This window comes from Quercus lobata, chromosome 5, assembly GCF_001633185.2.
Source record: "Quercus lobata isolate SW786 chromosome 5, ValleyOak3.0 Primary Assembly, whole genome shotgun sequence".
NCBI lineage: Eukaryota > Viridiplantae > Streptophyta > Magnoliopsida > Fagales > Fagaceae > Quercus > Quercus lobata.
Window position 1 is genome coordinate 71494328 of NC_044908.1, and position 72089 is coordinate 71566416.

General features: G+C 37.9%; 3 protein-coding genes and 1 long non-coding RNA gene across 4 annotated transcripts; all 4 read left to right on the forward strand.

Annotated features, from left to right (window-relative positions):
* The first annotated feature begins 3630 nt into the window (after positions 1-3630).
* Positions 3631-23482, forward strand: LOC115991066. Its single transcript, XM_031114812.1, has 4 exons — positions 3631-4189; positions 4319-4504; positions 4629-4823; positions 23085-23482. Exons 1-4 carry the CDS (start codon positions 4087-4089, stop codon positions 23480-23482), a joined length of 882 nt encoding a protein of 293 aa, XP_030970672.1. The 5' UTR covers positions 3631-4086.
* A 3961-nt stretch (positions 23483-27443) lies between these two features.
* Positions 27444-29291, forward strand: LOC115991067. The gene is made up of 2 exons (XM_031114816.1): positions 27444-27585; positions 28918-29291. Exons 1-2 carry the CDS (start codon positions 27444-27446, stop codon positions 29289-29291), a joined length of 516 nt encoding a protein of 171 aa, XP_030970676.1.
* A 34663-nt stretch (positions 29292-63954) lies between these two features.
* LOC115991068 lies at positions 63955-67311 on the forward strand. Its single transcript, XM_031114817.1, has 4 exons — positions 63955-63964; positions 64094-64150; positions 65784-66193; positions 66569-67311. The coding sequence occupies exons 1-4, from the start codon at positions 63955-63957 to the stop codon at positions 67208-67210; spliced, it is 1119 nt and encodes a 372-aa protein (XP_030970677.1). The 3' UTR covers positions 67211-67311.
* Positions 67312-68437: 1126 nt separating this feature from the next.
* Positions 68438-70268, forward strand: LOC115992420. The gene is made up of 2 exons (XR_004092506.1): positions 68438-68957; positions 70004-70268. It is a non-coding gene; the product is annotated as an uncharacterized LOC115992420 (long non-coding RNA).
* Positions 70269-72089: the final 1821 nt, after the last annotated feature.

Here is a 72089-nt window from a genome sequence, read left to right on the forward strand (position 1 = left end):
GCAGCCGCCTCAGCGCTCATCTAAAGATCTTTCCGAGGCTGTCAAGGACGAGATGATGAAGCTTAAGCAGGCTGGGGCTATTAAGGAGGTATTTTACCCTGGGTGGCTAGCCAATACCGTGGTGGTAAAGAAGAAAAATGGAAAGTGGTGAGTGTGTGTAGACTTTATAGACTTAATCAAAGCCTGTCTAAAAGACCCCTTCCCCCTGCCTCGTATAGACCAATTGGTAGATGTAACAGTAGGCCATCCTCGGATGAGTTTCTTAGATACCTTCTAGGGATATCATCAGATACCACTTGCCTTGAATGATCAAGAGAAGTCAGCTTTTGTCATCCCTATTGGAAACTACCACTACAAGGTGATGCCTTTTGGTCAAAAAAATACAGGATCTACTTATCAGCGGATGATGACTAGGATGTTCAAGCCACAATTGGGCAAGAATATCGAGGTCTACATAGATGACATGGTGGTGAAAAGTAAGGTTATGTCCGAGCATATAGCAGACTTTAGGAGCATTTTTGAAATTCTGAGAAACACAAATTGCGCCTTAACGCTTCTAAGTGCTCTTTTGGTGTGGGATCAGGCAAGTTTTTGGGTTATATAGTCACCCATTATGGAATAGAAGTCAATCCAGATCAGATTAAAGCAATTAACAGCTTACAACCACCTTAGAATCGCAAGGAAGTCTAGAAACTAACAGGAATGACAGCTGCCTTAAACCAATTTATCTCTTGGTCAGCGAAAAGGTGTAGACCCTTCATTCTGTTGATGAATAAATGGAAGGGATTTAAGGAGACCGAAGAGTGTGCTTTGGCCTTCCAACAGCTTAAGAAATATATATCTCGGCCACCTATTATGTCCATTCCTAAGGTAGATGAGGTCTTATTTGCTTATATTGCTGTAGCCCCTCATGCTATAAGCTTAGTGTTGGTACGAGTTGATGGTGGCATACAAAGGCCAGTTTATTATGTGAGTAAGTCACTACATGAGGCCAAGATTCGTTATCTACCATTGGAAAAGGCCATTTTAGTGGTGGTACATGTTACACGTAAACTCCCCTATTACTTCCAAGTGCACTGCTGAAAGATGTTCACTTGTGGCTGTTCTCATTGCTACTGTTGCCTTTGCCGCAGCCTATACAATACCTAGAGGCTCAAATGGTCAGACTGGTGCCCTAGTCCTCCTCAATCAACCATTCTTTGTGGTTTTTACAGTGGCAGACGTACTATCAATTTCATTTGCTTTGACATCAGTTGTTGTATATCTTGGAATCACCGCATCACTATTTCGATTTGCAGACTTTAGACATTCTCTTCCTATTAAGTTGACATACGGCTTAACTTTGTTGTTCTTCTCTATCCTTATCATGATGATAGCATTTGCAGCAACGGTTCTCCTTATGATACACAATGGGCAAGGGTGGAGAAAAGTGATCCTATATGCTGTCTCTTTCATTCCAGTTGGGCTCTTTGCACTTTCATATTACCCTCTCTATCGATCATTATCAAAAACCTCCAGGTACTTGCTCAAGAAGTCATGGCAAGTAATTTCTCAAAGTCACTGTTTATCTAGGGAAACCAAAGGGGTCACTTTAACCTCTAATTCCCCAAACCCTCAATACACCATGTCCGTTTGAGAGAGCTAAGATGTTAGGCTTTTGGAATCACTTGTTGCTCATAGGATTTTCCTATTGATGAAAGTGACAAAACATGAGCTACAAGAATTTTATTTTATTTTTAAATGTGTTGAATACTACCAAGAAAACTATGTAATAAATGTTTGTGTCTTATACATAATGTATTTCAAAACTGTGTTGAATAAATGTCTGTACCTCTTTTCTTCTCCCCCACAAAGGAAAAAGTTGGGATATTTTTAATTACAAGTTGAGAAGCTTTTAATACAAAAAAGCTTAAAAAACAAAAAGTAACAATAATATATATTTGTTTTGGGTCATGAATTCTTTTACTTAAGAATTTTGTTATGTTTTTCGTTTTCCCCTTCAAAAAATTTTCCCTCTCCGCCTGCAAGAATCACCATAACATCAATCACCTCATCTCTCGTGGGCTCTTAAACTCACCAATCCATCCCCATAATAAGATATAACAACAATATTTCATTACAAACCGTAGAATAATAGTTGGAATTGAATTTATGTGGAAAAGAGCATCGAATTTTAGTCGTTATATTATTCCATAATACTGTCTAGAAACTTTAGCGTTTGAGTCAGCGAAGTAGATACCCTTCACTAATTATTAGGTCTATTTTCTTGCTTCGACTGTGACGCTCCACACATTGAAATGCAAAGAGTGGGATAGTCTAATAGTAACATTAAAATAGCCTAGCTTAGATTTATTTTTTATTATTACTTTTTTTAATAATTTGAAAGTTGGGGATGAAGAGCATCCAGATGCCAATTTAGCTAGAAGTCTCTTGACAATAGTTAGTTAAGAATTCAGTTGCTTTTTAGTGTACAGAACATATTCTTTGCCCAAATTTATAGGGTGTGGCTCATTTCTTCGGTGTTTTTTTTTTTTTTTTTTTTTTTTTTCAAAAAGAAAGGATAAAAATCACTGAAAAAAAAAAAGGTCATTTTTTCAGTGATAGAAATAAGAGAAAGAAAAAGTCATTATTAAACTTACAAAAAAAAATATTTATAATTAACATTTTAAAGTTTTTATCCTGTAGTAAGTTTTTATTTTTTTTCATGAGACCGTCCTTGTCCTTCGTTAGTTAGACTCAAGTATCAAGATTGGGATTTGCGGGAGCCATGGAGAGCAAAGAACTTACCCGTACATTCAATCCCTTTAAAAAAAAAAAAAAAAAATGGATATTGCTAATGTGTGCTCTTAGTCACAACATATATTTAGTTTAAAAATGTACACTATCATAATTATTATTATTTTTAAAGTATTTATTTTCTGTCGAGCTGTATGGATCTTAATCATTTTTTTTTTTTAATACAAGATAGAAATTCGATTCTAACCTAATAAGTGTATATGTGTTACTTATAAAATCTTTATTTTCTACCAAGCTATACGGATCTTAATCATTTTTTTTTTTAATACAAGATAGAACTTTTATTTTAATTTAATCTAAGTATATATATATGTAATGTTCCTTCCTAAACACTTGAATTTCAGTCCTTGCCCCTCATACCTTACAAGCATTTATACTTGTGAAGTAACTATCGCATCAAGGGTGATGATTGCTCTTAATTATTCTACCTTCTAAAGGCCTTCTTGGCAATGCTCCAAAATAGACTCCATTCTTCATCATGCAATTAGCCTTCAAGCGGAAGCGTACATAATTAATTTAGTGTAAACGTGAGTCACGAGAGAATTAGACATGACTTCATCCACATTAGAGAAATGTTTTGTACCTTTCAAACAAAGATTCATAACAGTCTTCTGTTGCAAAAATGGGAAAAGAAATGCATATATAAAAGAGAGTCGAATTTAGTATTTATACCATACTAATAGTGTTCTCGAACTTTATCGTCAAACCGAGCAGGAATAGCCAAAAAATAGATTCCCCTTCCACTTTCTTAGAAGCACATGATATGATAGCCATGATCTATAAAACAGAAGGGCAGTCACAATGATAGTATGAGACACAACTGATCCACGAGGAATGGAGAGAGATTTGGAGGAAGGAAAAGAGAAAAAATGGGAAACTATTTCAAGGCTAAGGAAGCCTTATCTGGCAGCCTTGGAAGAACAGTGGGACGTCATGAAAAGCTTCTTCGAGGAAAATCGCGCGCAACTCTGTTCTCACATGACAGTAGAAGAGGACACTGCGTTTCATATTGCAGCATATAGTGAAGGAAAGGAACCGCTTCAACATTTGGTTAAGTTACTACCAGCCTCCTCTAGTTTGTTCGAAGCCTTAAACAAGAAGAACAAACATGGTAATAATACTTTTCACGAGGTGGCCGAGACTGACGGAGTTGAAACAGCAGAATTCTTGGTTAAGAAACTCCAAGAGATTTATTAACCAGACGAAGGCAAACTAGAAGATCTTCTCAAGGATGTAAACAATCTGGGTGAAACCCCGATATAAAGGGCCGTTGCCCACGGTCAGACAAAAATGGTCGAATATTTGGCTACTAAAGTTGGGGATTTAAGTTCTCACTTTCGAAGAAAAGGCGATATGCCGATTCTCCATATTGCGGTCATAGGCCAACACTTTGGTCTCTCCGATCTCTCTTAATGTCTTACTTTCAAATTGTTGAACATTTAAATAACAAACTTTAGTACACATTTTTTTTTTCTACATATGTAAATAGCATGCTTTAACATGCTCTATCTTTCAAATGCAGACACCGCTATATGGCTACTGAGAAAGGACAAGGAACTTGCAAAAGAAGGGAAAGTAAACGAACTTGGAAAAAAGAAGGAACAAAATGGCCTGACATGTCTTCACCTGCTAGCGAAAATGCCACATGTTTTCAGAAGTTATTCCGAATTTTCCCACATGGGCAAACTGAAGAAATTCCTCTATTATTGTATGTCTCTATGGTTCTATGTGTTGTTCCATTTACGTTGAGCGCCCGAAGCATTCTTAATATTATGATTTAGAACTAACATAGTAACATAATTAATTTAATCATATATACGTTCTTAATACAGGCCTTCCTAGTCACTTCGAGGATGATGACGTTTCTGATGATGGTAATGAAGCTCAAATACCGTCAAGTGATCAAATAAACACTTTCTTTGTATTCCTTCATTTGTATGCTATTATGCTTCTAACCAAGTATTTTATTCAAAGTGCAGCAATTTTAATTAAAAGATACAGAGCTATGTGGAGGGCCATAGCTAAAGGTGCGACCTTAATTATTTTACTTTGTGGGTATATATACAGTTCACCGGGCACATGTTCTGCATACACTATAATTTACATAAGTCCTTTTTAATTTTTTAAGCTTTATAATAAAAATCTTTTGTGTCAATCCTGCGTCAAATGAAATACAAAAAATAAGATAGAAAATATTTATTCACACATCCTTACAAATACAAATTCCCTTTACTATTTTTTGTATACCATTCTATATTCTACCAATAACATATTTGTTATGTATTGATTTTACTTTCCTTATAAAATAACTGGAGTTGAAAATGAAAAAAAAAAAAAAATTTATACACATAACAAGGTGTGATTAATAGAATATAGAGTGATATACAAAAAATAGTACAAATGATTTGTATTCCATACTTACACGGCTATACCTATAACCAATAGAGACTATTCTCGTTAAAACATGAAAGGAAGAGAAATCTAGTGTTTTGCTATAAGGTCCATTGATTGGATTTAGGCCCCTTCCTCTATTTGGAATATTTTCGCTACAACGGGATAAAACCTTTTTTTTAAGTATAAAAGTAGAATTTGAGAGGAATAATAATATTTAACACAATCCACAAATACAATTTATATTTTTTGTAGGTTAATATTTTGTGGAAATGGGTTTGGGGCGGAGAGCAAGCAAGCCACTTTAACATAATTAATATATCAGTCAATTTTTTGTTGATCTATGTTAGGTACTATATATGTGTATAGATTTATTGGCAAACACATGAACATAAACCTGCTCAAATATAGATCGTAGTGTCTATAGGAATGATTGTACAATACTCAAGATACTGCCAAGACAGCGTACAAGAACATGTAGCTGCATATTCAAGGAATCAGAATTTAACAATTTCGACCTATCAAAAGTCAATTTCTAGAATTTATATTTCAGCTCATTAAGCCTAGTAAGTGATTTGGGTTTCAGTCAACTACACTTAGTATTTAAGTGAAACCCTAATGTACACTTTCTAAGACTTGGGAGACACTCTTTTGAGAACTAAGAGGTTTTGTACCTTCTACTCTTTCAAGCCTTACTAAAGAAAACACACATACTCATTGAACCGATGGAATCAAGTTGTTAACTTTCAGCTATCAAGTGTACAGGAGATTTAAAGCTTCAATAGGATTTTGAAGTCCGGGGATTGGGGGTTCACGTTGAAGCAATTCACTATAAAGGAAGTTTGTGGGATATAGAGCACAATTTGGTAATTAAAGTTAGATTTACTATGAATTGTTATTCTTGATTGTAAATCTCTAGCTTCTAGTGAAACTATTACCTCAGGATTGATCAGGCCAAGTCCTCTTATGTTGTTTCCTTTGAAATAAGTTGTTTCATAAGATTTCCTACATCATCATATCATGTCTTAGTTAATTTTTAAAAATTGCATGATAGTATATTTGTTTGTTTAACCTAAGGCTTTCATAATTGATCTAATTAACAACTTGACCTTAAAACTGGATAAACACTGTTTATTCAAGGGTCTAAATCTAAAAATCAACTTTATTAGCAATAAACCCAAATTGATCTAATTTGTTATTCATGTCAATATGGGTTAAACTGTTTTGACATGAAGTCATTTAACTCAATAAATATTATTTTTGTCCAACATAAATTTGAATTGTAAATACTGAAGCAAATGCTTAAGAATATTAATGAATAATTTGTTAAAAATATAAAGTCTCTAACATTTTACTCGATCAAAACAAAGAAAATCCCCTATTTAATTTTATCTTTCTTTAATTGTTTATAACTAAATTTGAGTGAAATTTCATTGATTTGAAATAAAAAATTTTAGGTCGTATTATACAAGTACTTTAATTGATGTTATTATGAAATAGAATTTGTATAAAATATATTTATTTATATTTATTATAATTTATATGCTTATAATATATAAAAACATATTAACTGTTTTGTGTCATATACTTAGGTAAATTACACTTTATCACCTTAAATTATATCCCAAATTACACTTTATACTATAAATTTTCAAAATGCATGGTTTACACCCTAATTATGCTGTTATCTTGGATGACATCATGTAAAAAGACCACATTGCCACTATTCTCAATCCCTTAAAAACAAATATAGAATTTACATTTTGTTACTCTAAACTATACTTTCAATTACACTTTGCACCCTAAATTTTGGTTTTCCATCCAAAATAATGGTAGAATTGATGGCAGGGTGCAAAGTGTAACATGATTTATAGTTTAGAGTGCTAATCGTGTATTTCAAAAGTTTATTGTGCAAAGTGTAATTTGGGATATAGTTTAGAGTGACAAAATATAATTAACCACATATTCTTTAGATGGGTTGAAACGAGTCATTCACTAATACAATATATTTGTTAAACAAGTTGGGACATTATATCAGTTTCCAACACATAGGGTCTGTTTGGATAGAATTTATTTTACTGAAACTGAAAACTGAAAACTGAAAACACTGTAACAAAATAATTTTTAAATGTGTAAATAGTACCGTGGGACCCATTTTTAATGAAAAAATTGATAAAAAATGAAATTTGTGGGTTCGTGAATAGTGCACGGATGCACTGTTCACGAAAAACTGGTCAAATATTGCGGCTACTGTTCATGTACAGTACATGAACAGTAGCCACTTGTGAGGGGGAAAAAGCGTGAAAAAAAAAAAAAAAGAAAAAGAAAACACAGAAACGGAAATACAACGCAGCAGACATTGGAACCAAACACACACATAGTCCGGTTGTCAATTCAACTGTCACATTTATGAAGGCTTGAACTCTTTTCTCTCTAGGTTCTCCCAGGAGTCCCAGAGGTGAAACTTTTTCGTCTCTGTACGAACAGTTCTCTCATCAACACAGTAGAAACGTTTTGGTTTCTACAGTTTCATGGTAAGATAGTCATGGAGGATATCTTGAATAGATGTGCGAGCTTACAGCTATCAGAGAGGGAGGGAACAGAGGTTATTATAGATGCTCCAGTGACAGAAAGTAACCGAGTGTTGGCCGGGAAGTTCTTCACGAAACGGCGTGTGAACCTGGAGTCGGTGGCGCGGGTTCTAAGATCGATCTGGAAAACGAACCAGAGCTTCGAGGTTAGCGACTTAGGAAATAATAAGGCTCTCTTTCTTTTCCAAAATGAGGATGATGCAGATAAAGTTCGACTTCAAGGCCCTTGGTCTTTTGACAAATACTTCCTTGCTCTGCACAAGCTGAAAACAGGGGAAGCAGTGAATAAGATCAAATTTGATAGGATGGCGATATGGATCCAAATACACGGCATCCCAACCACGTTCCAAACCAAGGAGGTGGGGTACAGCATAGGGTCCACCATTGGAGCGGTGGAAAGTGTGGACGCAAACGAAAAAGGCTTCTGCCTTGGAAGCTTCCTGCGCATAAGGGTAATGTTAGATATTTCAAACCCGTTGTGCAGAGGCCGGAAGGTTCGACTGGGAGAATCAAGTCAGTTCTGGGTTGATTTCAAGTACGAGCGAATGCCAATATTTTGCTACCTGTGTGGTTTGGTGACTCACGATGAAAATGATTGTTTGGTGGGGCTTCGCCGTACTGAACGGATGAAGGTAGAGGACAAGCCGTATGGGCCATGGCTGAGAGCAACTCAGGAAAGACTTCAGAAACCTCAACTGGTCGTGGCACCATCTCGAGACAGCGTTACAGAGGTACAAAAGAACCCAGACCACCATAGTCAGGCTGTCATGGGATCGGACCGGCATTCGCAAAGCTCTGTGAAGGGAACTGTTCCCCAAACGATGGCTGTAAAGGTCAATGGAAAAGGTGAAACTGACGTGGGGACAGTGGTTGCTACTACCGAGACAAAAATCCCGCAAATCCCTCACGAGCAGCGAGGTAGTCAGTTCGAAGAGCAACTAAAGGAGATAGACGCAGCGCTTTTTGGGGATACGACTGACACAACAAATCTCCATAAAGCTGTGCTGAACACGGGAGTGACTGAGATGATTCAAACAAATATTCAGAAATCCCATACGCAGATGAAGGTGGAAGAAGATGCCAGGAATGATGGGCCCCAGGAAATGCCAAAAAGCAACATGCCAACTATTGGGCCACAGCCACATCTTGGGCCAGCCGAAAAAGCCCAGGTAAACCTTACAACCCTTCCTCCTTTTAATATGGGCCCAACCTCATTGACTAGCCCCACAAAGCCTAAACCGAAAAAGTCCAGCCCAAAAAATCTAAAGAAAGACCGGGTGGGACCAGCCATGCAAGGAAAAGAAAATGGTTTACGTAGAGGGACAGTGAGGGTGAAAATTGATGACTTGGGGACGGGCACCATGATGGAAGTAGAACAAAATGAAAAGAGTGGCAAGCGTAGAGCTCGATCCCCCTTGAAAGATGTTTCGGGTTTGGTGGAGAATGTGAAGAGGAAAAAGATAGAAGGGGACGTCTTGGCCCTTAGCAAAATCATGGCTCATGAGCTTGGATCGGTGGTGGCTGCGGGTCAGCCCCGCCGGGAACAATGAGTGCATTAAGTTGGAACTGTAGGGGGCTTGGGAACCCCCTCACAGTTAATGCACTTCACAAAGTAGTGAAGGAGGAAGATCCCACGTTAGTCTTCTTAATGGAGACTAAGTATGATGTTTCTGAGATGAAATGGGTACAAAGGAAGCTAGACAGAAAACAGGGGCTTGTTGTGCCTTGCATTCGTCGGGGGGGTGGGCTTGCTCTCCTATGGCGGTGCTCTACAACTGTGGAGGTGCAAACTTACTCTCCCAACCATATAGATGCTATCATTTCGGAGAATCAGGGTGCAAGGAAATGGAGGTTTACCGGTTTTTATGGGCACCCCGAAACTAGTAGACGCAATGAATCTTGGACGTTGCTCTCAAGTCTCAGTAGTCGCAGTGACTTACCTTGGGTGTGCATAGGGGATTATAATGAACTCATGTTTGCAAGTGAAAAGGAGGGTGGCAATACTAGACCTGAGGGTCAAATGAAACAATTCCGGGATGCCATAAATAAATGTAAACTCAGGGACTTGGGGTACAAAGGCTCGGCTTTCACTTGGCGGCGTAGATTGGGCAACCGTGGGTGGATACAAGAAAGATTAGACCGTGCTCTTGTCTCCACCAATTGGGCTGGGATGTTTCCACGTTCCAAACTCCTACATATTGCTTCCTCTACTTCTGACCATAGCATTCTTCTCCTAAAGGCTGCCTACTCCCCTCGACAGAATTTCAGACTTTCAAAACTATTTCGCTTCGAAGCCATGTAGCTCAGAAATGAGGCGTGTAATGAGGTGGTTCAGGAAGCGTGGGCAAGAGGTGTAAACAGGGGCTCTCAATGGCCAATTGCTAGCTGCCTGAAAGAGTGCCAATCCGCTCTAATGTCTTGGAACAAAAATAGTTTTGGTCATGTGGGTAAAAGAGTCACTGCTCTGCAAAAGAAGCTCCAAATTCTGGAGAATTTGAACATGGGGGGTACGGTGTTGAATGATATTCATGAGGTTAGACTAGAGTTAAACAAAGCTCTTGCCATGGAGGAAGACATGTGGCGTCAGAGGTCAAGGAATAGTTGGTTGAAAGCAGGGGACAAGAATACGTCCTTTTTCCACACCAAAGCATCCAACCGCATGCAACGTAACACTATAGCCAGGGTGGACTCCAATAACACGTGGATAGAAGATGAGGAGCAGATTGGTCTTGAATTTGTACAGTATTTTGCTGGCCTCTTTACCTCCTCTGACCCTCGGATTGAGGGGGAGCTCATCAATGCAATTCAACCGAAGGTATCGGATAGGATGAATGCCTCTTTGATCAGAGATTTCCAGGCAACAGAAGTTGAGAAAGCCTTAAAACAGATGCACCCCACGACGGCCCCGGGCCCGGACGGTATGCCCCCCTTACTTTACCAACATTTTTGGCCTACGGTTAGAGAGACTGTTATATGTAATACCTTAAACTTTCTCAACCACGGCATGGCCCCGCCAAAGTTCCATGAGACACATATTGTGCTCATCCCAAAAACGAAAGATCCGGTAAGGGTCACAGACTACCGCCCAATAAGCTTGTGCAACGTAGCTTATAAATTGGCTTCAAAAGTGGTGGCTAACAGAATGAAGGTGGTGCTGCAGGAAGTTGTAGGTGAAAACCAAAGTGCATTTGTGGCAAAGAGGTTAATCACTGATAATATTTTAGTGGCACATGAAGTGATGAATCATATCGGCAAACGTAGAAAAGCCAAATGTGGGGAAATGGCGTTGAAATTAGACATGAGTAAAGCATACGACCGGGTTGAATGGGAGTGCTTGAAGCAGATAATGCTAAAACTTGGCTTCCATGGACATTGGGTGCAAATTGTAATGAGGTGCGTGTCGTCGGTCTACTATGCAGTGAAAATTAATGGGAAGCCTTGCGGGGAAATACGTCCGTCTCGTGGGCTTCGTCAGGGCGACCCACTCTCTCCATACCTTTTCATCATCTGTGCAAAGGGTCTATCTGCTCTAATCCATAGTTCAGTTCATCGGAAGAGGCTAAAAGGTGTGGCTGCTTCGCGTGGGGGACCGAGCGTGTCTCACCTTTTTTTCGCTGACGATAGCCTCATTTTTGGAAGGGCCTCATTAGAGGAATGTGCTGAAATACAGAGGGTCCTTCATGTCTACGAGAAGTCATCAGGACAAATGTTAAATCGGTCGAAAACCTCTTTATTCTTCAGTCCTAACACAGCTGAGGGTTTAAAGGAGTCAATTAAGGCTATGTTCGGGGCAGTTGAGATTCGGCCTCATGAATCCTATCTCGGGCTGCCATCCTTGGTGGGCCGATCAAAAAGCAATACTTTCACCAATTTAAAACAGAGGGTCGCAAACAAGGTGTCGGGTTGGAAGGAAAAACTTTTGACTACTGCTGGTAAGGAAATTTTGATCAAGGCGGTTGCCCAAGCAGTACCGTCTTACTCCATGTCCTGTTTTCTCTTGCCAAAAAAATTATGTGATGAACTCACTTCCCTGGTTCGGCAGTTCTGGTGGGGCCAGGTTAAAGATGAGAAAAAGTTAGCTTGGTTAAGCTGGGATAAGCTGTGCATGCCAAAGGAATTGGGCGGTATGGGGTTCAGGGACTTGCGGATGTTCAATTTGGCACTCTTGGCTAAGCAAGGTTGGAGGTTACAAACAAACTCTTCTTCCTTGTTTGCCCGAGTGTTTAAGGCGAAGTATTTCCCCCACTGCTCTTTCTTAGAGGCAGATTTAGGCCGCCGCCCCTCCTATGCCTTGCGGAGCATTATGGCGGCACAAGGGGTGGTGATAAGGGGAACGAGGTGGCAAATAGGCTCAGGGGAGAGTGTACGGGTGTGGTGTGACAAATGGATTCCTAAGCCATCTTCCTACAGTGTGGTCACTTGTGAAGAAGCTTGTCCTAATGTTGCTCTGGTTTGCGACCTCATAAACAGAGCATCCATGGAGTGGAAAGCTGAGCAGATCCGTGGCTGCTTCACAGAGGAGGATGCGGATGCTATTTTAAGCATCCCTCTAAGCTTGAATCGGCCCAAGGACAGATTGATTTGGGCGGAGTCACCAAGTGGAAAATTTACGGCTAAAAGTGCATATAGGCTAGCCTATGAGGTGAATTTTGGTGGCAGCAAAGCAGATTGTTCGAACCCATCGGTGGGGAAGAACTTATGGAAGGGGCTGTGGAAAATGAATCTTCCCCAAAAAGTAAAGCATTTTGCTTGGAAAGCAGCGAGAAACATCCTGGCTTCTAAAGAGGCCCTACGGCAGCAGCACATTGCAGTGGAAGGTGGCTGCGCTCTATGTGGGAACTTGACGGAAAATGTTATCCATATTCTCTGGTTTTGTACTCATGCCAAGGATGTGTGGAACTCGAGTAAGCTCTCGCTTCCTTTTGATATCGAACCTAATTGGTGTTTCTTGGATATTATGGAAAAGCTTCTTCAAGATGAGGAAGTGCACCCCGGCCTGGTCGAACGGTTTGTCTCAGTGTGCTGGGGTATCTGGAAAGAGAGAAATGTAATCCGAACTGGTGGTAAGAGTAAACCTGGTAGGGTCACTTTGAAAACCTCCCTTGGTCTAATGGACGAGTTCCAGTTGGCCAATGAGGGTCCACAGAAGCCAGCTGCAGTAAGCCCCGATCCAGTTCGCTGGGTGCCTCCACCACCTGGACAGTACAAGGTAAACTCTGATGGGGCTGTGTTCACGAAACAGAAGAAGGGGGGGCTGGGCGTGATGATCCGTGATAGCAATGGGAATGTGATCGCTGCTCTAAGCAGCCCCACAGTGGGTCCCCTTGGCGCCCTTGAGACGGAAGCCAAAGCAATGGAGGTTGGCATGCGTTTCGCTCTTGACTTAAACATCCGTGATGTGGTGGTTGAGTGTGATGCGCTGGCTGTCTTCAATGCAGTCCATGGTTTAGCGTCTCCATGCTCTTCGATCCTCTTCATCGTGGACAGCATCCTCCAACAATCTCGTTGGTTCAGGTCATGTTGTTTCACCCATACAAAAAGGCAGGGAAATGTCCCTGCCCACATGTTAGCACAGTATTCCAAGTCTTTAGTTAGTTACGTTGCTTGGGTAGAATGCTGCCCGAGCCATATTGAGCAGGCCTGTGCCCAGGATATTGATGTAACTTCGTTTCTTATCTCTTGAATACAAGTTCAGTATTTCTTATCAAAAAAAAAAAAAACACACACATAGTGTTTATTAAACATGGACATTGTGTCGTGTCAACCCACATACTGTAAAAGGGTCATGTGAGTAGTGAAGAGTTTTGATACAATTATCTAATGAGTCGAATTAGGGTAAATTCATCATTCAAGTAGTAAAATATCCGTACTTTGACACAACTTTCCGATACAATATGAACATGATCAACCAATACGAATTGTCTTCTCTCCTTTAGAGTATAGATTAGGAGTTATCCTTCAATTATGTTGGAGAAAAAAATTATTATTTCTACAAAATAATGGGCCCAGTGTTACGTGACTCCCGATCATTATTGAATGAATATACTAAATTCTAAATATGGATGGGGCGTTCATTATACAAAATTTTGATATTCTGTAGTCACTTATGTCAGTTGATGTGACAAGTTATCGAGTTATCAAGTTATCAAGTTAATATTATATCGAGTTATCGAGTTAAAGAGAGAAAGATGATTAAAATTTACAAGTTATCGAGTTAATATTATATCAGTTGATGTGAATAGGTATAAATTGAGATAATTGTTGACAATTAAATTTTAAATTGGGATAAACCATATTATTCGTTTCTTAAATATAATCAATTTGATTTTTATCCTCAATTTTTATCCTGTGTTAATTCAGGCCTTCTAATTTAAGAAAAGAAAGAATTTAGTTTTTTTTTTTTTTTTTTTTGCTGATTTAGTTCTTCCATCTATTTTTTTGTCCATTTATTGCTTAGTTGGTTTAACTTATCTAATGCGCTAATGAATTCATTTACATCTGGTTTTACGTTCTTTGACTAAATCACGGTTCATGAAGTCAATATTTTCTGCCTTTTCTTTTTTGAGAAATCATATTTTCTGAAATACAATTTCCACCTTGGTAATACAATATTAATTTTTTAATTTTTTGAAACATTTAATTATATGTATTCACCACACTCCCGCAATTTTTTTTATCCCTTTATCTCTCTCATAGGCCACAAACTGAATGATCCCTTGTAATAGTAATTAATTAATTAATTAATTAGTCAAGTTATTAATTAATCAATTTATCATGCAAACACATGGTAACACAAACAAATCACCAATAAACTAATTATGCAGCGGAAAATAAATAACACTGTGATTTGTTTACGAATGGGGAAAACCTAACGGCAAAAACCCCACCAGGTGATTTTCAGGTCACCACTCCTGAAACACCACTATTATCACAATAAGCGGTTACAAGTAAAGGAATCTCAAATACCTTACCAACCTACAGTTGAATCCCTACCCCAATACCCAATTGGACTTATTCTGTAGTGACAGTTCCCCTTTCAAATGCACGACTCCTAGTATGTGACTAACTAATTGCGCGGATCCCAGTACGTGACTTCAATCACCAACTAAGAAGATTGTTGGTTGCAAAGTTCTTCAATTCATCCATACGATGAAGATCAAGAAGATGCTTGGTCACAAAACCCTACGGTGTACATACATAGCAACTTCTTCAAGAGAAAAAGATGAACTAGGGCAGGAACTTCGTCTCCGGTCACAATTTGCTTAAACATAGTTTGGTCAAAACTTGTGCAACTTGTGAACACTTTGACGGCCCTTAAACTGATCCTTTTATATATCTAGGGTTAAGAGAAAAGAAAACCCAAAGACACATTCACCGATCCCAAGAAAATCATATTGGAATTCTGAAAATCTTAAATCTTAACAGATAGCAGGTGTTAAGCAGGTGTTGAGCAGGTGTCGAGCAGGTGTCGAGCACACTGAATGTAGAACAGCTTCCTTAAACTCGATAGATGCAACTGTCGAGCCAGTTGTCGAGCTTTAATGATTTTGCACTCTAAACTTGTTTTCTTAAACAAACTTGAAGACTTCAATACTTGATCTTGAAACAAGGTTTCTTGAAGTATTTAAGACATCCTAAATCTATCCAAATACAAGTAAAGTGTGTTTTATCAAAGGATAAGTCAATTATATAAAATCATGACATATGTTCTTAACACATAAAACACATATGTCCTAACAATCTCCTTCTTTGGCAATCCGTGACAAAACCACAACAAATAAATGAACATATGAGAGAAGTCATAAATCACTCAACTCATATTCACTTGTTAAATACAATAAAATCTATCCTAATACAAACTCTTGAAAAAATTTGGAAAGAGAGAGTTTATGGCAAGTAGACTTTGACAATCTGTATTTCTAAAACACTTTAAACAAAACTCATCAAGGCATCTTTGTGTGAAACAAAAATAATAGATTGCATACAAGTATAAGAAATATGTGTATAAAGGGAGAAAAGAAACAACACATGAAGGGGCAGGTGAAAAAAAAACATACATCAATATAAAGAGACAGATAAGTACAATGTATGTCTATAAATGGTCACAAGACCTCATGTACAAGAGTAATGTATCTAAAAAGAAAGAATAGAAAAGAAAAGATACATACTATCCTCACTACATCCCTAAAAAATGTATCAACACTCCCTCTAACAAAATGGTCCTATACTAACTCTCCCCTTAAGATAGACTACTCTTATACCAAAACTACTCCCTCTTTTTGTCATGAATGACAAAGGGTAAAAGTGTCAAGTAGACAACTCATCAGTAGAGCTAACATTTCCATCAACATCATCATCATCACCATCATCATCATCCTCATCCTCAGAAGTAGAAGCCATTGGAGAAGGTGGTGAAGGAGTAGCCTCAGGAGCAAAACCACCCATGGATGCCTATCATTGTGCAACACGGCCGACACGAATGTTCACCTAATACAATTCCATAGAGAGTGTATCTAGGCGAGCATCCATGCGCTGTAACTGCGCCATGATGTCTCCTAAAGACACATCGCTTGAAGAAGAAGGAGGAGCCGATGTGGATGAAGCTGAACGGGAGGAAGAGCTGCTGAATCTGATTGCCATGACCGAAGCTGGGCCTTGCTACGTTTAACGGTAGCGTAATCTATGGCACACATGACAATAAAATGGTTGAAAGAGGGAAAATGAACAAAAAAATGGCATAAGATCCTCGTGATAGCAGAAGGAAAGATAAGCTTATCACGGGACGCTAATGAACATCTATAATAGACAAAATGAAATGTGAAGGAAAGTCTATGATAAGATGCTCAAGAAGAGACAACAAAAATTGAGCACAAGGCTCTGTGATGGAGTTATAGTGAGAGAAGGGATGCAAAACAAAAGTCATCACTATGTTCATGAATCTAGGACCTTTAGCAAAAGGTCAACATCGTGTAAAACGATGCTAACCCCAAGCAGTAGGGCGCTCACAAAAAGCAGACATGAGCTCATCTCTAGACATAGTCCTCAGACGCTCATAACTAAGATAGTCAGGAAACTTTATCCTAGGTACTCAAAGCACATCTGCACCAAGCTGCGGTGTGATAGGAATGCACATACCTCGAACGTGAGTGAAGAAAAGAGGTACTGACTGACCAATCCCGGGCATGTTGAAGTAGAACTCCTGGATAAGCATGAGAGGACAGGTGACCGGGACGTCACACAGTGACTCCCATCCCCTTTTGTGAATGACAGATTGAAGGTCGGTGTCTGCAAAATCCGTCAAAATGACTTGGTGTTCCGAATGATTGCCTTGTCTAGAAAAGTTCTCCAAAAATGCTTTAAAGGCTTCATCATCATGGATTCGGATATGTGATAGAGTAGGATCAGATGAAGAAGAAGCATCGGAACGAAAAGGGTTTCGGGCTAGAGTGGATTTACGCTTAGGTGCCATAGACACGACTAACGTAAACTAACAAAAAGGGTGAGAAAGAATGACAATCAAAAAAGTCCCAAGCAGTTTCAAATATATCAAGTATATTGAAAAGAAGTACGTATGCATGGGAAATGAATGAACATGTGACATGCAAAAGAAATTACATCATGGGCTCAGTCTAATCCAAACCTATCAACACACAAACATATAGCACACATCTAAATGCATGGCAATACCATTATAATGCTAATGTAATGCAATGTATGAGGTTTTAAACACATTTAAGTGAAAACCCAACCTAAAATTTCAATAAAAGCTCATCAATTTTGAAAAACCCCAAAATTTTTCAAAAACCCCAAAACCTAGGTTTCAAAACATGAAATGCATGAATGAGAAAGGATTAGAAGCTTACCAAGTAAAGAAAAACTTGAAAAAACTTAAGGAATCCATGAGGAACCAAGTTGGAGTGAGATGAGAGTGTTTTTGGGAGAGAAACAGAGAAGTGTCGAGAGAGAGATCGATGGAAGTAAGAACCAGATCGCGTAGAGGCCTTATATAGAGAAGCTAGTAAATCTCGACAGATGAAGGTATCTAAAGGTATCGAGCGATCTGTCAAGGAGGTGTTGAGGAAATGCTCGTCGACAGCTGAGGTGTTGAGGAGGTGTCGAGGAATAACACATCAGAATCAAGAACAGAAGCTCGATCGATCCACCAGGTGTCGAGAAGCTATCGAGGATACAGACCCAATCTCGATCGATCCACTAGGTATCGAGGTACAAGCGAGATTGCGATAAGAAAAAGCTTTAGGAAGCTTGACAGATAGCTAACTATCGAGGAGGTATCGACGAGGTGTCGAGCTAGCTTTTAAAAACAGTTTTTCAAGGTGTGAAAAACACAGACATGAATGCAATCCAACATGCAACTCAACCAACGATCCAATCAACATATTAAGCTTTCAAAATCATCTCTCAAGTAAAATTTAAGCACATGGATCTCCAAAAAAAAACACACACACATACACACACACAAAACAAGTCTAACCAATTTTATATTTCAAAAATAAGTCAAGACAGTTAAGTGAGCATACATTAATACATATAAAACCTTGTGATGGCCAAATCACATTGTACCTACACATGTATCAAGAATAGCAAAGAATATTGCTTGTGTATGAAAAACATCACAAGATTGCATAAGTGTATATATGTTATGACGATTTGAGATATGAGAAAATCACTTTAACTCACACACAATCATAACTGCTTGATGGGGACTATCACTTTTGAGGTATATTTTATAACTCCCACATCTCTTAGAATACACGCTTGCAATCATTTTTAAAGCATTTTGATCTTTTTGCTTTTGATTTTTCTTTGCATATTATTCTTTTAAACATATCATGCATGGGCTTATTAGAGAGAGAAAAGAAATACCTAATGATATTTGACATTCTAATTTTGCTATGCCTAAGCACACAAATGTCATTGACACTGCACTTTTACTATGCTAAAGCATATAAGTGTCTTATTATGATTGGCGGGCAACAGTGATGAGATAGTTATTTATGCCTTTCTCTTTTGGATTTTCTAGTCATTCCCATCAAAAAGAGTGATATGAGTGTTAAGTATAAGAAACAACTTAATCATACTCATCACAAACATGAGCCACAAAGCTCACTTGCTTAGTTGTGCATAGAAATGCTCATCTAAGCTACAAATGATACAAAGTTTAGAAGACTTTGTTTTAATGGTCATCCAAGGTACAAAAGTACCAATGTACACAAAACACACACTATTTTTGTATTTTTCTGATTTTTCAATTTTTTAAATTTTTATATAAAAAACAAAACAAGGCAAAAAATAAAAAATAACCAAACAAAAACATGTTAAACAAAAAAAGTATAAAAACTATACTGACTCAAAACACGAAATAAAAGCACCTAAGTAATGCACACACAAAAACAAGAAGAGAGAGAGAGAAAAGTAACAGAATCACTTGAAGCACTTTTCCTTCCACAACTTGGAAGTACCTTTCCCTCTAGCAAACCCTTGAACCGGCGGTGAAGGGGAAGAATTAAAATTGTTCAAATTCAAAAGGAACATGAGGGCTTTGAGAAGATCTCCAAGGGGAGCAAGAGAGGATTGAAGCTGATTCTGGTTCCCAGATGCTATCATACTGTTGCTCTATTGAGTACAAGCCACTTGTAGCAATTTGGTCGAGTATGACTGGTAACTCCACAATGATGACAGAGATGCTACTTCTTTTGTTTAGGCTTTTGAGAGTTAGGCTTTTAAGAGTTAGCCTTCTTAGCCCTAAGTTTTTAACATCTTTCTTCTCAAGCTTAGGGGATGCTCCTAAGATAGATTTACCCTTGTCTAAGTTCTCACTAGCTAATTTAGTTTTAATCTCATTGTTCTTAATTTTAACATTATTAGCAAGAGGAACAAAAACAGTAGTACTAGAAGAAGCAGTATTAGAGGAAGAAAGACCATACTCTAAGCCTGTTCGATTTGAAGCAGATTTCTGAATGCTTAGAATCTCATCCAACTTTATGCTTGAAGTCCTTTCCAGTTGAGCTCTGACTTGACATATCTCTACTTCAAGCTTCTTGGTCTTCTCAGCCAAGAAATTGTTCTCAAACCTCAACGCCCCAATAGTCTGATTAGCCTCATCAAACATTGTGGAAGGCTCCTCACGGTCAAGTTCCACATCACTGAGCTTCTTAGTGGTTAACCTATACAGTTTCTCATACTTCTCAGAAAGTTTATACAGTTTCTCATAGACTGTATGGATGTCATCTTGATCATCCATTTTCTCAAATTTGGATTCCACTAGTTCCTCTTCTTCAACCACATCTTTAACAATCCCATCAATAGGATTGATCGTGGCCGTGAAGGCATTTAAGATTCCATCATCCTCATTTTCAGAATTATCCTCAGGTTTAGTGTCACTCAAGGTAACAGCAAGTGCCTTACTCTTCCCAATGCTCTTGAGGTATGTAGGACACTCATGCTTCATGTGACCAAAGCCTTAACACCCAAAGCACTTAGGTCCTGAGGGAACAGTGTACTGATCACCTTTCTTAGCATCCTTCTTCCTTTTGTCTTTGCCTTTAAACTGAGAAGAACCGGATTGCCTGCAGTCCTTATTAAAACCCTTTCCATTGGCATTCTTCATAAACCTCTTAAACTGCTGGTAATGTAGGACTTCATCTTGGAATCTTCATCATCAGAAGATTCATCTGTTTCACTGCTCTTGGCCTTCAGTGCCATACTCTTGCTTTTACCCGACTTGCCTATTCTTGTCAACCCTAGCTCGTAGGTCTACAAGTTTCCAACCGGCTCAGTTAGAAGAATCTTGTTAATATCCTTTGATTCCTCTATTGTCGTAATCTTGGCATGAAATCTCTCGGATAGAGATCTGAGCACTTTCTTCACAATCCTGGGTTTAGGAATGGTTTCCCCAAGATTGAAGGCTGAGTTCGCTGTGTCCTTTAGCTTGGCATAGAACTCATTAAAAGACTCATCCTCCTCCATCTTTATCTCTTCAAAGCTTGTAGTGAGCCTCTGATGCTTTGAGTCCTTGACAGCCTTAGTACCCTTATAGGTTGTCTAGAGAATGGTCTAAGCCTCCTTGGTAGTTTCAGTTGAGGATATATTCTTGAACTCCTCATTGGTGACTGCACTGAACAATGCACTCAATGCTCTGCTGTTGAAGTTTTTCGCCTTAATCTTGGCATCATCCCAATCAGTTGGCGCTTCTGTAGGCTTAGTCCAGCCTATTTCTACAGTTTGTCACACTTTCTCATCTAAAGACTGCAAGAAAGTTCTCATGCATACTTTCCAGTATGCATAGTTAGTACCATAAAATAAAGGAGGTATGATTAATGATTGTCCTCTATTCATGACAAACAGGGGTCAATGGATCAACAAAGCAAAGATTAAACCTTAATCAGAGTATGCCTACTCTGATACCACTTGATAGGCCATAAACTAAATGACCCCTTGTGGTAGTAATTAATTAATTAATTAGCCAAGTTATTAATTAATCAATTTATCATGCAAACACGTGGTAACACAAACAAATCACCAATAAACTAATTATGCAGTGGAAAATAAATAACACAGTGATTTGTTTATGAATAGGGAAAACCTAACAGCAAAAACCCCACTGGGTAATTTTCAGGTCACCACTCCCGAAACTCCACTATTATCACAAAAAGCAGTTACAAGTAAAGGAATTCTAAGTACCTTACCAACCTGCAGTTGAACCCTTACCCCAATACCCAATTGGACTTGTTCTGCAGTGACAGTTCCCCTTTCAGATGCACGACTCCCAGTACGTGACTAACCAATTACGCGGATTTCCAATCACCAACTAAGAAGATTGTTGGTTGCAGAGCTCTTCAGTTCATCCACGCAATGAAGATCAAGAAGATGCTTGGTCATAAAACCCTACGGTGCACATACACAACGACTTCTTCAAGAGAAAGAGATGAATGGACAAGAACTTTGTCTCTGGTCACAATTTACTTGAATAGAGTTTTCTCAAAACTTGTGCAACTTGTGAAGACTTTGACGGCCCTTAAACTGATCCTTTTATATGTCTAGGGTTAGGGGAAAAGAAAACCCAAAGACACATTCATGGATCCCAAGAAAATTAGATTGGAATTCTAAAAATCTTAAATCTCGACAGATAGCAGGTGTCGAGCAGCTATCAAGCAGGTGTCGAGCACACCAAATGTAGAACAGCTTCCTTAAGCTTGATAGATGCAGCTGTCGAGCCAGCTATCGAACTTTAATAATTTTGCACTCTGAACTTGTTTCCTTGAACAAATTGAAGGCTTCAATACTTGATCTTGAAACAAGGTTTCTTGAAGTATCTAAGACATCCTAAATCTACCCAAATACAAGGAAAGTACGTTTTGTCAAAGGATAAGTCAATTACATAAAATTATGACGTATGTTCTTAACACATAAAACACATATGTCCTAACACTGTCCTACCCAGTAATGCCAATTAGCCACCCCAAGACCTGCTCATTTCTCAAAGCTTCTTCTCCCTTCGTTTCCAAGATATTCACTACTGCTCCTTTATCAATTACTAATCTCTCAATTTCTCCTTTGCAATTCGATCCCTTCAATATGCTCATTCCCTTCCAGTTGTAGGAGCCATAGTGCTGATTGGGCTCTTCTTGAGCATTAGCATTAAGGGGGTGTAAAACCCCCTAAGTTGCCCTTTTAGTAACCCACCCGCTCAAATTGAGCATCATCTGGGGGTGAGTTGCTAAAAATTTTTAGCAACCATGAATAGTAAGGTTGTATATACAACCTTACTATTCATGGTTGCTAAACATAAAAATAAATATAAAAGTACAAAAAAGAAGAAAGAGAGATTGAAGAGAAAGAGAGAGAATAAGTTGATAGGGTAGTTCATATTATTTTATTAGGTTGTATGTAAAAATAAAAACTAGGATGTTGGGTGTATTGTTGAATGGGTTTGTAAAATAGTTAAAGTAGTGTTTAAAAATGTAAAATATGTATGAAAGGAAAAGAAAATATGTATGAAAGTATATCAAATCAATCATGTAACAACTCAATAAGTTTATGGTATATAATTCAATTTTGTACTCCTATATCAAAACAAAATTAAACTCATCAATATTCACATGGTGATATCTACATGGACTACATGTTGAATTATTATATGGATAATTTGGTCTACTTGTTACAAGAGATACTATCTAAAATTATAAAAAAAAAAAAAAAAATTAATTTGATGTTATTTTGGTCTAGATACATTGTGGCCTCTCTCTCTCTCTCATGCATATATGATACATCATGTATATTGTATAGGATGGCCGGCTATCGATAAACTCTGGAAGGTGAAGAGAATGCATTCATCAGCTTCAGAACTCACCGAGTTGCTAGTAGAGGCAGATTATACGTGGAAGGATTTTCCTTGTGAATTAAATGAAGACAAGACGATTTCCTTAGTGAAAGATAGAGGCGAACAAGGTCAAACATTTGGCACAAAGGAAGTGGGAGGAGAAGGCACATCCAAGCAACAACCTAGTGAAAGAAATCATCAGAAATCTTACCACCACCCATTGCTTGAAGCAGCCAGCAATGGCATAGTAGAAATATTTGACAAGATGATTGAATCGTATCCACAGGTAATTGAGTACATCAGTAACGATGAGGAAAACATATTGCATGTGGCCATTGGCCACCATCAGTGGGATATATATTGATGGGGTAAAAAATAGCGTGACATTGGGCCTGACGGATTCGAGCCCATGGGCCGACGATAAAGGAGAGCCCAGGGCTTGGCATGACTTGAAATACTTGGGGTACACGTTTGAAGTCCGAGAGAATCCTAAAGAAAATCAGAATATTAGCACAAGGATAATTCTAGAAGATATGCCTTAATAAAAAATCCGCTCTATAATGAAATGTTTGTCCATCACGCTTGGGATTGCTTAAAGTAGAGTCCCATAAGGAAAAGATTTCTACCCTAAGAAGGAAAAGCCAACTTTCTACTACTATAAAAGCCTCAATACCCTCACGAATCAAGGTATGCATGATGTACCTTCTCTAGCACTCTAGAGTTGAGAATAGTTCTAATTTGACCGTCGGAGGGTATTTGGCCGACACCACACCAGTGCCCTTGGCCAGATCACTTCTTTCTTCTTGTAGGTTGATCAATTGAGCGAGTGTGGATCGTGTCGCTCACTAGTGATTTTCCAGCATCATCAGTTGGCACCATCTGTGGGAAGACGAGAAGAGTTTAAGCCAGACTATCGACTCCCAGACATAAGAGTCGCATGGTACTCACTCACTCGATGGCCACCACTAACAACGTTCAAGAAGACGAGCTGCTGAGATCTACTACATTGGAAAGACAGGTCCAGACTTTCATGGCAGCAATAGAACGGCTCACAAAGCAGAACCATGATCTGGAGGAGCAGCAACGTCAAAGGGATGCAAGACCTAACCTTCAGGAGGAAAACCAAGAGGATAACAGTGCCGAACGAAGGGAACAGGAGAGGCCAGAGGGCAACAACACCCCAAGCCGACCAGAATGGCAAAACACAAGCCTTCAGTCTCTCATGGATTTTTCCCCTCCACCTATTATCGCAGAGATGCAGGCGATGAAGGAACAGATGGAAGTCATGATGAATGCCCTCAAGGGACGAGTATCCTCTGATCTCGACGACCTAGTAAACAGAACCGACGCACCATTCACCACGTCCGTCAACTCATTCCCCCTACCACCGAAGTTTCGGATGCCCCAGATCGAAAGCTACGACGGGATCAAGGACCTCCTCGATCATCTAGAGACATTCAAGACCCTGATGCACCTTTAGGGGGTACCAGACAAGATCATGTGTAGGGCATTCCCAACCACGCTGAAGGGCTCTGCGAGGGTTTAGTTTAGTAGATTGACACCAAACTCCATCAATACTTTCAAGGAGTTAAGCACCCAGTTCACCTCGTACTTCATAGGCGAACATTGGTACAAGAGGTCCACCGCGTGCTTAATAAGCATCAAGTAGCGAGAAGACGAGACACTGCGAGCCTACATAACTCGTTTCAACAAAGAAGCCCTCTCGATTGACGAAGCTGACAATAAAATACTCGTAGCTACATTTACTAGCAAGCTACAGAAGGGTAAGTTCCTGTTTTCTTTGTAGAAGAATGAACCGAAGACCATGACGGACGTTCTTTATAGAGCTACCAAGTACATGAACGCAAAAGATGCATTGCAAGCACGTGAGGAAAGGCCTAAGAAGAGGGAAAGACAGGAGGATATGTGATAAGATAGGGGGCGAAAGGTCGCTAAAACCGGGGATCAACGAGATGAAAAGCGCCCTAGACCCCCCACTGGAAGGTTCACCAATTTCACCCCATTAACCGCCTTGATCGATCAGGTATTGATGCAAATCAAAGATGAAGGAGCATTGAATTTCCCTGGTAAGTTAAAGGGAGATCCCAACAAAAGACCAAGAGACAAGTATTGTCGCTTTCATCGAGACTAAGGGTACGACACAACCAACTGCTACGACCTGAAGCAGCAAATTGGGGCCTTAATAAGGTAGGGGAAGCTACAGAGGTCCGTCAGTAGGGAAAGAACTGATACGCCAGAAGAACAGGCCCCACAATGGGAGAACGATGCCCTAGACCACCCATAGGGGACATAAGAATGATCGTAGGGGGCACAGCCGTAGCTGGATCTTCCAAGAAAGCCTGCAAAAGCTACCTCAGAATGGTCCATAACGTCCAACTCATAGGATCCATACCAAAGATGCTGCGAATAGATAACCCCGTCATAAAATTTTTAGAGGATGACGCTCGAAGACTTCACCATCCTCATGACGATGCACTTGTGGTCAGCTTGCAAATTGGGGATTATAACATGCATCAGGTCCTCATCGACAACGACAGCTCAGCAGATATCCTGTACTATCCAGCATTTCAGCAAATAAGGATCGACTGGGAATGGTTAACCCCAACGAATGCCCCACTCCTAGGATTTGGGGGTACGAAGGTGTTCCCCTTAGGCGCAATAACACTAGCTATGACAGTGGGTGACTATCCTCAGCAGATCATTAATGAGGTAACGTTTCTCGTAGTCGACTATTCGTCTGCCTACAATGCCATCCTCGGGCGACCCATTCTCAATTCCTAGAAGGCGATAACTTCAACATACCACCTGATGATCAAATTCCCAACGGAGTATTGGGTAGGAGAATTGCGGGGAAATCATGTAGCAGCAAGAGAATGCTATATTGCCATGTTAGAAATGGAGGATCAGCAGCAAACGATGTGTATCGGGAAGCGACAAGCATTAGCAGAGTCAGTTGAAGAGCTAGAAGAAGCAAGACTTGACGACACACGGCCTGAACGGACGACTAAAATTGGCACGCTAGCCAGTTGGCCAGTATGCCAGACGATCACGACTTTCCTAAGAAATAACCAAGATGTCTTCGCCTGAAGTCATGAAGACATGCCAGGAATCGACCCCTCAGTCATGGTCCACAAGTTAAATGTGTCGCCCTCCTTCAGTCCAATCCGGCAAAAGAAACGAGTCTTCACCCAGGAGCGGGACAAGGCCATAGCCAAGGAGGTTCGAAAGTTACTGGAGGCAGGTTTCATCCAGAAAGTATACTATCCCGACTGGTTAGCAAACGTCGTTATGGTTAAAAAGGCCAACGAAAATTGGAGGATGTGCATAGATTTCACAGACCTCAACAAGGCTTGTCCCAAAGATAGCTACCCGTTCCACAGATAGATACCCTTGTGGATTCAACTGCAAGACACCAGCTCCTAAGCTTCATGGATGCCTTCTCCGGCTATAATCAGATCAGGATGGAAGAATCTGATCAAGAGAAGACCTCTTTCGTCACAAGCCAGGGATTATTCTGCTACAAGGTGATGCCTTTCGGACTCAAAAATGCTGGAGCAACATACCAAAGGCTGATGAACAAAATGTTTGCACATCAGATCGGCAAAAATGTTCAAGTTTATGTTGACGACATGTTGGTGAAAAGCCGACACGAAATGGATCACCTAGACGACCTCAGAGAAACATTCGATACGCTCCAATCGTTCAACATGAAGTTGAATCCAAACAAGTGCACATTCGGAGTAACGGCCGAAACATTTTTGGGTTTCATGGTATCCCAAAGAGGAATAAAGGTCAATCCAGAGAAGGTGCAAGCCATAATGGAGTTGGAACCACCAAGGACGGTTAAGGAGGTCCAAAGTTTAAATGGAAAGATCGTAGCTCTAAACAGATTCGTCTCAAGGGCGATGAACAGGTGTTTACCATTTTTCCGCACTCTAAGAAAATCATTCGAATGGATAGATGAATGCCAAACGGCCTTCAAAGACTTAAAGGCGTATCGTTCATCTCCACCGCTGCTTAGTCCGTCCATACAAGGCGAAGAACTCTACCTATATTTGGCCGTCTCACAAGCAGCGGTAAGCGCAGCTTTGGTGAGAGAGGAGGACAGATCACAAAAACCCGTCTACTTTACTAGCCGAGCACTACGAGGAGTAGAATAGAGGTGCACTCAGATGGAGAAGTTGGCTTTCACATTGGTAATCACCGCGCGAAGACTTAAGCCATACTTCTAGGCGCGTACAATCGTTGTCTTAATGGACAAACCGCTAAGAAAATCCATGAGTAGCGCAGAAGCCGTAGGAAGAATGGCTTTGTGGGTAATAGAGTTGAGCGAATTTGACATCCAGTACTGCCCGTGGATGGCCATAGAAGGGCAGGCAGTAGCTGACTTCATCACCGGGTTCACTCTTGGGGAAGGCCATATGGAGGAAGAGAAAGAACAATGGAGTATCTATACAGACGGATCCTCAAATAGACGAGTCGGAGGAGCCGGGTTAGTGATCTAAACTCCGTAAGGGGATAAGATACAATGTATGATCCGGCTGGATTTCCCCACAACCAACAACGAGACTGAGTATGAAGCCTTGGTGGCAGGGCTAGAACTTACAAAAGCCACAGAAGCAGAAAACATAGTTGCCCATTGCGATTCACAAGTGGTGACGAGTCAGATCAACGGTGACTATAAGTGCAAGAACGATAGAATGAAGAGGTATTTAGAAGAGGTGAAATACTGAATCAGCGACCTCGAAGTTGAATTCATTCAGATCCCAAGGGAAGAAAATGAATAGGTCGACCATCTAGCAAAAGCTATGCTAGCCGAATTCATGCTGGTTCCCGAACAGGTATTATCATTCGTTCAAATCTCCTCGCTTATCGATGACGGAACAAATATGCTGGTTATAAATTCTGAGTACAACTGGACCATGCCACTGGTCTCCTACCTAAAGACTGGGGTGTTACCAGACTAGAAGGGCGCTGCAAGGAAGCTGAAGGTCCAGGCATCACGGTTTGGGCTGATAAAGGACATCTTATATAAAAGAGGTTTCTGTCGATCGTACCTGAGGTGTTTGTGCCAAGAGGAAGCAGATTACGTGATGAGAGAAGTACATGAGGGTAGCTGCGAAAATCACTCGAGCGCGCGATCACTTGTACACAAGTTGATCCGAGCTGGATACTACTGGCCTACAATGATGAAGGATATGCAAGCCTATGTCCAGTCCTGCGACAAATGCCAGAGGATCAGCAATTTCATCAGGCAATCATCCAAAGAACTGACACCTATGACGGCACCTTGGCCGTTCGCACAATGGGGACTTGATATCATGGGCCCATTCTCGATGGCAATTCGATAGTTGAAATTCTTAGTTGTAGGCATAGACTACTTCACTAAATTGGTCGAGGCAGAAGCCTTAGCCACCATCACGGAGAAAAACATCTGAAGTTTTGTTTGGAGAAATATCATGTATAGGTACACGATACCCAGAGTCTTGGTCTCTGACAACGGTAAACAATTCGACAACAGCGCATTCAGAAACTTCTGCTCGAAGCTAGGGATCAAGAATCACTACTCGTCACCCGCACACCCACAGGCGAACGGGCAAGTCGAAGTCACGAACTGGTTCTTGCTCAAGATAATCAAGACCCGTCTCGGGGGGGCAAAGGGCATCTGGCTAGACGAACTGCCAAGCGTCTTATAGGCATACCGGACCATAGCTAGAACACCCACTAGAGAAACACCATTTTGACTTGCATATGGAGCTGAAGTTGTCATTCTTGCAGAAGTGGGACTCACGAGCTACCGGGTGGAGTGCTACGACAAGGATAAGAACAAAGAGGCTATACGCCTACAACTCGACCTAGTGGACGAAGTCAGGGCGGCAACAGAGCAAAGTTTGGCGCATTATCAGAATCTCATGGCAAAACACTACAACAACAAGGTGAGGCATAGAGACTTCCGAGTCGGGGATCTTGTATTGCGGAGAGTAATGGGTGCCGCTAAAGATCCTTCACAAGGAAAACTCGGCCCCAACTGGGAAGGACCTTATAGGATCGCGTCATGGCAAAGAAAGGGAACCTACCACCTCGAGACAATGGACGGGCAAAAGCTACAACACCCTTGGAACACGGAGCATCTACGGAAATACTACCAATAGTGATAGAGTATGAGAAACCGGCAATCTCCCAATTTATTTTATTTTTAGCTACAATTTTCCAGTTTTTCTTTAACTTTGCTACAATCTTTTGTGCCTTTTTAAGCCCAAGGGGGTAGGTACTTTTTTTACAAACGCATTTTCTTTAAAGAAGAATATTCTGACATGACTTTAATTTTCCACATGGATTTTTATTATGAATGGATAGGCTACACAAAGTGGACGGATCACCCAAAGGGTGAAAAATTTTATAAGTCCACAAAATGGACGGATCACCCAAAGGGTGAAAAAGTTTACAAGTCCACAAAGTGGACTGATCACCCAAAGGGTGAAAAAAGTTTACAAGTCCACAAAATGGACAGATCACCCAAAGGGTGAAATAGTTTACAAGTCCACAAAGTGGACGGATCACCCAAAGGGTGAAAAAAGTTTACAAGTCCACAAAGTAGATGGATCACCCAAAGTGTGAAATGTTTTAAAGTCCACAAAGTGGATGGATCACCAAAGGGTGAAATATTTTAAAAAGTCTACAATATGGACGGATCACCAAAGGGTGAAATATTTTAGTCCACAAAAGTGAACAGATCACCAAAAACTGCAGTCCACAAAAGTGGATGGATCACAAAAAGTCTGAAATATTCCGAAAAATAGACGAACGTTTATGTGTCGCTCAAAAAAGGACGGCTAAAAGAAAGTCTGTATATACAGATAAGACCATCAATGCCTTTATACGTGGATGGATATATACTCAAGGACGGATGGTTATGCATCATTCAAAAAATAATAAAGATTGATTTAAAACATGCATAAATTTTTAGATAACGAAATAATGGCGGATTAAACCGACAGATTGTAATTGTTTAATACACAAAAGAAAATGATAGAACGTCCTCAAATACAGAAATTAACAATAACAAAATCAATCTACATTTTTCGGGTCGGCATCAGGGACATCTTTAGGTGGAACAGATTCTCCGTCACTTTGAATTGCTTCCTCACCAAAGAGGTCCTCAGTGTTCTCTGAGGCGACGGGCAATGTAGACATCTGGCCTTGGTCATCAACTTTGATCATTGACACGTCCAGATCAGGATAGGCTTTCTTAATTTGACGGAGCAAATCATCAAAGCCTTGAAGAAATGAGTCTGCTAGCTCGCCCAATAAAGCATCGGAGTCACAATAGTCCTGGATAGGTACCTTCTTAACATGACGGACCCTTTCCTTCAACTCTTGGATTTCTCTTTCTTTCATCTCCAAGGCCGTCAACGCCTCATCCGTCTTCTGCTCAAGCTTTCGCCTTGCTTGCTCAAAGAGTTCAAACTTCCTCTCCATAGTGGACTTTCACTTGTGAAGTTGAGCAAGCTCATCCTCTGTCTGCTCAGCCTTCGCATGCACATATCCTAGAGCAGTCTCACGGTTGAGACAAGGCAAACTTGGAGTTGTCACAGAGGAGAGGAGGAGGCTTCTCTTGGTTTGTAGTCGGAGCCTTCATCAAGCCTTTGCCGGACCTGTGCTTAACTGGGGTGACGGTCTTCGCACCCTCAGCCATCAAACCTACGATGGGTTCAAGAGAGACTTTTTGTTGCTTAAGAGGACGGTCAAACTTGGTTGACAATTTCCTTTTTGATGACGGAGCTATCCCTTTAGGAACCACTTTGCCGGATTCCTTCTTCTTGACGACCTGTGATTTAATCAGTGCCCTCCTCTTAGTGTCGTCCATCTTTGTAAAACAAGACGGATGAAGTTATTTACATATAGTTGAAATTATTTGGCTAAGTAAAAGTTGATGGACTTACATTTATGAATTCTCTCGTTGTATCTAATTGCTTCGGGAGTGGGCTCAGGACTGTCGCAATATCAATGAATGGTTTTCGGGTTTACCAACTTTGCCCAAGTCCTCTCCTCCGGCTTGGTCTTTTGGAAAATTCTCTCAAGAAAACTAAATTCCTCGACACTAACTTGTGGGCGTCGTCTACCTATAGAGAAAAAGGACGGTTAGAAAACAAATTATAATTGACGGTTGTCAAAAAAGCTACAAAATAAGGATGGGTGCATACGGGATGAATGTAGCACTCCCCATGTTGTATCAACGGGCATATATTTTGTCTCCCCTGGACGGTTCATCCATTTGTCACCCTCAAGGAAGAAGTAACGACTCTTCCAGTCTCTATTCGAGTCAGGAGTTTCAAAGATGACCTTCAGTAAGGGGCTCCTACTGGCAAAACTATACATCCCTCTTGATCTATCTATTTCATCTGGACGGTAGTAGTGAAGGAATTCACGCACCGTCAGCCTCTTAGCACCGTTTGTCATTGCACCATAGAGAATCTCTATTGCTATGAAGACCCTCCAGGCGTTGGGAGATATCTCGGTGACGGACAAGCCCAAATAATGTAGAAGTTCTCTATGAAGGGTACTCAGCAGAAACCGAAGTCCTGCCTTTAGCATCTGCTCGTACACTCCGACACCTTCTACCCTGTCATAGTAACATTTTTCCAATACATATAGTAGATGGATTGGGATGTAGTCTGGAATTTGAAAATTAGCCCTAAAGGTGCTGAAGTGTTTCTCCTTGATAATGGATCTGAATTTATGCACCGTCCACTCTGGTAGCATAATGAACTTCCTAAGTCCATCAGCAACAGTGATGGATCCCAATGCTTAATCCTCGCCGTCATCAGTAGAATCTTCTACTTCAACCATCTCCATATCCTCATTTGTTGAGGACGACGAAGAGGCAGACGGACTCCTATCTTCGCCGGGACTCTCTGGGTCTTTATGACCGGACGAGTATACCTCCTCGTATTCCATCCCGTCAAGAACCACTGACTGATTACTTGACGCACTAGACATTGCCTACAATTGACAATAAAACCTAAGACTGACAGATCTAAGAGTATTGACGGGTGTTTAGGTGTAGTTAAATATAAGCACAATTGCAAGACTTGAAACAATCAAAAAATAATACTCACCTCTGAGTAACTGAGAGTCAACGGTTGTATAGTTGACGGGTACAAATGTTCGATGGAGAGCTCTAACAAGGTTGATGACTGTGCTCTGACAATACATTTTGGCTGAAAATTGTGGAAATGAGAGGAGAGAGGTGTGGTATATATATGAGAGGTGCATGGAAGAAGAAGCGACGCTTCGATTCGATACAAAATCCAATTAAAGATTAACATGTGGCATGCCTCATAAATACTAGAGAACCTGACGACCTATGTTTGCAGTTTATATCCCCTTGAAGAATCGTCAACTTCAAGAATCTTCAAACCGTCAACATATATAAAATCCAAATAGTCAGCATAAACAATCTCAGACCATCAACCCCAATTAGAATTTAACCGTCATCCTACTGGTCCGACCACCTATGTGATGATGGACCATAGGGTGAAGGGGGTTACTAATGGGGTAAAAAATAGCGTGACATTGGGCCTGACGGATTCGAGCCCATGGGCCAACGATAAGGGAGAGCCCAGGGCTTGGCATAACTTGAAATACTTGGGGTACACATTTGAATTCCGAGAGAATCCTAAAGAAAATCAGAATATTAACACAAGAATAATTCTAGAAGATACGCCTTAATGAAAAATCCGCTCTACAAGGAAATGTTTGTCCATCACGTTTGGGATTGCTCAAAGTAGAGTCCCATAAGGAAAAGACTTCTATCCCAAGAAGGAAAAGCCGACTTTCTACTACTATAAAAGACTCAATACGCTCGTGAATTAAGGTACGCATGATTTACCTTCTCTAGCACTCTAGAGTTGAGAATAGTTTTAGTTTGACCGTCGGAGGGTATTTGGCCGACACCACACCAGTGCCCTCGACGAGATCACTTCTTTCTTCTTGTAGGTTGATCGATTGAGCGAGTGTGGATTGTATAGCTCACTGGTGATTTTACAGCATCATCATATATCGTCAGGTAAAGGAGATGGAAGTGATAATGAAATGTAGATTGGCTTCACGAATTGATAAGAATGGCAACACCCTATTGCATCGAGTTGCAGAAGGGAAGACATTTTATGGAAGAGAGTCAAAAGAACAAGCTGCAGGTCCTGCTTTCCAATTGCAAGAGGAATTGAATTAGCTTAAGGTAAGCTAGCTCTATCGAGTATTAATTTTGGATAATTGGAAAAGACATGATTTGAACAAAATCAATTTTTCTACAACGCTATTAGTAATATATGTTTTATTATATAAATAGTTGGGTTCAAGTTACACCCAGTGTAATTCCAAGTAATGTTACACTATCCAAAAACTTGTTATACAATTCATATTTTGAAAATTCTACCATTAAATTACATGTTCTATATGTTCTTAAAAATCATGCCAATTTTCATGTCAATTGGATATTATTTGCCATTTGATATATAAACTCATCTTTTATGTATTGTTTTAAACTAGAAAAACTTAAATTTAAAAAATTGATTGATAATATGGCTATTAATCTTTGATCACCTTGAAATTTTGCAAGCATGAAAAATATATGAATATAATGTAATCTAACAGTAGATTTGTCAAATTTGCATCCAATTAAAAAATATTGAGTGGTGTAACATTACTTAGAGTTACATCAGGTATAACTTGAACTCAAACCTTACATAAAATATAAAATAATAAAAATATAATTTTCACAATGCTAAATGAAAACCTTTTCTTTTCTCCATAGAACGTGTCCTAAATTATAAAAATCATAGTATCTTTTTAAGAAAAAAAAAAAAAAATATATATATATATATATATATATAAGTCGAGAAACACATCTTTAATTACCTTTTCTTTTATTAAATATATTTACAAATTTAGGGTTAAGATTTTCAAAAGTATCACCTAATTTCCTTTAAAAAATAAAATAAAATAAATTGACCCAAATACGTCTAAAAAATAAAAATGAGTTGTTAGCCCATACTTATGGCCCCTTTCTTTAGCTTTTTTTTTTTTTTTTTTTTTTTTTTTTTTGAAGTTAAAAAATACCTAAATAGGTTAAACTTAAGTAGTTTATCCATTTTTAAAATGTTAACCACTTCAAAAAAATGATGTCAATTTGTGGACAAACTATTAGTAATTTGAAATTTTTGGGTGATGGTGGGGCTAACAATTAAAAAAAGGGTCTCCAAATTTTTTATATATGAAAAATTGGTATCAAAAATTAAAAAAAATGGTTCAAGGAACACTATAGAAACAAATTGGTCACTTAATCTATTCATTTGATTACTGAATATACAGTGAAACCTTGCGTGCATGTGTCTTAATTATAAATTTTGACTTTTTGTGAACATAAAACATGTTAAACTTGAGATTTGGGTGCCATGCATGATGCTATCTGGTTACAAAAAAATGACTTGTTTGTGTAGTTTTTTTACTTAGAAAACTATTTGAAAATTATGGAATATAAAATTAAATAATAAACATTAATTTTATTTGGCTTGTAAATAATGGAAAAGTCAGTTAATATGGATACAATTATTTTGTTTTTTTTTTGTTGAAATTGTATTAGTAGCAAATAAATTCTAGTCGTTTTGATTTTCACTATTAAAATTTTAATAGGGTTGTATATATACGATGCTAGTTTGGTAGTGTAGAATGAAGCTCATTTTTTGTTGACTAATTGTCTCCACGCAGGATGTACGGAATATAATTCCCTCCCATTATATCTTGCATTGCAACAATAAAGGTAAGACTGCAGACGAGTTATTTCGAGGTAATCATGCTAAGCTTCTCAAGCGGGCGCAAACGTGGATAAAGGAGACCTCTCAATCGTGCTCTGCAGTTTCTGTCCTTGTTGCCACTGTAGTTTTCGCTGCTGCCTACACCGTCCCTGGAGGTAACGATGCTTCAGGCCGTCCTAATTTCATCGACTCTCCATTCTTCGTCCTCTTCACCATCATGGATGTTGTTTCCCTTGCGTGCTCCTTGACTTCTGTTGTCATGTTCCTCTCCATCCTCTCGTCTCCATTTGAGTATGAAAATTTCCGCACATCTCTCCCTCGGAAACTAATGATAGGCTTCACATTGCTCTTCTTCTCCGTGACAACGACCATGCTTTCTTTTGCAGCAACTATTTTTCTCGTTCTTCATTTTCAAAAGAAAGCTTGGACTAAAACTCTGATATATACTGCTGCATTCTTTCCTGTTTCTATGTTTGCGCTTATGCAATTCCCGTTGTATGCTGGATTCAACAAATTATTGCACACCCTTACCGAGAAAATAGAGAAGAAGGTACATCCCCAAAAATTCCTTCCTCCTTACTAGAGGACCAAGAAGCTCAATAAACTCTCATGAGAATAGGCTTTTGGATTTTGACTATATGGCGGTGTTCATTTTGTTCCCATCATGCACCAAATGTCAAAGACCTGTTATCATAATTCTTAATTTGCCACTGCATTGACATTAATCTATATGTAATAAGAAAACGAGAAGTTAGATATTTCTCTTCACAGTGTGTGCTTTGATTAATGATAAAGAAACTTCATTTACAGTAGCGAAACCAACCAAAAAAAAAAAAAAAAAAACCCAAATTATTATTTTGATTTCTATATTTTGGTAATGATCAATTTAGTCATTTTTATTTTCAATCTACAGTCAATTTTGTTCCTACAGCTAACTTCTTGTTTTGTTTATGGATAACAAAGTAGAACATATTCAAAACTTTTAACCATAAAAATCCTAGTATCTTTTCTTTTGAATAGTGTGTATTTTACACTCAAGTTTGCACACAAAGTACATAGGTTCACTTTTTTGTATTAAAGTGGTGATTTGATGGACTTGAAATCATGATTTTTAAGTGGAAATCTGATTTCAAATGCAAAAAAGTGAATGAGTATACTTAATTTGTGAATACAAATCTTCTGTACCATTTTTTATGTATCACTCTATATTTCATTAATTAGTACTTGTCATATTTTTATTTTATTTTCCTTATAAAATAACTGAAGTTTAAAATGGAAAATAAGCATACACATGGTAAGTAGTAATTTGTGAAACATAGATTGATACACAAAAAGTAGTATAGAGAATTTGTACTCATACTTTGTATGCAATAGTGAGTGTCCACTAGTTATTACTTTTTTTTTTTTTTTACATAAAAAAAAATAAATAAAAAATCAATTCATTCCTATACCCCTGACTCATGCATGTATATCATGTACAATGTATAGAATATCCTACTATCATTGAACTCTGGAAGATGAAGACAAATCAAATATCTGCTTTAGAACCAACTAAGTTGCTAGTAAAGGCAGATTCTACATGGGCATCCAGTCTTAAAGTAAAAGACAATGTGATTTCCTTATGGCCAGTAAAGAGGCAAAGGCAGCGGCAGAGAAATTTCAAAGACCGAACAGTAGTAGCACACCAAAAAGTCAATTCGGCAACAATGCACCAAAATCCAAATCTGCCTCTAACAATTTGAAGGAAAAAAACAAAAAACAAAAAACAAAAGAGAAAGAGAGAATGAGATTAAGGATGTGCAGCCAATTCACCCATCCATCAAAATTGACCTGATTCAACCCAATCAGTCGAGTCAGGTTAGTTTTTAGGGGTTAGTGGGTTGGGTTGGGTTAAGAAATTTTTTTTAATAATGGGTTGGATTGGGTTTGGATCATAACAATCACAAACCCATTTAGCCCAACCCGACCCACCTATATGTTTAAAATTTAAATTATATATATTTAATATATATTTAAAATATATATTATATAATTAATAATTTTTTTATTTAATTTCCCCCTTATCTCTCAATTATCTCTCAAACCCCAACAATCTTATTTCATATATATTTTGTTTATCAACTCAAGTGGCAAGTTGGATATATCTTTTTCTACTCAATTTAATAATAATAGTAATTAAAAAAAAAATTGTTCAACCCAACCCAACCCGATCGATGTAGGGTGGGTTCAGTGGGGTTGAACCCATGTGATAAGTTGGGTTGAGAGAATTTTTCAACCCAACCCACCCCAATCCAATCCAATCCATGCACACCTCTAAATGAGATAATGTGTGGTGGGTGGTGCGTTATTTTTTATTATTTTTTATTATAGTACATCAAAATTTCAATAATGAATGATGATTGGAAAAACTTACGATACATTAGAGTTTATAATTAAATTCACATACAATGCGTAGTTTCAAAATAAAACTTAATGAGTGATGTAAAAGATATTACAAATTTTATTGCATGAACTTTACAATCTGATATGACATTGATGAAAAGGGAAGAATACATTTTTAGTCCTTACATTTTGGGTCTAATCTTATTTTGGTCCATAAATTGATTTTGCGCTTACCTCCGTTTCTGAAAATATAAAATCACTTCTATTTTGATCTCTACCATCAACTCACTAACAGAAAATACATACACAACAAATGGAGTGCTTTGTTGTCAAACTTTGCAATTAAAAAATAATTAATTGATCCTATGTGTCATTAGCCACACAACCTTGTCATGTCCTTGTTAGTAAAAAAAATTCATTTGGCATTTAAATAATTTCATGTCAGCATTTAATTTTTTTTTTTTTAAGCCACAAAACAATACTCGTATTGGTTTTTTTTTTTTTTTATATAAAAAAATAAAAAATAAAATAAAATTAGTTTAAAAAGCCATTTATATTGCTAAATCCAGAGTCTCTTCGCCGATCTCGAACTCAACCTCAACACTACCTCACTCTTCTTCTCTTTAACCTCAAAATTATAGCTCCTCAGTCACTCCTATATCCACCGTTGGTGCATAGTTTAAGCCTTTACAGTTCTGTTATTGCATTTCTTATTCATTTGGGCGTGATTGACTGATAAACGCTGGTGTTTGATTGGAAACAACAACGTCGAGGAGGAAAAAGCCAAGACCAGTGAAGTACGATGATGAAAACCTGACTATTTTCACCGGCCGGAACAGTCCTATAGAGAGGGAAAATTCCCAACCTATCACAAGCTGACACGTCACATTACCAAGTCCACAAAATACAGCAAATTACAGAACACCATGTATTACTGCTAGGTTTTGCTATCACTATTCAGAAGCCAACAGAAATTTGCCAAGTGTCATGCAAGAGCCAATCACGCATCAGCACACGTGTAAGCGATGACTCAAGCAGCCTCGCACGTATAAGCGATGACTCAGGCAGCCTCGCACGTGTAAGCGATGACTCAAGCAACCTCGCACGTGTAAGCGATGACTTAAGCGGACCAATCAAGCTGTGACATGTGTCACCAATCAAGCTCCGCCACATGTCGCTCACCCACCCCAAAACTCCTATAAATAGAAGCCTTCCTGAGACATTCAGGAGGACCAGAATTCAGAAGTAAAAAAGCTCTGCGAAGATCAAGCCTCAAAGCCTTCAAGAACTTCAAGAACTTCAACCCCAAAATCGAAGAACATTCGAAGCAGAATCATCCAGATCATCTGCCTAGATCCTAAAGTTCACGGGAATCAAGCCAAAAGTGTCCGAAAACATCAACAACTCACAAATGATTGAAGCTCAACGGATTCAAGCCTCTAAAGCTCCGAAGAACTTCCATCACAAACCTTCGAAGACGAAGAACGCACAAAGAACACGAAGAACACGAAGAACAAAGAATTTCTAAACAAGCTCATAGCCAGAGATTCATTGTAATTCCATTTCAGCAATCTTCGATCCATCCCTCAACTAAATTGAAGGATATTTTGTGTTCAAGTCAAATCCACATTACCATAAATCTAATCAATAAGTTTTGCAAGGAGATCGAATCAGAGGATCACTCTTTTGTAATTCCAGAGAATTGTACCACACAATCATCAATACAAATTCGCATTTGTGAAACTATTTTACTTGTTTGATTAATTTCAAACTAGAAATTTAGTCGCTTACAAATTCTGGCACGCCCAGTGGGACCTCTCTGCCTCTCATCTCTTTCTCCTTCAAAAGAAAAGAAATTTGACTTCATTTTGCTACTAGCTTCAATGGCCTCTAGCAAGAATGTCCGAAAATCAGTGGTTGATGATTCCAGTGCTGATGAGTATGTCGGCCCAATCACTCGCAGTCGATCTAAAGCTCTTGATCGACTCCAACCTCAACCAACCCAAGAAAACCAATCTCCTACTGACATTTCTCTAGACTTTCTTGCAAATAGGAAAGCTACCACCAAAGATTCATCTACTTCGGAAGATTTGGAGATCAGTAATGAATCGTCCCCAACAAAGACCTTTTCTATCAACTCTTCGCCCGTGATGAGAAACTTAAGGAGTGAAGTACCACTAACTCATCCTGTTTCATCATTTTCTCCATCATCTATAGAGGTCATGCCAGTAATGATGACTAACACCTCTACCATGGAAGAAAAGATGGCTGAAATGGAACAAAGAGTCATCCTTCTCACAAAGGCACTTGAAGAAAAGGACGTCAAAATTGCAACCCTAATGAACAAGCTGGAGGTACAAGATTCGGGTGAATCAAGTCTTGGCCCTGAGCAGCCACCTGGCTTTACCTTCAAAGGAGAAAACGCCAAAGGTGATAAAGGAAAAGGAGGTGAAGGCACTTCTCAACATGGACATTCCACCTCAATGGCCTCGATATCTGTCCAACAACTGCAGGATATGATTACAAACACCATTCGAGCACAATATGGAGGTTCTTCCACAAGTTCTCTCATATATTCCAAACCCTATAGAAAGCGCATTGATAACATGAGAATGCCAAATGGGTATCAACCTCCCAAGTTCTTGCAATTTGATGGCAAAGGAAACCCTAAGCAACACATTGCTCACTTTGTAGAAACTTGCGAGAACGCAGGGACTCAAGGAGACCTCTTTGTAAAGCAGTTTGTCCGTTCACTAAAGGGGAATGCCTTTGATTGGTATACAGACCTAGAGCCCGAGTCAATCGATAGCTGGGAACAACTTGAAAGGGAATTTCTCAACCGATTCTACAGCACACGACGCACGGTAAGCATGATGGAGCTTACCAATACTAAACAGTGGAAGGATGAGCCCGTCGTTGACTCTATCAATCGGTGGCGTTCTTTGAGTCTAGACTGCAAGGATAGACTTACTGAAATATCTGCCATAGAGATGTGCATCCAAGGCATGCATTGGGGACTTCTTTACATCCTTCAAGGAGTAAAGCCCCGAACATTTGAAGAGTTGGCAACTCGTGCACATGACATGGAGTTAAGTATTTCCAGCCATGGAAATACGAAACCTCCCGTACCTGAGGAAAGGAAAGAAAGGCGGGAAATAAGGAAAAATGACAGGAATGCGAAAAGTAATATTAAAGACTCAATGAATGTCAATCCTGCCCCAGTCAAAATTTCAACAAAAAATGTGAAGGCCAATGAAAAGAGGCCCGAAGGAGGTCAACAGCGTGAAACGCGTCGCTCATCACTTAAGGAATGGGAACAAAAGGTCTACCCTTTCCTAGATGCCGATATGCCTGAAATGCTAGAGCAACTGCTCAAGTTGAAATTAATTGAATTGCCAGAATGCAAACGACCGGAAGAGATGAGAAAAGTTGATGACCCGAACTATTGTAAGTATCATCGCATCATAAGTCATCCGATCCAAAAATGCTTTGTTCTTAAAGAACTCATCATGAAGCTAGCCAAGGAAAGGAAAATTGACTTGGATTTTAATGATGTTGCTCAGTCAAACCTTGTCACATTTTCTTGTGGTTTACCTAGTTCTCTGTCTCCGACTACTAAGCAAGGGGCAAATACCACGCTCATCCAGTTTGGTTCTCTGAAACCAGTTCAAGTTCAGCTCTCACAAAAAACACCTCATTATAATTCAAATGATGATAAAAGGTCAATGATGGATGAGGAAGAAGGCTGGACAATGGTTGTTCACAAGAGATGGAAGAAGAAACGGGCATTCCCTCTTCATTTGATCATCCAAGAGTCCAAAAGAGCACAAAAGCAGATTCAACCTTGGTCAAAAAGAATGAGTTATAAGAGGCAAGGGAGACTGGGAACAAAAGTGTATGAAGATTCAGCACAAACCCGAAAATCTCGAAAGCTCATCACATTGGAAGAATTCTTCCCTAGAAAATTCTTTCAAAATGATTCAGCCGAGGCCGTCCACACAATTTCTCGTTGTGAAATCCAGGACGAAAAGGAGGACGTTGACCATGATGATCCAAAAGAGACCTTGTCATCTTTGGAGGAACTTCAATCTCAAGTCGATGAAGTTGAACCCTTGCAATCCTCTACATCATCAAAAGAAGTGCTCACCCAAGCTCTTGAGGAGCCAGAGATATACGCCCCTCATACCAATACGCTTCAACAAACACAGGGATGTTACGCATGCTCTCCAGACTTAACTTTCACTGATGAGGATTTATTGTTAGGCTCTAAGCGCCACAATCGCCCACTCTATGTCTCTGGTTATGCTCGTGAACAAAGGATCGAGCGTATCCTTGTTGATGGAGGTTCAGCCGTTAACATACTTCCAAAAATGACCATGAAACGACTGGGTTTTACTATGGAAGAATTATCACACAGTCGTTTGGTCATCCAAGGTTTTAATCAAGGAGGACAACGTGCAATCGGCCTGATCCACCTAGAATTATCCGTTGGAGAATTGAAAAGCAACGTCTTGTTCCACGTCATTGACGCTAAGACGACCTACAACATATTGTTAGGACGTCCTTGGATCCATGAAAATGGAATAGTGCCATCGACCTTGCATCAATGCTTCAAGTTCTTTCAAAATGGAATAAAAAAGGTCAATGCTGATTTAAAGCCTTTTGCAGAAACCGAAGCTCATTTTGCAGATGCAAAATTTTATGCAAAAGAAGACATTTCTAGCGAGGTTCTTCCAGTTGAGATCCCGTCTATGAAAAATAAACAGGATGAAAAGGAGCATGTTAAATTCATTGCCAAAAAGGACATTTCTTCCCCAAAGAAAGGCCCAGAACCCTTCCTCCGATATATACCATTATCACATCGCAGGAATGGACAATCACCATTCGCGGAATGCCTTCAACCTACAAAAGACATGGGGAGACCTGCAAAGCTCACGATGGAGGATGTAGCCATATTGAAAGAAAATCATGTCATGCCTTTAACTTCATCCACAAATCCTTTGCCCTCAAAGCCGTTAAATGGATTCGTGAGGTCTTCGCAAAGTCCGATAGAGCATGGTATTCTACCAAGTGAGCGGACAAAAGAATGGTTCGACCCAAAGGCATATAGGCTGTTAGCCAAAGCCGGCTACAATTTCTCAAAACAAGAAGACTTAGGGAAGCTAATTCCAGAAGCCACCGGAGAAAAGATGCATGGCCTTAGCAAAACACAAAGGAAAATGCGGCTTGAAGGGCATGAAATTCTTATCCCAAAGACCGGATTAGGTTATACTCCCGAACAACCAGCCCAGATATGGATCAAGAAAAGAAGCGATCCTTCGAGTTCCCAATACATAACAGTGGAGGTTGGCGAAAGTTCAAATCAAAGAAAAGACCATTCTTCACCCCGTGTCTCGGTGTTTGATTGCATCGAGGTCTCATCATCACGAATCACAGTGTTCGACAGGTTAAATACAACTTGTTTAACACCAAATCGGGACACTCTTGCTTGTAAATCAGTTTTTGATCGACTGGGGGCAACGAAAAGGCCTATTGATAGTCAGTCTCAAAGTTCAATAAACTTTGACGTTCAAGGGAAGCAGAAAGCTAATGATGAGATCCGCAGTAGCATTCCTTCACGCATGAAATGTAACTTTACCTTGGAGATTAACACTGAAGGATCGCTCAAAGTCAAAAGACGAACGATTGTACATACAAGTCAGTCACCCGTCCATGATGAGGAAATTGAAGAGGTATCATCCTCGTTTCATATTACAATAGAAGATGATACATCATCAGATGCTGAAGCAACCAATGAAGAGGTCGATGAAGCTCCTCCAGCCTTGGAAGATGGAGGATAAGCTACAGTTGATGAACTTAAAGAGATCAATTTAGGAACTGCTGAAGAACCCCAGCCAACTTTCATCAGTGCACTTCTCACCCCTAAAGAAGAAGAAGGTTACCTCAAGCTCCTAGTAGAATATAAAGATGTGTTCGCTTGGACTTACAAAGAAATGCCTGGGCTCAATCCGAGTATTGCTCTACACCATTTGGCCGTAAAGAAGGGCGTGCGCCCAGTCAAACAAGCTCAAAGACGCTTTCGGCCAGAGCTTATCCCTCAAATAGAAACTGAGGTCAATAAGCTCATTGAAGCAGGCTTCATTCGTGAAGTGCAGTACCCGGAATGGATTGCTAACATCGTCCCTGTCAAGAAGAAGAATGGACAAATCCGAGTGTGCGTTGACTTCCGTGATTTGAACAATGCATGTCCCAAGGATGATTTTCCATTACCCATAACTGAGGTCATGGTTGATGCCACTACCGGTCATGAAGCTTTATCTTTCATGGATGGATCTTCGGGTTACAACCAAATTCGAATGGATCCTACGGATGAGCAGCTTACAGCTTTCCGTACCCCTAAGGGAATTTACTGTTACAAAGTGATGCCTTTTGGACTAAAGAATGCTGGTGCTACTTATCAACGTGCCATGCAGAAGATCTTTGATAATGTACTTCATAAATATGTGGAGTGTTATGTTGATGATTTGGTGGTTAAAACAAAAAGGAGGGAAGACCATTTGGCAGATCTACGATCTGTGTTCACCCGCCTGAGAAAGTATCAGCTTAAGATGAACCCCCGTAAATGCGCTTTTGGCGTAACATCTGGGAAATTTCTTGGTTTCATTGTGAGGCACCGCGGTATTGAAATTGATCAGTCAAAAATTGAAGCTATCCAGAAAATGCCAGAGCCCAAGAATCTGCGAGAACTTAGAGGCTTGCAGGGAAAACTGACCTACATACGACGATTTATCTCGAATTTGGCCGGTCGATGTCAACCTTTCAATAGATTGATGAAAAAGGATGTGCACTTTCAATGGGATGAGGCTTGCAGCAATGCTTTTGCATGCATCAAAAGATACTTACTTAATCCTCCAATTCTAGGTGCTCCTATCCCAGGAAAGCCTTTGGTGCTATATATTGCGGCCCAAGAAAGGTCTCTAGGTGCTCTTATGGCACAAGAAAATAAAGAGGGGAAAGAAAGAGCCCTTTATTATCTAAGTCGAACTCTCAATGGGGCTGAATTAAATTATTCTCCTATTGAAAAGATGTGCCTCGCTCTTTTCTTTGCCATAGACAAATTGGAGCACTACATGCAAGCATATATGGTCCGTTTGATAGCAAAGGCAAACCCAATCAAATATGTCCTCTCCAGGCCAGTGATTTCAGGTCGAATAGCTCGATGGGCAGTCTTGCTTCAGCAATATGATCTTGCATACGTTCCACAAAAAGCTGTCAAAGGACAAGTATTGGCAGATTTCTTAGCTGATCACCCAGTTCCGTCTGATTGGGAGTTCTCTGATGATTTCCCGGATGAAGATGTGTTTTACATTGAAGTAATGCCACCATGGGTGATGTTTTTCGATGGGGTTGCACGCCAAGAAGGAGCGGGGGCAGGTGTAGTGTTTGTTTCTCCACAACGGCAAATACTTCTTTACTCGTTCTCATTAAGTGAACTTTGCTCTAACAATGTAGCTGAATATCAAGCATTGATCATCGGTCTACAGATGGCTATTGAGATAGGCATATCACAACTTGAGATCTTGGGAGACTCCAAATTAGTTATCAACCAAATCTTGGAGCAATATGACGTCAAGAAAGAAGACCTCATCCCCTATTGCAAATATGCGAAGAAGTTGCTAGCAAATTTTGAAGCCATCACATTGGAGCATATACCGAGGAAGGAGAATAGACAGGCGGATGCTTTAGCTAATTTGGCTACTGCCTTAACATTATCCCAAGAAGAAACAACCAAAGTTGCTATTTCCCAAAGGTGGGTGGTACCTCTTGTGGTTGAAGAAGAAGAAGAAGAGCAAGCCAACATCATTTCTGTATGCCTTGTCGAAAAAGAAGATTGGCGACAAGTGATCATTGAATACCTTCAACATGGAAGACTCCTGGATGATAAACGCCACAAGACTGAAATTCGGCGGAGGGCTACTCGATTCATTTACTATAAAGACACTCTCTTCCGCCGTTCATTTGATGGACTGTTTCTCCGTTGCTTAGGAGAGGAGGAGGCTAAACAAGCCTTAGAGGAGGCTCATTCTGGAATATGCGGTGCACATCAGTCAGGTCCTAAGTTACATTACAGGATCAAACGAATGGGTTACTATTGGCCTACAATGGTGCAAGATTCTATGGAATGCGCTAAGAAATGCGAAGCTTGTCAGTATCACGCAAACTTCATCCATCAACCGCCAGAACCTCTACACCCAACTGTAGCTTCTTGGCCTTTTGATGCATGGGGGCTTGATGCAATAGGGCCATTACCAAAGTCATCCGGTGGCCACTTGTACATCTTGGCCGCAACTGACTACTTCTCGAAATGGGCGGAAGCTATACCCCTTAGGGAAGTGAAGAAAGAAACGGTGGTCAATTTCATTCGAACTCATTTGATCTATCAGTATGGTGTCCCTCGGTATATCATAACTGATAATGGCAAACCCTTCTATAATAAGCTGATGACAGAGCTATGTGAGAAGTTTGAATTTAAACAATACAACTCCTCCATGTACAATGCCCCGGCAAATGGACTAGCTGAAGCGTTTAACAAAACACTTGGCAATTTGTTGAAAAAAGTGGTATCCAAGACAAAGAGAGACTGGCATGAAAGAATCGGAGAAGCATTATGGGCATATCGAACAACATTTCGAACGCCTACTCAAGCAACGCCATATTCTCTTATCTACGGAGTTAAAGCCGTCCTCACTTTAGAGTGCCAAATCCCATCACTACGGATTGCCATTCAAGAAGGATTGACTGGAGAAGAAAATGCCAAGCTCAGGTTGCAAGAATTAAAGGCACTTGATGAAAAAAGGCTCGAGGCCCAACAACGCCTTGAATGCTATCAAGCTCGTCTTTCAAGTGCATTCAATAAAAGAGTCAAGCCACGATCATTCCAAGTTGGTGACTTAGTCCTCGCCGTTCGAAGACCTATCATCACAACTCATCGTACAGGCAATAAGTTCACTTCAAAATGGGATGGACCTTATGTTGTGCAAGAAGTCTACACCAATGGAGCTTACAAGTTGATTGACAATGATGGTGTAAGGATCGGTCCCATCAATGGGAAGTTCCTCAAACGCTTCTATGCTTGAAAATCAAGAATTGCTCCTCGGTAAGAGCTTAAACTACCCACCATAGCGCTGCAAGGGTACATGATGTCTTCCCATTACCTTTGAAAGTGTACAAAGAAAGAAAAATGAATCACACTTTATGTCACCATTTGCGAGTGTGGCGTAGTGGTTGGATGCCTATGTCGCCCTTGAGGCCAAGGCCTCGGGTTCGATTAATGGTGATACCCATTATGCGCAATTGGTACCCATAAAATATTGTGGGGTGTAGGGCGAGGATTACACACGTGAGCCCTCCTTTTTTGCCAAAGAAAACAAGATTGATCTAGACTTCAATGAAGTTGTCAAGTCAAACCATGTGACCATTGTTTATGATGTGCTTCCAACTCTCAAGTAGGGGGCAAACACTAACCAAGCTCACAAGTTGATCAGCAATGATGATGCAAGGATCGGCCCCATCAATGGGAAGTTCCTCAAACACATCTATGCTTGAAAATCAAGAATTGCTCCTCGGCAAGAGCTTAAACTACCCGCTGTAGCGCTGCAAGAGTACATGATGTCTTCCCATTACCCTTCAAAGTGTACCAATAAAGAGAAATTAATTCCACTCCATATCAACAATTGCGAGTGTGGCGTAGCGGTTGGACGCCCATGTCACCCTTGAGGCCATCTCGGGTTCGATCAGTGGTGATACCCACTATTACACACTGCGCCCCCTTTTTTGCAAAAACACACATAAGAAAAATAAACAAAACCAAAAAAAAAAAATCTTTTGAACTACGTGATGACTTGATCCCTCTCCGGGGTACGTAGGCAACTTAGTATTTTTTACTGAGTTCAGTCACGCACTAAAAAAAAATTATTATTGAAAAAAAAAAATGAAGGAACAGAAAATAAAGTCTTCTTTATTGATTAACGGAAGGAAAACAGTACAAGAGGAAAGCATGTTCACATATATGAGGGGAATTAAAAAAAAAAAATTACGACATCCATTTCAAATCTTTCAAGCTAGAACGATTATCTTCCAGAAGGGCTCGTATCTTCTCTAAAGCCTCCATATCCTGATCTTCAAGAACGGGGGTAGATTTGACTTCTTCAAGTTGTTCTTCTAAGTTTTGCACAACATTGTCTTGTTCAACTTGATGAGTCTTAATTTGAGACAATAATTGCTCTAACTGGACAAGCTCAGTTTTCAAGTCAACCATCCTCAATCTAACAGCATCAAGTTCAGTCTTCAAAGACGCTTTCTTCTGCGATGCTTCAGAAAAGAGGGATTCAACTTCAGCCTGGCGTTGAGACAAGATGACAGGACTTGGTCGTTGGTTCAGAAATTCCTTCATCTTCAAATAGTCAGCAATACCCTCGCAATATTTGTCAACATTCTCGCGCAAGTGTTGAGGGTCCACTCCAAGGCTTTCAACCCCACTATAAATTTCTTGTACTTCAGCTTTTGGGAGGACGGTGTCTACGGAAAGATTCGAAAGCCTATTTAGAAGAACATCTCCTAGCATGGAAGCCCCTTTCCTACGCACGGAAGAAATATGCGCCTTGGCTTGAAACACAGAGACTTCTGGAGGATTAGCTGGATGCAGGGAAGGCATAGGTGCCCTTTCTGTCTCAATCGAAAATTTGGATGACGTACCAACATCAGCAAACTCACACCTCTCGAAATCCGAATTCTTTGTAGATGGCTTTGAAATAGAAGACTCGCTATTTGAAAGAAGCTACGCATGATTAATAGAATTCTCTACATCAACACCCTTCATTGGACTCTTCGATTGTTTCCAATTATAGCCCAGGTCGTTACCCACCTCCTCCTCAGAAATCTTACTGGCATCCTTAACTGGTACAACAAATAGACCTTTGGTGCCTTGACTACAAGTGACTTCGATATGTCGAGATAAGTCTTTTGAATGACTATCATCTTCAAGACGACGTCGTGCAAACTCTGACAAAGGCTGTGGAATGTATGGGTCTTGTAGTTCCCTCTTTCCCTTCTGAGGCTTGTTGGATGTTAGTGGCTTAACAGGGAAGGAGGCGATGTCAGCTAGGAAGTCTGTTCCTTTGGTAAAATCATTTCCGCAAACTCTTTCCCACCATTGTTTGTAGCTATGTCTGACTCGACTTCCAAAGTCTGTGGCAAAAGCTGGAATGAATATCTTAGAATCTGTGTTACAGCAAGTGAAGGATTGATAGAATTGGCAGAGGTCTTTTAAAGAACCGGTATGAATTTCTTCCTTCAAATCACCTGGAATGTCTTGATGAAATCCAAAGTTCCGACTGAATCTGTGAGGACTATATGCTTCTACAATATGTTGGTCTTCACATCGAAGTGACAAGTACCCCGAGCGAAGGCTTATAAAGTAGTCGAACTTCTGAACGGATAAATGATTATTGTCAATGAAAGTCTGGTCATAGTTTTTCTTGAAAGCAGTTCGGTGCCAAAGAAAGTTGGTGGCGTTTCGTATATGCTTGCGTGCAGAAAATTCGTTGAACGGAGAGACATAACCCACACCAGAATATTTAGTCATCAAAGCATCAGATGGTTTATCATGGGTGAGGCGATTGCTTCGGAAGAAATGACCTACCCAGGCATAAACATAATGGATGGCAAAGCTAGTTCCGGACTTGCTCGGGGTAGAAGAGGAAGAAATGGTATTAAGCCCACGATAAATGCTAGCCAATACTGGAGAAGCAAGGCCAAATGAACGACCATTAGCTATGGAACTAGCAATTTTGAAAGTGCCAGGATGGATGTTGTTCTGATCCTTGATAGGGAAGACAAATATGCACAGCCAACAGGAAAGAAGTGCCGATAAGTAAGTCTCCTCCTTTAAATCACCTTCAACTTGAAGATCCACAAAGACCCCGTGTTCTTTGTCGAGCCATGGCCCATGCTCCTTTATCTCACCCGAGGGATTCTGACTATACTTAGGGATGGTTGTCCGTCTCGCTGGTTTTCTGGGAGCCGAATACTTGCTAGTTCCTCTATACCAAAAAGTAATCCAGTCGCGAACACTTACTTTCCCTTGTTTCTTCAGCCAATTTTGAAGGTGATGATACGCCAGGAAAAGGTAGCGGCAGCTGTACGGCAGATAGGGTCGTCCTTGGTCATTGATTCCATCTAGCTCTTGCGCATTGGGTACTACTTCATCATAAAATGCACCGGTACAAGGAAGTCCACCGAGAATGGAAAGATCCCATGGTGTGATGGAAATTTCTCCAACGGAGGTGTGGAGGGTATTAGTGGACGGACTCCAACACTCACAAAATGCTTTCATGAGGTTCTCATCATAATCATATGTGAACAAGGAAGCAAAGACCGCACTGTAGAGGTGGGTCACATCAAGAAGCTGTTTACACCGGCTGAGCACATCTTCTAGCCAGTCCCAATAAAGGAAGAAGTAAGAAGATCCTCCATTCACGTTAAAGGAAAAATCCCAATCCGCACGTTTGGCAATTATCTCTCGTCCCAAAGTGTTGTACGGCTTTGATTTAGCAACATTTTTGTGATGCGAGGCAAGAAGGATAGTTGTTTCCAAGTTAGAGCCGCCATTAGAAGAAACAACCTGTGACCATTTTGGCAAATTGAGAGGATAAGAGTTACGACCCCATTTCTCTGAAAATTTTCCAATTGTGGGCGGACGAACAATTAAGGTCGTAGGCTTCGCATCCTTGTCATCTTTCTTCTTATAAATAAACAAGGCTGGTTCTTCACCAATTTTCGAATCCTTAAAAAAGAGCATCATGATAGCTGTGTACTAAAAAAAAAAAAAAAAAAGTGAGAGTCAAATAATAGAAAATAAATTAATTAAAAAAAAAAAAAAGTGGGGGTGGGCATGGTTTCTCCATACAGAGTGTTATGTTACTATAGAGTATTCTGTTAGTAAAGATTACATTGGTACGAGTTAGTGCATGTCCTGAGTGGCTTTATATAGAGATCCATAGAAGCTAGCAAACAAAATGAAAAACACATATAAAAAGTTAAAAGTACCATATTTTCAAAGGGTGACGTACCCATTTGAAAAATCAGAAATGTAAAAGCCCATAAATATATCATGCTGTCAGAAAGAAAAAAAATTACACTAGACCTCAGAAACTATGACACTAGACTGTGAATGAAATCCTAGACCGACGAAGGGAAGCTTCTTGTTCTGCTGTGTCACCAACTCCTTTGTGAATAGCAAAAACACTCAATGGTTACTTTGAAACCACTCCTTGCCTGAATTGTCAAGCTTTGTCAGAACGGCCACCACCAATGTAGACCAAGGTGCCAACAAGTCCAGCAATGCTTGCAGTCTCCCATCCTAGACTGGCGGAAGGAAGCTTCTTGTTTTACTGTGTCACCAACTCCTTGAAGACAGCAGAAACACTCACTAAAACCACTCCTTGCCTGAATTGTCAAGCTTTGTCAGAACGGCCACCGCCAAAGTAGACCAAGATGGCAACAAATCCAACAATGTGTGCGGACTCCATTCTTGATTTCTAAAGTTTCTGACAAGATTTCACAAAGAAATCAACCAACAGAGATCTTCTAAAGACTTTTGCGTACAAAACCCAGAAAAAATCTTCAGCAACGGAGCCACCATGCACCGCCACGAGCGGCCACAAACTCCAAAACGTTTCGCGAAGTTTTTCGTTCGAATCTGCACAAATCTGAGAAAATATTCACAAAACAGGTGCCACCACTAGATTCATCGGCCCACGATCTACAAAACCCAAAAATTTCAAGCCCAGAAACGGCCGCATCCGCCTCCATGCGCCACCACAAACTCACGACGACCCGCGGCCTAATCCCTCAAATCTGTGCAAATCTGTCCATAATTTTGGAAATCTGACTGAACCATGGTCTTTTACTGCTTTAGATCAACAAAGCCCAAAAATTTCAGGCCCAAAAGCCCAAGCACGCGCCGCCACGCGCAGCCAGAGTTGCTGCCATGACGAAAACGCGCCTCCAGATCCCTCACGCGCTTACACGCGCCGGTTGCTCTTTCGCGCGTGCCACGCGCGGCCACGCGCCATGCTGACGCGCGCTTCAGCCATCCTGACGTCACCGATGACGTCATTCGCTGAATGCCTGACCCGGTTTGAACCGGACCAACCTGGATCCGAATCCCTTGAAAAAAAAAAAAAAAATTAAATTAAATTAAATTTAAATGCTTGAACCAAGTGGACCTTTGACCATGACCAAAAAGTCAAAAATTTCAAAACGGACCTGTCCCACTCAATTTTTCGAGTACATTCCAATTTTGGGACCCATTCCTTCATTCGAGGCTCGAAAATTATGCAAAAGTCCAGTTTCCAAAGAGTTGACTTTTGTGCAAATGTTGACCAAACGTCAAATTTTTTAAGATAGACCTGTCTTGCACAATTTTTCATGTACATTCCGATTTTGGAGTCCATTTCATCATTTGAGACTCGAAAATTGTACAAATGGCTCAAATTCCAAGACAGTTGACTTTGATGCTGAAATCAACCTAAAGTCAAAATTTTCAAATTCACACTTGCCTTTCTCAATTTTTCGTGTACATTCCAAATTTGGGGTCTGTTTCTTCATTTGAGAATCCAAAATTGCTCAAATGGTGTGATTCTACAACTGTTGGCTTTGAAGTGAACTTTGGCCAAGAATCAAGACATTCAAGCAAAACTTGTCCTGTTCGGACTTTCTCAAAGATTCTGATTTTGAAATCCACTTATTTTGGATTTGGTAATCACCAATCAAACCCACATCTTTGAAGTATTGACGATGTCCAAAACTTAAACTCCTGAGATCAAAATTTGAGATTCATCCATTTAATTGGGATCTCCTCAGGGTTATTCTCTAGACTTCATCAAGACCTCTCTCTCCAAGTATAAATGAACTCTCACAAGTGTGTCAGAACTTGAGGTTACACGGGTCATTAATTCAACCTACCATTCTCATTCGGTGCCTACCATTCCCACCTACCATTCCCACCTACCGTTCCCACCTACCATTTCCACCTACCGTTCCCATCTACCATTCTCACCAAAAATTCTCAACCACCATTCTTAACTACCTACCTACCATTCTTCATCTCTCTACTATAAATAGGAGGGCCGGGTTCATCAAAGACTCATCCGAAAAAAAAAAGAAGAAGAAAAAAAAAAATATACGCTGAATCATGAAATGAAGAGTTGCTTCTTTCAGATTTTCAAATCCTTCTTTTGACAGCCATTTCTCACTATGACCTCATCATTCTCAACACCTAGCAACCGATTTTGCTTCATAATCGGTTTGAGATCAACCCTCCTATGGTTCGGTCGAAACCCTATTTACAACATCACTACAGTTTTGAGATCCAAACAAACTTTGTTTCTCCACTTAACAACCACCTTTGTCCATAAAATTACTCGTAACAAGGTCTGCATTGCGGTTCCATGTTTTCTTGGACTTGGTTGGCCAGGAAATCCAAGTCCAGCAGACACACCTGTTCCCAACCTCAGGGCTCCTGTAGTCTCTTTCCAATTGCTTGGTCTTCCAACAGAAGCAGTGGTTCGGAACAAACAGCAACTTGTCTAGTTTCCAAACCAGGTTCACAAGTTAGCTCCATCTGTCATTTTTTCTGTGCTTTTCCAACAAGTGACAGTAGGTGAAGATGGTAAAAAAGTGTTGGGGTATCCTACAAATTGTTTTCCATCAACACTTAAAACAACCTCCAAGGCGCCAGCTCATCAGAATTCAGCCTTTGGTGCTGGTAAATGGTCATCAAAGCCTTATTCCATGTCCCCACTACTACGGGACCCAAAGGTCATCGTTGCTGGTACCTCAAAATTCATTTTCTGAAATTACTCCAACTTAAAATCAGCTTGAAGAATTTCAGAAGGTACTCTTCTGAAATTACTTCAACATAACATCCGTTGGCATGGTCCCATTACACAGGCACATTCGATTACTTGCTGCCAGACCCCATGCAACACACAGTCTGTCCCATATTCAAAGTTGTACTTCCCATAAACATCTACACCAGAAGGGTCCCAGCATACAGGGCCAGCACCACGGTGGTGTATGCTTTGCTCATTTGCTTTGCTTCATCTCCATTTTCTTCATTGCCATTACCAGCATACCCAGAATACATAAGCTTCTGAAATTACTTCAACTTAACTTGAGTGATACAATTACGCAGGCGCATTCAACCACTTTCCCACCTGTCCTCGTTGTAATCCAAAGCGTGATCTTCTGATATAACTTCGCCAGAAGTTCTTAAGAACACGAGGTTAACTCCATGACCCTGCATGCTGTATCCAGCCACCATTCTCTCATCTTCCCCGTCTTCAACATCTTGTGATCGCCGCCAACGATCCAAAATACTCTTCTGAAAGTACTTCAACTTAATCTCTGCTAAGAAGGCTCCATCATGCAAGTACGTTCAAATACTTGCAGACCCTTTTCCGGTCTCATCAAAGCCTTTCATATGGGTGGGTCTACTCTTCGGAAATTATCTCATCCTTCTGAAAGCTCCACTACCTTCAACAGCTCCACCACCTTCAACAGCTTCACTACCTTCAACTACTTCACTTAAAGAGTCAAGTACCAAAAAATCTATTTTTTTCGAAACTCATTCCCACACCACACTCCAAGACCGTGTGTGTGAACGAGTCTCGAGGGGGCATTTGTAGAGAGGGAAAATTCCCGACCTATCACAAGCTGACACGTCACATTACCAAGTCCACAAAATACAGCAAATTACAGAACACCATGTATTACTGCTAGGTTTTGCTATCACTATTCAGAAGCCAACAGAAATTTGCCAAGTGTCATGCAAGAGCCAATCACGCATCAGTACACGTGTAAGCAATGACTCAAGCAGCCTCGCACATGTAACCGATGACTCAGGCAGCCTCACACGTGTAAGCGATGACTCAAGCAACCTCGCACGTGTAAGCGATGACTTAAGCGGACCAATCAAGCTGTGACATGTGTCACCAATCAAGCTCCTCCACATGTCGCTCACCCACCCCAAAACTCCTATAAATAGAAGCCTTCCTGAGACATTCAAGAGGACCAGAATTCAGAAGTAAAAAAGCTCTGCGAAGATCAAGCCTCAAAGCCTTCAAGAACTTCAACACCAAAATCGAAGAACATTCGAAGCAGAATCATCCAGATCATCTGCCTAGATCCTAAAGTTCACGGGAATCAAGCCAAAAGTGTCCGAAAACATCAACAACTCACAAATCATTGAAGCTCAACGGATTCAAGCCTCTAAAGCTCCGAAGAACTTCCATCACAAACCTTCGAAGACGAAGAATGCACAAAGAACACGAAGAACACGAAGAACGCGAAGAACAAAGAATTTCTAAACAAGCTCATAGCCAGAGATTCATTGTAATTCCGTTTCAGCAATCTTCGATCCATCCCTCAACTAAATTGAAGGATATTTTATGTTCAAGTCAAATCCACATTACCATAAATCTAATCAATAAGTTTTGCAAAGAGATCGAATCAAAGGATCACTCTTTTGTAATTCCAGAGAATTGTACCACACAATCATCAATACAAATTCGCATTTGTGAAACTATTTTACTTGTTTGATTAATTTCAAACTAGAAATTTAGTCGCTTACAAGTCCCATTTCGACTACATTGAAGGCAGAGATGGATCAGTCAGCTTAAATGGAAACGTCGGAGAAGAACACGGGGATCTGCAGCTGAAAATGGTGGAGTTTCGTACGAACCGGGAAGCTTTCTGTTTATCTTTTATTTTGAGTAGTGTTGGTGCTGATTTATTCGTGGTTGCTATGAAGGAATTCAACTACAACTGAGGTGGAGAGTCACAAAGAAGAAAAGTTCCAGATAGATCTGATGGCTGATTTATCTGTGGTTGCTATGAAGGAATTATACTAGTTTTAGTTTTTTTTGAAAATAATATTTGTTTTATGGCTTTTAGAAAAAAATTAATGCTGACATGGAATTATTTAGATGTCAAGTGAATTTTTTTGATGATGTGGATATGACATGGATGTGTGGCTAATGACACGTAGAATTAATTATTTATATTTTAATAAAATAGAGAGGGAAGTAGCATTTTAAAATACTGAGGGGCCAACCCCCTAACACTCATTATGCTTTGACTTTAAAATAGAAGCATTTTAAAATTACCTCATAATGCTTTGACTTTAAACTTTATCAAAACTATTTTGCGCAACAATCATTTGTAATATCTAACTTATAATTATACTAGATATAATTTGAACCTAGCTCTTCATATATAAGATTGGTTCAAGTCACATATAATACGTGTAACTTTAAAAGAGTGATATCTATTTTAAAATGCAATATCTAAAGGTGAAAAAGGCACTCCTTAATTATCATGTCATGATATTCTAAAATTAAAGACTTTTTTCCCTCCACTACACATTGTTTTTTGAGAAGTATTACATCTACAATATTTTTATAATATTTACACAAAAAATCGTAGGTAATCAATTTCTCAAAAATAAAAAAAATAAGTGATTAGTTGTTATTAGTTCTATTTTTATCCTACCACTAAAATTACTTTTTTCCCCCACCAATAACAACTCACTACTGAAAATTATTTTCTAAAATTCCACAACTTCTTTCTTTAATTCCTAATCTTACCACCTCCTCCACGGCTCCATCCTTTTCAAAGGACCTGTTGACTACATGGTCCTTGTGGCCATTGGCAGCAGTTCCTCTCATTTCGTATGAGAAATTTTTTTCCTAAAGTTACTTTAAAATTCCGCTTAAGAATAGCTTATTTAATTGAAATTAAAAACTTTTTACTTAAAATATTATAGATAAAGCTAAAAAATAGTTGAAATACGATAGTAAGACCCATAAATAGTACCAAAAAGTATAATGAGATCCATAAATAATAATAAAAATAAGCTAAATAGTATTAAAAAAAAAAAAAAAAAAAAAACTAGCTTTTTAAGTAATACCAAAAGCAACCTAAGTATTGCAGTATCTCTATAAAAGATAAAGTATATGCACTGCAAATTATTTCTTCATTGTTGGTTTGCAGGAAGGATCGTACTAATAATATAAACAAAGGCCCATAGGGTCAATTTAGCCCATGTGAGCGGTGATAGAATAGCTAAATGAATATTGCTTGGTTACATAAGAGCATTTGCATTAATCAATAATCAATGCAAAATAGAAAAAAATATCAATTTTACATATTTAATATCTAAAATCACCTACGTTAATTAAGTTAAAAATGTATAAATTTACAAAATCGCTACAGCAATTGTGTAAATTTACACTGATACTATTCACTTTGCATATAATTTTTTATTCTTTCTTTATGTATCCTAATACTGAAGGAAGAGAGTGAATGATGGTAATTATGTGTGAAAAGAAAAAAAAAATTTTAAATTAATATTTTAATGTAATGTTGCGTAAAAAAAGTAATATGATGTGGGTTATTTTGAAAGTAAATATGTAAAATAGAAAAAATAAGTTCTTATGTTAAAATAGACGGAATTTTTTGTACAAGCTTATGTGAATGCTCTTTGGTTGCTTCTAATTTCTACTCCATAGTCCATGTCATTAGAGCTAGATGAATATTTCATATAGTAATACAGATTCTCCAAAGAAAGAAAGAAATGAATTCATTTCAATTTAATTTAACCTTAACTAGGTTTAACTCAGCACATAAACTTTAGTATTTTTAAAAATAAACACAATTAGATACATAATTACCTATAAAACTTTTGTATGTTGAAGTTGAATACTACTTATTTTGTTTTTAAATTTTTGTCAACTCTCAAAAAAAAAAAAAAAAAAATTGTAAGAATATTTTTCATTCTCAATTGCTCCATTGTAAGGTAATTTTTGTTATTACAAAGCAATGAATTCATTTAATGTTTATATGTTTTAAATAAATACCTAATGAAGTTATTGCAAAAATATATTAAAAAAGAAACAACTAATTTTTAGACATAATAACCTTTTTCATTGTAGAATATAGTTCAATTAATAATAAGTTTTAGCCTTCATTGTACTATTTCAGATAACTTTTATCTTTATCTACAGTACTTTTAGCAATAAGTTTTCAGTTTTAGTAAAATAAGCGGTATCTAAACAGACCTTTAGTATGAAAATTTAGATTAATTTAAACCTTAACACAAAATATGTTAGGTTCTAAAGAATTAAGATTTTATATATTTAGAACTCTAATGTGTATTGTTGGCAAACCATGATCAAAACAAGTTGTTTAGTCGTGTTTAGACTTGCTCAAAGTTTGTCCATTTATGTAAAGTTGGAATAAGCTATTACAGAAGTTATTTAAGCTTCTCGGCTTGGTTCGATCTATCAAAGCTTAGGCTCGATCAATCGAAAGTCAGGTCAGAGGCGTTTTTCTGCAGAATTCCAACTCAGCCCTAGTTTGTTTTAAAACGTTTAGGGTTTTCTAATTTGCTCTAGGTATAAAAGGCAAATTCTAGCCACGTTTTAGTGTTGCTCATATTGCTATTTATGTAAATCTTTTGTGAAATCTGTGAGGAGCTTTCCTTTACACAAGTTTAGGATTATCAAGAAGGAAATTTCTTCAAGAGCTTGAATTGCTGCCATAAGAACTTAAAGAAATACAAGCAGGTGTGCCTATACTTGTTGGAGAATTCAAGAAAGAAGGAGTCCGTGATTTCGGAGCTTGCACGTGGTCGTGTCAGTAAGTTTCTATTGGTGGGTAGTAATAAGGTGTTAGTAGTCTAAGTCCTATTGAACAACTTCGATTCTTTCATGGTGGATTCAAGTTTACCTTGAGGATAGTTAGGTTAAATCCTCCCCAGGATTTTACTAGTTTGGTTTCCTGGGTGATCATATCATTGTCTTATTTATCTTTCCGCTGCTTTGCATGATATGATTGTTTTGATTGTGATAACCTAGATTTGTTAATTTGAACTAAGTAACAACTTGGCAAATTACCTAGGTTAATCCAATTGTGTTTTTAAGGGGTCTAAAAGCTATCAAAATATATTGCACCATTTAACCCAAATAGAAATGCCATATATGTTTGCAACATTTTCACAATAAACACTATGAGACAGGTTGTTATTGATTGTTATTGGTGAGTATAAAAGTAATTTCAAATTTAGATTTAAATTAGAATTAGTAACAACCTGCCACCTAAGATTTATTGTAAAAATGTTGTAAATATAACAATTCTCTTAATCCAAAAGCTTACATCGATTTGGTACCAATTATATTATATTTAATAATCACTTATTCTTATCATTATAATTCAAAATGTGATTTCACTACTTAATCAACTAATTGAATACTCAAACCACATTATTTTTTGAGTTTCTATTTTACTTTAAAATATATTATACAGCTAGATAAGCAAGTAAGTCTGCAAAAATTGGACCCAAACTCGTTAACCTAACCCAATCCAAAGGGAAATTACCCAACATGAATGATAGTTTGATAATGATTTACTATGAATGCACCCACATCCAATGATCATAAAGATCTATCACATGAAAGTGCTTTGACTGCTTCCACAAAACAAAAATCCACTCGATCCAAATCCAGAGAAAAAAACTATAATAATCTTCCATTACAAAAATCTTGGGACAAATTTTTCATTTCTACATTTTGTGTGAAAAAGAGTATCTAATTCAACCTCTATTTTATGCTTGTAGTGTTTGCGGATTTCTATTAATAAACTAAGCAAAGTAGATACCCTTCCAAATTAGCTACCCCGAATTTTATCCTTTAACACCAAGTACCTATATTACTATACCATCCAAATATTACATTCCATTTTCAATGCGCAAAAGGCATGTCTTAAAATTTCAAACAAGCAAATGAAACTAAAGTAGTAACTAGTAATCATACAAAATTTTAGAAAAATTAGATCTACAAATTGCACAATATAGATCCATTCTACATACGAGTCTAGAAAATTTAGGTCTATAAATTGCACAATTTAGATCCAATCCACATTATAAAAGATCAACACCCTATCATTTACCTAGAGATTCCCATGCAAATGAAAAAAAATCAACCTTCTAATTAACAAGTTTTCAGTTTCATAGTAATGATAGCCTTAACAACTAACTACCTCTTACATGTGTGAGGACAGAGGTTCAGATCTAATATACAGTGATGGTGGGAGCTAGGTTTAGGGTTGGTGACTGTCGAGGAAAAGATTCTTTGGAACCTTAAACACACTGCATGGTGGTTGGAGCAACCATCAACGCCACTAGAGGAGTGGGAGCTAGGATTAGGGTTTGAGAGAGAGAGAGAACTTAAAAAAAGTCAAAAATGCAAATTGCATTCTCTAACTTTGACCAAATAAAATCAATTCAATCATCTACGTACAATCACTTCTAATTCAACTTTTAGCATTGATCCACAACATTTAGAATTTATGGTGACAAAATATTATACTAGAAAAATATGATCCATGACATTTAGTATTTTTCTTTTATGTTAATTTATGGCAATGATATCATTAGTTAATTATGAATTGTGTAAAATTTGGAATTTATGTTTTTTTTTTTATATTATTAATTGTATTGAAAGTAGGACAAATAATTTGATCATAATCTTAATTATTATTATTATTATTATTATTTTATTTTTATTATTTTTTCTTCTATCCTTTTTTTTTTTAAATTTTTTTTATTGCATGTTTAAAAATACAGGTTAACTAGTAACCCAATTGACCTGATCCATTCACAAACCAAATAGAAAAACCCATTTTCTACTCGAACCCAATTAACCTGACCTGAATGGAACATGTTTGACAAGTCTTGTAAATATGAGGTGGGTCCCATAAAAAAACACTAATATATTTTCTAAGATTTACTTTATAATTAATCAAATGTCAAGTGCATGCTTAGAATAATATTAGTTTTGACAGATGATTTTTTTTTTTTTTTTTTTTTTTGGCTGAGTAATTAACACATGACCTCTTCCCTATTTCTCCAAAAAAAAAAAAGAAAAAAAAAATACATCTTCCCTATTTTATAACTTCCAACAATGGGTTTTATTGAATCATAGTTTGATAACGATTTATGACGGATGCACCCACATCCCACGATCATGGAGATCTATTACATAAGAGTGCTTTGACAAAACAAAAATCCAATACCATACCACAATTCTTTACTATGATGCTCATCAGTCCAGACTTGCACTAAAATTTCACATTATTGTAATCGATGAGACAGGGGCGGAGCTATGTTGTGCATGGCCCCCCCAAAATTTTGATTTCTTCTACGGTTAGGCTATGAGTTTGATAGCAAAAAATAAGTAAAAGGCTATGGCTCCCTGGAAAATAATGACCGGCCCCCCCAATTCTTTCTAGGATCTCTACTTATTAGTCCAATAGATAACTCAAAGTCCTCAAATAAAATACTAGTTAGCTCTTCCAATTGTCCAAATGATTTGTTGTCAATCCAAATATCCAATAGACAATAATCCTCACTCTCAAAATATCCCATAATTGCTTTCAGTTCCAGCTTCTTCTTGTGTCTCAGTATTTCAGGTTTGTTTGTTTCTTCAACATCATATGGGCATTTAGATTTATGCTTTTTATATATATGATATTTGCAAGATAAAAATATGGTGCAAACTTCATGCAAAAACTCAAGTACGAATGTTAAAGTTTTATTGACAATACGTACCGACTGGCAAAGCGATCCTAGATTTAGGTACATTGTACATTTCTTTCAGTACAAGAAAGAATCAAAACAGTCTTTCACTACCAAATTCCCCGAACAAAGGCTACAATAGTACTTTTTTTTTTTTTGTGAAAAAGTGTATCAATCTAGGCTTTATATTATTCTTGCAGCGTTTGCGGACTTTTATTAGTAAACTACGCAAAGTCGATACCATTCCAGTCTAAAAAAAAAAAAAGTAGATAATCTTCCACCGTCTCTTGGAAGAATGATAATTGATTCCCCGAACAAGGGCTACAATTGTACATTTTTTTGTGAAAAAGTGTATCAATCTGGGCTTTATATTATTGTTGTAGTGTTTGCGGACTTTTATTAATAAACTAAGCAAAGTAGATACCATTCCAGCCAAAAAAAAAGTAGATACTCTTCCACAGTCTCTTAAAAGAATGATAACTGATAGCAGGCTATAAAACAGAGCATAGTCACAATGATGATATGAGACCCAACTAATCCACGCAGCTAATTAAGAGAGACAGAGGGATGGCGAGGGATTTAGAGAATGGGAAAGAGGAAAGGTTTGCAGGGCTAAAGGAGCCCTATTTGGCTGCTTGAGGGGAGACTGGGACGACATGAAACGTTTCTTCGACAATAATCCTGGGCGAGTCCTTTCTCCTCTGACAATTGATAAGGACACTGCGTTTCATATTGCAGCATACAGTGAAAAAAAGGAACTGCTTGAACATTTGGTTCAGCTACTACCACCCTCTAGTTTGTTCGAAGCCTTAAACAAGACGAACAAACAACACGGTAGTAATACTTTTCACTAGGTGGCCACGAATACCAGAGTTGACACAGCAGAATTCTTGGTTAAGAAACTCCAGACGGCTTCTGGTGCAGACGAAGTCTGTGGAAGCAGCAGACTAAAAGCGCTACTCGAGGAACGAAACCAACTTGGTGAAACCCCTCTACATAGGCCGCTGCCCTCGGTCGGACAAAAATGGCCAAATTTTTGGCTAAAAAAATTGGGGATTCAAATTTAAGTTATCACTTTCGCAGAAAGGACAAAGTGTCCATTCTCCATATTGCTGTCATTGGCCAACACTTTGGTCTCTCTCTCTCTCTCTCTCTCTCATATTCAAATATTCATTGCATCATAGATAGCATGCTTTATCCTTTTTTTCAAGAAAAAGAATCAAATAACTTTGCTGTATATTGAAATATGCAGATACCGCCATATGGTTACTAGGAAAAGACAAGGAACTTGCAAAAAAATTAGAAACAAATAACCTGACGTGTCTTCACCTGCTAGCGAAAATGCCATCAGCTTTCCGGAGTTCATCCCACATTGGCATTCTGAAGAAAATCCTCTGTTATTGTATGTCGTCGTCCAATATTTTCATTACATGTTCTTTGACTGCAGAAATATTTTTATGTGCGACTCCATTTAAGCATATATTCTTAGAATGCTTTAGAACATTAGAACAAACATAATAAAAATAATAATAATTAATGTAAGCATGTTATTATTGCAGGGCTTCCGAGCCAGATAGAGGATAAAGACAGCGATGATGATGATGATGATGCGGATAATGGTTGTGATCTTAAAAAAAATTTACAATGTACAAAAGGAATTTTCGCTCCAAATATTTACTAATCACACGAGTAACTCAATCCAGGTATCACTAATATAGTCATATATGTCATGTTAATGTAGTCATACCATGGTTTTAAAAACCGGACTAGAGGTAAAACTGGACTTTCCTCCGATACCCCATTTTTACCGGTTTTATCGAACCGGACTGGTATTAGGTTTCCAGTTGAACTGGTTGGTCCGGTCCGATTTTTAAAACCATGAGTCATACTCATTATGTATTATGTAATAAAAGTTAAGTCGTAGTTATAACTTGTATTAACTACTTGTTATTTCTTTAACACAAATCTACACTCGTCTTGCTCTAAATAACTCTTTATAAAGAAATGCATAAAATTACAAACATAATTTACTCTAGGAAAACTCAATTAAAAAATTTCAAGAAATTTAGAATAGTACTTTAACTAAAACTAAATACAAAAATTTTCAAAAATAAAAATAAAAAAGGGTTTCATTATTATTTTAATCAATATTATTATATTTTTAAATAAAAATCTTGGTTTTAAATATAACTTTAAGTAATTTTAGTTTTTTTTATGTTTTTTGTTTATTTTATTATTCAATTTTAATTACTCCTATATTAGAGTATTTTTTTAATTTACATATAATTTTTTTTTTATCATAGCCCGAGCATATATATAGTACATACTAATATATATAAACACAAATCCTCTTTCGTACTCCATACTAGTCCCACAGAAAATAAGAAATGAAAATACAATACACCCTATTTTTAGAGTAACGAAACATTGTCTAAAACATTCAAAAAAGAAACATTATCACTTGTTGAATTCCAAATTCTCTGTATTACACCCACGGGTGCAACATCAATGAAAGTTTTGTCCTGTTTCTATTAAAAATAAAAAAAATGGAAACATTAACGGGTGCGATGTAGATCGATTCACAACTAGAATGCTTAAAAGATGGATTTCCATTCTCTAGGCTTTATCCTTTCTTAGTATATGGTGATTTACTAGTTATAGTTTTCCTTCAAAAACTTGCTCATATTCCTGATTTGTATACTTTTAAAAATCAATGTTAGTGCCCAGATCTTGCTGCTAAATCAACACCTCTTATTATTTTCAATGAAGACAATTTAAGATTCAAATCCATCCTCTCCATTATATCTATCAAAATATGAGTAAAATAAAAATCAATATCTAGTGAAACAGAATTTTCACCATTTTTTAAATAATTATTGACATGATTGGGAATAATGCATAATAAAAATTATGTTAATCATGGAGTCACGTGAATTTAAAGTAACTTGAGTTTCCATTTTAACAAGTTTTGAAAAATACTATATATAAAAAAATTAATTTCCCTAACATTATTCATTTGAAATATGCTTTTGACCAAGTATTTTATGTAAAACTGCAGAGACATCCAACACATATCGTGCCTTGTGGAGGGACATAGCTGAAGGTCACTCTTCAGGTGCAATACATTATATTCCCCAATATATTATGCACATTGAATTTTGGAGAAGATAATATTGTCTTTTTATTGGTCAATGCAATCATGTCTTTGAATTTAATTAGGGAACCTAATATATAGCCCTTAAGTAATTGTATCTAGCAACTAACCCATGTAATGCATAGAAAGTTTTGACAAAAATATTTATATATGATACATGTTTAATCAGTAAGTATTAATAAATAAATAACATCAAGTTAGAGAATAGAAAAGAACTCGTCTAATTAATTAATTGTCTTTAGAAAATATCAAATCTAATTTGATAAAAAAGATTATTTAAAGTTAGATTGTTTTAATTATAAATATATATATATATAATGGGAGTTCTAATTTGTTTAAACTAACTTGGTTTTTGCAAAATTTGTAACTCGAATGATCTTTTTTTTTAAGTAAAAATAATTATAATATAGAAAAATGGGACACATGTTTTACATGAAATTTTCACTTGTCATGACTCTGTTTGTAGAAGATAAAATGAAGCAATGAAGTTGAAATTGTTTTTAGATTAAGATTCTTTAGATTTATGAGTGATACTAAGAATATGACAAATTTCTCATTATAAAGTTTTCAAATTAATTTGTTCCCAATCTTTTTAAAAAAAGTAATTAAAACGTTCATTTTTTTTTTTAATTTCACCAATTGCATTAATTGACACATCAATCTATAAACATTTTATAGTACAATTTGCATTTTTTAGAATTTTTAAGATAACTCCATTATTAAATTCCTAAAATCTTTTTTTTTTCTTTTTTATGGAGAATTCCTAAAATCTTATTCATTTATTTTAAATGGGTGGATTAGATTGTAAACACCAACAAATTTTTGAATTTTTTTATTAACATATTTTAATATCTTTTTTAAATTACTACATGGCAAAATTGCGGCCATTTATTCCAAAAATGAATATATAAAACTTGAAGTCCATAATGTGATTTTCGTAAAAACTAGGATCCTAATCCATTCCAGAAAATATAGTTACAATTTCTAACTCTATAGAAAAATGTGAACTTTCAAAAATTTATATGATAATTTTAGAAGAAATCAATAAAGGTTTTCTCACACACACATGTATGTATATATGTATATGTGCGTGTGTGTGTATATATATATATATACATCTGTTTTACTCATAATTTTTCCCTTGTCATGACTCTATTTGTAGAAGCTAAAAATGAAACAATGAAGTTAGAATTCCTATAATCTTACTCATTCATTTTAAATTGGTGGGTTAGATTAATTGTAAACACCATTTATTTAAATAAAATTATTATCATATTTTCATATATATTTAAATTAATACATAAATATACGAAACTTGAACTCCATAATGTGCTTTTCCTAAAAACTAGGGTCCTAATCGATATTGTTTTAGTCTAGTTTCGTAGCTCTCTCTATCTCTCTCTCTCTCTCTCATATGAACAATATATATATTATATAGTATCGAAGGATATCAAGGAACTTTGGACGACGAAGATAAATCATGCATTAGCTGCAAGACTCACCAAGTTACTGGTAAAGGCGGATTCTACGTGGGCTGAAACCCACAAAGACACAGTATAAGAAAAGACAATTTCCTTCGGTGACATTGATGAAGGATCAAAACTTAAGAAAGGGAAAGAAAAAGTATCGCTCAAAATTGAAGTAGCAGGAGATGGCAGGGAGAGAAATTATCGTTGCACTCTAAATGAGATACGTACCCCATTGCTTACTGCAGCTAGCGAAGGCATAGTAGAAATATTTGACAAGATAATTGAAGCGCACCCTCAAGCAATTGAGCACCTCGATAAAGATGAGGAAAACATACTGCATGTGGCCGTTGCTCACCGACAGAAAGAAATCTTTGACCGCTTAGAGCAGATGATGGTGATAAGGAAATGTAGATTAGTTTCAAGGATTAATATAAATGGCTACACCTTATCGCATCAAGTTGCAGACATAAAGTATTATGAAGGAGACAAAGCTGGTCCTTGTTTCCAGTTGCAAGAGGAGTTGGAATGGTTCGAGGTAAGCTAGCAACCTTGCTAACTCTATTGACACCCCTCGTATTTAGCTTTATCGGTTTTTGTACACCCAAATTGGTTAGTAATTACTTTCCGATTTATGGCTATCTGCACAAACAATCAACACGAGTCATGTTTATCATACATAAAAACTTTTGTATAGTTTTACAGACATCTCAAAAACTAAATAAAATCTTGACTTAAAATTACAATTTAATTTATTTTTTGGAATGTATGTAAAACTGTGTAAAATGGCTTGTGTAACAAGTTTAACCCAACACTTAATAATTAAAATCTTCACGTGAGGTTTGCTATTCTTATAGCTTTTTCCTATGTTTAGTACTAATAATGTCTATTCTTATACATCTTCTCCACACAGCGGGTGCAGAAGATAATTCCCACTCATTATGTCCTGCACCGTGACAATGCTGGTAATACTGCAAAAGAGATTTTCAATGATCAACATGCTGAACTTCTCAAGAGGGCGCAAAAGTGGATTAAGGAGACTGCTCAATCGTGCTCTGCCGTCTCTGAACTTGTCGCCTCTCTCGTTTATGCAGCTGCCTACCAACCCCCAGGAGATCTTGAAAGTGAACGTAACACTGTGGCCTTCAAGCTCTTCACAGTCATGGATGTTACCGCCCTTGCGTGCTCCTTGACATCTGTTGTCACGTTCCTCTCGATCCTCTCATCTCCTTTTGAGTATGAAGATTTCCGCACAGCTCTCCCGCGGAAGCTGTTAGTAGGTTTCTCGTTGCTCTTCATATCCGTGATAACGACCATGATTTCTTTCGGAGCAACTATTTTTCTCATCCTTCATTTTGAAAAGAAAGCTTGGACTAATACTCTGATTTATACTGCTGCATTCTTTCCTGTGTCTGTGTTTGCGCTTACACAATTCTCGTTGTATTCTGCATTCACCAAAACCTTGAAAACTCTATTCAAGATAATAGTGAAGGTGGTAAATCCCCGGAAACTCATTCCTCGTTACTTGAGGACCTCTAAAAGCAAGACTTATTGAGATTTAATGTGAGAGATCTCTTGGGAATAAACTTTTTTACTTTTGGATTTTCATTATGTAATGGGCTTTATTTAGTTCCCATCATGAACTAAAAATGTCAAAGATGGTCTATTATCATATTCCATTATTTCCATATCATTGTATTAGCTTGATCAATATATATATATAATAAAACAACGAGAAATTAGATATTTCTCGTCATTGTGTGAGCTTCATTAATGATAATGAAACTTCCTCATAACTTCATTTTGTTTTGTTTTTGAATTTTGTCAAAACCATTTTGTGCTGCATGTTATGTTTTTGTTTCATGCATTATTGAGGTCCTCACTGAGAGGAAAACAATGCATTGGAAGAGACTCAAATTGAGAAATTAAAACAACATATATGAACAACATTTAATCCAAAAGGTATGAGTTTATAAGTTTAGCTCCAACTATTTTGTATTAATCACTTACTCCTATCGTTATTATTTAATACAAGACTTTCACTCACGCTTATAGTATAATATCCCAACCCTAATTACTTGATTAATTTACAGGGATTATTTGCTAAACCATTATTTTTTAATCTATAATCTATTATTAAATGAAAGTTATATGACATTTTATTTTGATAGGGTTCTTTAAATAATTTATGAGGGCTTTTGGAATATATATGTGTGTAATTTCTTGGTTGGGTTAAGATAGAAATTTGAAGAAAACAATGGGGATTTAAGACTTATATATTTTTTGAAGATGGCCTGTAGCATCCCGTGAGTTAAAAAAAAAAAAAAAAAAAAAAAAAAAAAAAAAAAAAAAAAAAAAAAAAAAGTGTCAGAATTTTGTGGACCACAAGTGCCCCCACCTAACCCCACTACCCATCATTCTCATCCACTCAATTTCACCCACATCTCCTCTCTCTTTTGGCCGGCTCTCTCCTTTCTTTCTTTCTTTCATTTTCTCTCTTTTCTTTTCATTTTGCTGAAACACACACACACTCACCCGCCAGCCTCCACTCCAAAATACACTATCTCATCGTCATTTTTCTAGCAAGATCACCGGAAAAATACTTAGGAACTCCAAAGCATCTTCATTATTTTATTTGAGGTAAAAGTTCAAATCTTTTTTTGATGAGTATTATGTTCTTGTTTGAGGTTATTTTACTCAAGCTTTAATAATGTTATTCATGTGATTTAAGAACTTTGGAAATGATATTCATGTGTTTATATGTATGAATTTTGGTCTTGGTGGATGTATTTGATGATTGAGTTCATGATTTTTAAAATGATGGTTATCTAAGGCTTGTTGTGGTGAAAATTTAGAGGTTTTGAGTTATAATATGTGATAGATGATGAATATAATTTTTATTGATTATTTGGAGCTAGTTAAAGATTTAAATTGTTTGTCTTGGAGAAAATTATGATTTTGGTGTCATGGGTCACTTGATGATGTTATAAAAATCTTGTGGGAAGCACTTGTAAAGTGTGGAGGTTTTGATGTTAGATATGATACCTTGAAAGATTTATGAGTATAAATGGGAGTCTATGCCTTGCAAATTAAAGTGTTTTGAGAAATTTTGGAAGTAGAATACATTATATGTGAGGTTGAATACTAGGCTTGCCTAATTGAGTTCTTACTTGGCAATTCCTAATTTGTAGTTAGATACAATTTCAAGCTTTGTGTTCATTGTGATAGATTTGCTTGACATTGTTTAGGTTTTAGCTAATCTCCCCTTGGAGCTTGGAGAATTAGGATTTTGCGGTTGCGAGGTAAGTAGCTTTTTAATGGGTATTTTTGAAAAATAACCATATCTTATAAATATTGTTTTTGAGTCAAACACATTTTGGAAAATGATATGTATGGATATATGCTTTCTTAAAAGTATTGTGTTGTGACCCTTACTATATATGAAAAATGCATCATATTTGATATTACATTTGGGGAAATGCATGAATTGTTGATATGGAAAAATGAGCATCTTTTATTTAATCTTTGATAAGAAAATCATTGATTTTATGGTGTATTGAAAAGTTAAAGATGCTTATCTTGTTTTGTATTATTTGAGAAATTGTTAGAAAATCTTTTGACAAGAATGAAGTTTGAAAACCTTACAAACTTTGTAGAAGTTAGATTATTTAAGGTTTTCTGAAACTATTTGGATATGAACTATGTGTTTCAAAGTAAGGTAACCAGTGAGTTTATGTGATTTTAGCCCTATGCCATGTGTGATTTCCCGGTGATCACCCGATTTGGTTTCCGTAGTCTTTGTGACAATGGAATCAAATCTAGGTCAGTGCCCTTTCACTTTGGATGACGCGTTCTTCCCTGCTGTCCATGGGGTGAAGAGATTCCTTGATTGTGTGTGGGTGAGGCTGCTGTCCATGGGGCCAAAAGACCACATGCAAGAGAGGTCCTATTTGACGCGCTCTCTCTGCTGCCCATGGGGGGAGAGAAAAAAACCTTGAGGGTATGGGTGAGGCTGCTGTCCATGGGGCTAAGAGTCTGCATACCAGAGAGGATAATATCATGCCAATTGTGAATGGGTGGATCCCCTGACCGGTCTATGTGGTAGTGTGGTAGATTTGTGATAATTTATCTTATGTTAGATATTATGGTTTTAGAAATTATATTGTTGATACTCACAGATTATGGTATATAGTTTCAAGGTATTTACTTTGAAAAACTTTGTGCTTCAGTATGTAATCATTCTTGTCATATTATTATTATTGAAGATGAAACTTACATTTCCCCCACCCCCATTATTGTGCTACTTACTGGGCTTTGTCTCATTCCATTATTTTTATAAACTTTTTAGAGTAGGCAACAATCTTTTGAGACAGCTTTTTTGGTGGCTAATAGTAGTTAGACTAACTACTGATGGAGGCTGAATTTTTGTAATGGATATATTAGATGGTGTACATCTTAGACTAGGCTTGACTCATTCTTTTGTATATTATAGTGGTTATGACTGTATTTCCACTGATGGGACAAGCTGTTGTTATGTAATAGTTTTATTCAGACCTCTATTCTTTTGTGGCCTATGGTCCTTATAATTAATGCTTAGAGCTCTGACTTACTCTGAAAGTATATTCTATGGGATTATTATGATAATTCTTGTTGTTGGCACTTGATAAAAATTTAGTGGATTGAATCGTCAAAAAGGAAAAATTTATAGGTACTTGAGGCGTCTCTCATGCTTTGGACCCTTTGGGATTTGGGGCGTGACATGGCCTCCTCTATTTTAAGATTAATGATTTCCTAAAGTTTTATATCCTTAAGTCACTTCAAAAATTTTGATGACCCTTCCAATAGTTAATTAAACATAAGGTTATATTTGAACTTTCAATGGTTGGGTAGATTGAAAAATTTGAAAAGGAAAAGGACCAGAATAGTTAAGGCCACTGTTCATCAAGGCTTCAAACATCGTCTCCCCTATTATCAAGTCACCAACTACCTTAACCTTCCAACACTAGGCAAGCATCAACGCACTAGACAGGCATCAACCCTATACATGGTCTTACAACTTTTTGCACACATGTGGGTTCATGCTTTTAATAGGATAAAGAATTAAGTATAGTTGACCGTGATAGTAGAGAGGTTTTATCCTCTTCACTTCTATAGTATTTCCTTCTTTTCCTCCTGCCCACCCTAAAATTAAAAAAATTAAAAAAAATTGTAATTAATTGAAATTTAAAATTTTGATTGATGATATAACTTTTTATTTTTGATTTTCTAGAAATTTTGCAAATATAAATGATATAAAAAGAAAATGAGATCTAACGATGAATTTATCAAAATTCACATCCAATAAAAAAATATTAATTAAAGTTATAGTTTTAAACGATAAACAAGTTTGTTGCCAAACTTTTTTCAATTTTCATTTATTATTTAATTAATATCAATCATATTTTTATTACAACAATTTGTAATTTTTTTTTTTTTTTAATTTACTCCATCTGCCAAGGCAACATGAAGCATAAAAGCTAGAAGTTAGAAGGGCTTTTTTTTTTTTCTTTGTTTTTGTTTTGTTTTTCTATCTTTGGGTTTAAAGAAAGGAAGCCTAATACAAGGCCCGTTGGCCCATGCCAGCCGATGTGAGAGGTGACAGAATCGCTGATTAGATATTGCGTGATTATGTTCCTAGGTTTTTCTTGCTAGTCCTACAACACACACAGCCCATATCAGTAGATAAATATTTCCAAAAATGATGCGGTTTCTCCAAAGAAATAAATTAATAATTTAATTAATCTTTAACACTAACTAGGTGCTTCAACACAATCTAATATAATACTATTTGATAAACATGCAAAATATTCATTCTAATATAACTTATTTTGTATTTTTAAATTTATCAAATAAGTTTAAAAAAATGAAGTTTTTACAAAAATATATCAAAAAGAAAACAATAATTTTAAAAAAATCATCATACAATTTTGGGTTAATTTGAAATAGGTGATTAGAAGAAGTTTTAAATACTTTTTTTATAATGTTTTTTTTTAATAGACTTGAAGTAGTTTTAGATGAGCTAAAAATAGTTTGAAATTGGAGGGTCAACACTTACCACAAGATTAGATGATGAGTTAATATAACATATAAAGATACTGTAAGCAACTAAATTTCTAGTTTGAAATAAATCAGACTAGTAAAATAGTTTCACAAATGCGAATTTGTATTTATAATTGTGTAGTACAATTCTTTGAAATTACAAAAGAGTGATTCTCTGATTCGATCTCCTTGCAAGACTTATTGATTGGATTTGTGGTAATGTGGTTTTGACTTGAACACAAAATATCCTTCAATTTGGTTGAGGGATGGATCGAAGATTGCTGAAACGGAATTACAATGAATCTCTGGCTATGAGCTTGTTAGAAATCCTTTATTCTTCGCGTTCTTTGTGTTCT

Coding starts and splice junctions, on each gene's coding strand:
- LOC115991067 (XM_031114816.1), top strand. CDS start 27,444: ATGGCTTTGTGGGTAATAGAGTTGAGCGAATTTGACATCCAGTACTGC. Junction 27,586..28,917: donor GGAAGAGAAAGAACAATGGA/GTATCTATACAG, acceptor TCATTCTTGCAG/AAGTGGGACTCACGAGCTAC.
- LOC115991066 (XM_031114812.1), top strand. CDS start 4,087: ATGGTCGAATATTTGGCTACTAAAGTTGGGGATTTAAGTTCTCACTTT. Junction 4,190..4,318: donor GGTCATAGGCCAACACTTTG/GTCTCTCCGATC, acceptor TTTCAAATGCAG/ACACCGCTATATGGCTACTG. Junction 4,505..4,628: donor GAAGAAATTCCTCTATTATT/GTATGTCTCTAT, acceptor TTCTTAATACAG/GCCTTCCTAGTCACTTCGAG.
- LOC115991068 (XM_031114817.1), top strand. Junction 64,151..65,783: donor AGCTGAAGGTCACTCTTCAG/GTGCAATACATT, acceptor ACATTGATGAAG/GATCAAAACTTAAGAAAGGG. Junction 66,194..66,568: donor AGGAGTTGGAATGGTTCGAG/GTAAGCTAGCAA, acceptor TTCTCCACACAG/CGGGTGCAGAAGATAATTCC.